At 44.9% G+C, this 71,043-nt stretch overlaps 2 protein-coding genes and 13 non-coding genes across 15 annotated transcripts; all 15 read right to left on the reverse strand.

Annotated features, from left to right (window-relative positions):
• Nucleotides 1–16,684: 16,684 nt before the first annotated feature.
• LOC120973089 (small nucleolar RNA snoR8a) lies at nucleotides 16,685–16,770 on the reverse strand. Its single transcript, XR_005767210.1, has one exon. It is a non-coding gene; the product is annotated as a small nucleolar RNA snoR8a (small nucleolar RNA).
• A 233-nt stretch (nucleotides 16,771–17,003) lies between these two features.
• LOC120972917 (small nucleolar RNA SNORD14) lies at nucleotides 17,004–17,124 on the reverse strand. Its single transcript, XR_005767054.1, has one exon. It is a non-coding gene; the product is annotated as a small nucleolar RNA SNORD14 (small nucleolar RNA).
• Nucleotides 17,125–17,225: 101 nt separating this feature from the next.
• Nucleotides 17,226–17,406, reverse strand: LOC120973030 (small nucleolar RNA Z112). Its single transcript, XR_005767157.1, has one exon. It is a non-coding gene; the product is annotated as a small nucleolar RNA Z112 (small nucleolar RNA).
• Nucleotides 17,407–17,463: 57 nt separating this feature from the next.
• On the reverse strand, nucleotides 17,464–17,543 carry LOC120973067 (small nucleolar RNA snoR77Y). Its single transcript, XR_005767190.1, has one exon. It is a non-coding gene; the product is annotated as a small nucleolar RNA snoR77Y (small nucleolar RNA).
• Nucleotides 17,544–17,623: 80 nt separating this feature from the next.
• LOC120973045 (small nucleolar RNA snoR31/Z110/Z27) lies at nucleotides 17,624–17,720 on the reverse strand. The gene has a single exon (XR_005767169.1). It is a non-coding gene; the product is annotated as a small nucleolar RNA snoR31/Z110/Z27 (small nucleolar RNA).
• A 43-nt stretch (nucleotides 17,721–17,763) lies between these two features.
• On the reverse strand, nucleotides 17,764–17,857 carry LOC120973103 (small nucleolar RNA snoR31). The gene has a single exon (XR_005767222.1). It is a non-coding gene; the product is annotated as a small nucleolar RNA snoR31 (small nucleolar RNA).
• A 60-nt stretch (nucleotides 17,858–17,917) lies between these two features.
• LOC120972934 (small nucleolar RNA R30/Z108) lies at nucleotides 17,918–18,013 on the reverse strand. The gene has a single exon (XR_005767067.1). It is a non-coding gene; the product is annotated as a small nucleolar RNA R30/Z108 (small nucleolar RNA).
• An 80-nt stretch (nucleotides 18,014–18,093) lies between these two features.
• LOC120973054 (small nucleolar RNA Z107/R87) lies at nucleotides 18,094–18,197 on the reverse strand. Its single transcript, XR_005767177.1, has one exon. It is a non-coding gene; the product is annotated as a small nucleolar RNA Z107/R87 (small nucleolar RNA).
• A 55-nt stretch (nucleotides 18,198–18,252) lies between these two features.
• Nucleotides 18,253–18,339, reverse strand: LOC120973092 (small nucleolar RNA U31b). The gene has a single exon (XR_005767212.1). It is a non-coding gene; the product is annotated as a small nucleolar RNA U31b (small nucleolar RNA).
• A 93-nt stretch (nucleotides 18,340–18,432) lies between these two features.
• LOC120973022 (small nucleolar RNA Z43) lies at nucleotides 18,433–18,528 on the reverse strand. Its single transcript, XR_005767149.1, has one exon. It is a non-coding gene; the product is annotated as a small nucleolar RNA Z43 (small nucleolar RNA).
• Nucleotides 18,529–18,618: 90 nt separating this feature from the next.
• Nucleotides 18,619–18,712, reverse strand: LOC120972983 (small nucleolar RNA snR60/Z15/Z230/Z193/J17). Its single transcript, XR_005767111.1, has one exon. It is a non-coding gene; the product is annotated as a small nucleolar RNA snR60/Z15/Z230/Z193/J17 (small nucleolar RNA).
• A 75-nt stretch (nucleotides 18,713–18,787) lies between these two features.
• Nucleotides 18,788–18,865, reverse strand: LOC120973070 (small nucleolar RNA U83). The gene has a single exon (XR_005767192.1). It is a non-coding gene; the product is annotated as a small nucleolar RNA U83 (small nucleolar RNA).
• A 210-nt stretch (nucleotides 18,866–19,075) lies between these two features.
• On the reverse strand, nucleotides 19,076–19,171 carry LOC120973023 (small nucleolar RNA Z43). Its single transcript, XR_005767150.1, has one exon. It is a non-coding gene; the product is annotated as a small nucleolar RNA Z43 (small nucleolar RNA).
• A 9,222-nt stretch (nucleotides 19,172–28,393) lies between these two features.
• LOC109746114 (protein LIKE COV 1) lies at nucleotides 28,394–32,325 on the reverse strand. Its single transcript, XM_020305228.4, has 7 exons — nucleotides 31,914–32,325; nucleotides 31,025–31,077; nucleotides 30,178–30,287; nucleotides 29,598–29,765; nucleotides 29,429–29,526; nucleotides 28,973–29,099; nucleotides 28,394–28,878 (listed from the first exon to the last, which is right to left on the reverse strand). The coding sequence occupies exons 1-7, from the start codon at nucleotides 32,106–32,108 to the stop codon at nucleotides 28,769–28,771; spliced, it is 861 nt and encodes a 286-aa protein (XP_020160817.1). The 5' UTR covers nucleotides 32,109–32,325; the 3' UTR covers nucleotides 28,394–28,768.
• A 13,857-nt stretch (nucleotides 32,326–46,182) lies between these two features.
• Nucleotides 46,183–48,684, reverse strand: LOC109746119 (cytochrome P450 CYP72A616). The gene is made up of 4 exons (XM_020305234.4): nucleotides 47,830–48,684; nucleotides 47,488–47,732; nucleotides 46,888–47,272; nucleotides 46,183–46,812 (listed from the first exon to the last, which is right to left on the reverse strand). The coding sequence occupies exons 1-4, from the start codon at nucleotides 48,367–48,369 to the stop codon at nucleotides 46,381–46,383; spliced, it is 1,602 nt and encodes a 533-aa protein (XP_020160823.1). The 5' UTR covers nucleotides 48,370–48,684; the 3' UTR covers nucleotides 46,183–46,380.
• Between the last annotated feature and the right edge of the window lie 22,359 nt (nucleotides 48,685–71,043).

Raw genomic sequence — 71,043 nt, forward strand, 5'->3', positions numbered from 1 at the left:
TTCCTAGGCCTCGCCGTCGTCCACCGCCTTGGTGCTCTCGGCGCGGCATGGTCAATGTGGTCAACGACCGACTTCCATCGGAAGAGTACTGTACGTGGAGAGGCTGACAGCTGGGTCCACGGCCACAGCCCAGTTTTTTGTGATTTGCCAAGTAAGTCGCTTTGTCAGGCATGTTGGGCTGCAAATCTTTCAAGACGAGGAGAGCTTCATTCGGCTGGCCGAGAAAATGGCCTATCAGTAATGAGAAATGCGATGTACATTTTTAAAACACATCAAACCAGCAATTAGTTTCAAATATCTTTTTTTTCATTTCGAGATTTTAAATTACATTAATTTTTATGCGTGGAGAATTTGTTGGATTTTATATTGATATACATTTATTTTTAAAATCAGTTTGAATGTGAGTCGAAATTTCGGGATTAAAAACAGTTCGGACCGCACCGAAATATGCAAAATTTCGTATAATTTTTTAACCGTGGCCACAATATGGGATGTAATGCTAACAAAAAGAATATGGGCTCCAAAAAAACTTTAAGAATTAGCAAATGGGCTGTAAATTATTAGAAATAATGGCAGATGGGTTGTATGTTGTTTTCCACAGATTTGAGGCTTTCCTAAAAAAAGGTTGACGCACAAGCAGTGACTGTTGGATGTCCATCGAACGGCCGTCGTGCTTCTTCAATCTCTGCTCTTCCTGCTCCAGCCGCTCAAACAAGCGCCGGCGGGACTGCCTGCTCCCTCCTCCCTGCGGCCGGCTGTGCTGCCGCGCAGGCCTCACCGCCCCACCGTACTCCCATCGCTGGCCTAGCCATCCCTCTACTCACCCACACCTGCTGTTATTCTCCGGCGACGGCAGACGAACCAGTAAACCCTCGTACAGTCGTACTCCCCTCCGCATGGGAAACAACTGCCGAGTCTTCCCTGCCTCCGTGTCGATCCCTTCCTAGGCCTCGCCGTCGTCCACCGCCCTGGTGCTCTCGGCGCGGTCTGGTCAACGTGGTCAACGACCGACATGCATCTGAAGTGGACTGTACGTGGAGAGGCCGACAGCTGGGTCCACGGCCGCACGCAAGGAAATGCCTCCTTATTACGCGCAAAATAATAATTCCTCCACCTGACATCAGGGACCCACCGAAAGGGCCTCTGTATTTCGCGAAAAAAACGTTACCGCCGCCGACAGCTCGGACCCACCAGCTATATCTTCGCACGCAAGGAAGTGCCTCCTTATTACGCACAAAAAAAATGAATACTCCCCCTGTTAGCTGGGACCCAGTATAGTGGCAGGCTGACTTGTGGGCCTACTAAGTTGACGGGGACGGAGGGCTTTGTCAACTTAGTCAATATGCACGATTCTAGCTCCAGTGACCGTACGATGTCCATCCAACGGCCATAGTCCACTGCCCTGGTGCTCTCGGCGCGGCGTGGTCAACGTGGTCAAGGAACGGCTTCCATCGGACGTGGACTGTACATGGAGAGGCTGACAGCTGGGTCCATGGCCGCAGCAAGGAAGTGCCTCCTTATTACGTGCAAAATAATTATTCCTCCACCTGACAGCTGGGACCCACCGAACGGGCCACCGTATTTCACGAAAAAAACGTTTGCCCCTGACTGCTGGGACCCACCAGCTACATCTTCGCACGCAAGGAAGTGTGTCCGGGCAAAAAAAACGATTCGCCCCCTGACTGCTGGGACCCACCAGCTACATCTTCGCAGGCAAGGAAGTGCCTGACAGTCGGGACCCACCTGGTCGAAGGGTACGTAGCGTTGTCATTCTGGTCGCGAACGTGTACGTACATATATACTGGTGGATGTAGAGGCGCGCACGTGTCGTAGTAGAGGCGCGTACGTGTCGTAGTAGAGGCGCGCATGTAGCATGTACACGTACGTACAGCGGCCAGGGTGCAAGAAAGAAAATACGGCCACGTATGTGTACATACGGGCGGGGTCTCGAACGCCTACTCGCACATACGTACGGCCAAGGCTCGTGTACATGGCTGGGTCGGAACGGAGAAACAGCGTCGTCGTCGTGTTCATGGGGAGGCAACGGAATGCGTCGTGTTCATGGGGAGGCAACGGAATGCGTCGTGTTCATCGGGAGGCAACGGAACGCGTGGGAGCCAACCGGCTGGGTCGGAACAGAATGCGTCTTCGTGTTCATCGGGAGGGCTTGGACGGAACAGCCGATGGAAACGAGGCCTGGCGTACCGCAGAACGGAGGAAACGGCCTTGTGTTCGACCGGCCACGTTTGAAACGGGATCCTGTTCATCGGGAGGGGTCTGGCGTACCGCACAACGGAGGAAACAGACCTCGTACGGTCGAAACAGGGGCCCTGTTGATCGGGAGGGGTGTGTCGTACCGCAAAACGGAGGAAACGGACTTGTGTTGGAGCGCTACGGTCGAAACGGGGGTCCTGTTCATAGGGAGGGGTGTGGACTACCGCAAAACGAGACTCCACGGGACACTGTTCATCTCCACCATCGACCCCCTCCAGCCTCCACGGGCTACTGTTCATCCACCGTCGACCTCCTCCAGCCTCAACCTGCGACTGTTCATCCACGGGCTCCTGTTCATCCAGCCTCCACCACGTGCTACTCCACCAGCTACTGTTCAACCAGCCCTCTCCACGGGCTCCTGTTCAACCACCCCTCCACGGGCTACTGTTCATCCAGCCCTCCACCGTCTACTGTTCATTCTGCCCTCCACGGGGTGGTCCTGTTCATCCTACCCTCCACGGGGTCCTGTTCATCCAGCCCCAACCGGCTCGATCGATCGGGGTCCTGTTCATCCAGAGGCAACACCACGGGGTCCTGTTCATCCACCCCCACCGGGAACTGTTCATCCAAACCCCACAGCAACGCTCATTGTTCATCCAGAGGCAGCATCGATCGGCTTCAGTTAGCAGCAGTAGCGAAGGAATCGCTCGATCGGGTTCAGTTAACAGCCATCGATCGATCGCTCGGGTTCAGTAACGCGTAGCCTGCAGTGCAATCGCTCGGGTTCAGTTAGAGCCCAACGCCTCGCTCGGGTTCAGTTAGAGCCAACGCCTCGCACACATGTGCGTACGTGTACGAGAGAAACGCGCATCGCTCGGCCCCCGACCTCCCACCGTAACCGGGAACTCCCCGAAATTTTCCTCGCCCTCGCTTCTACCACGGTTTTTTCCGTCATGGACGGCCCAAAAAATGTCATGCAGCTGCGTCTCCGGCCCGCCCAGGACGAAAAGCCCATTTTCTGTCATGATTTTTTGTCATAGAAGTAGGAGCCCACCACATCTATGATGATACCGGGTTTTGTCACAATTATCGTCATAGAAGTGTCATATGTATGACAGAAAAAAAATTCGTTCAACCCAAAATGTCACGGATGTGTCTTTTTTTGTAGTGTTGATCACCAAAACATACATCAAGTAGATCACGTGATATCCCATTGTCACCACAGATAAGCACATGCAAGACATACATCAAGTGTCCTCAAATCCTTAAACACTCAATCCGATAATATAACTTCAAAAGGGAAAACTCAATCTATTACAAGAGAGTAGAGGGGGAGAAACATCATAAGATCCAACTATAATAGCAAAGCTCGCGATACATCAAGATCGTGCCGAATCAAGAACACGAGAGAGAGAGAGAGAGAGAGACCAAACACATAGCTACTGGTACATACCCTCAGCCCCGAGGGTGAACTACTCCCTCCTCATCATGGAGAGCGCCGGGATGATGAAGATGGCCACCGGTGAGGGATCCCCCCTCCGGCAGGGTGCCGGAACAGGGTCCCGATTGGTTTTTGGTGGCTACAAAGGCTTGCGGCGGCGGAACTCCCGATCTATTCTGCTCCTCAATGTTTTTAGGGTATATGGATATATATATAGGCAAAAGAAGTCGGTCAGGGGAGCCACGAGGGACCCATGAGGGTGGGGGCGCGCCCAGGAGGGTAGGGTGCGCCTCCCTGCCTCGTGGCTTCCTCGTTGCTTCCCTGACGTATACTCCAAGTCTCCTGGATTGCTTCTGTTCCAAAAATAACTCTCCCAAAGGTTTAATTCCGTTTGGACTCCGTTTGGTCTTCCTTTTCTTCGAAACACTGAAATAGGCAAGAAAACAGTAATTTGGGCCTGGCCTCCGGTTAATAGGTTAGTCCCAAAAATAATATAAAAGTGCATAATAAAGCCCATAAACATCCAAAACAAATAATATAATAGCATGAATACTTCATAAATTATAGATACGTTGGAGACGTATCAGCATCCCCAAGCTTAATTCCTGCTCGTCCTCGAGTAGGTAAATGATAAAAGAAATAATTTATGAAGTGTGAATGCTAGCAGGAGCACAAGTTTGATCAATGATAATTTCAATCACCTTTTCTAGCATCATTATATATCATAACAGTAGCTCATCTCATAAAGCTTCTCATGATCAAGTAACAAGCTATTCACATGTTAAAGTATAGATCATAAACTTTCTTGAAAACTAACAAACCGTGTTATTAATCATCAAACAATTACAATTCATCTTATTTTCAGGAAGAGTCTATGTCAGAGCTTTGATTTAGCAAACTCCACATACTCAACTATCATTTAGTCTTTCACAATTTCTAACATTCACGCGATATTTATGGGTTCAAAGTTTTAATCAGACACAGAGAAAGATAGGGGCTTATAGATTCGCCTCCCAACCTTTTACCTCAAGGGTAATGTCAACAATAATAGCTCATGATGCCTTACATCCAATTGGATATATATATATATTAGAATCTTTCCAACACAATGTGCTTGCCAAAGGATAAAATGTAAAAAGGAAAGGTGAAGATCGCCATGACTCTTGCATAAGGTAAAACACAAGAATAAAAGATAGGCCCTTCGCAGAGGGAAGCAGAGGTTGCCATGCGCTTTTATAGTTGGATGCACAAAATCTTAATGCGAGGGAACGTCACTTTATATTTCCACTTGTGATAGGGACCTTTATTATGCAGTCTGTCGCTTTTATTGCTTCCATATCACAAGATCGTATAAAGCTTATTTTCTCCACACTAAAAGATCATACATATTTAGAGAGCAATTTTTATTGCATGCACCGATGACAACTTACTTGAAGGATCTTACTCAATCCATAGGTAGGTATGGTGGACTCTCATGGCAATACTGGTTTAAGGGATGTTTGGAAGCACAAGTAGTATCTCTACTTGGTGCAAAGAATTTGGCTAGCATGAGGGGGAAAGGCAAGCTCAACGTGTTGGGCGATCCATGACAATATACTTTATTTCGGATATAAGAAAACATAACCCATTACGTTGTCTTCCTTGTCCAACATCAACCTTTTAGCATGTCATATTTTAAGTGCTCACAATTACAAAAGATGTCCAAGATAGTATATTTATATGTGAAATCTCTCTTCCCTCAATATTCTTTCATGAATTGTTCAAGTGACCAATACAATGTTTGCTAACCTTCAATAAATTTACCACCTCTACTTCTTATATGTGAAGTCATTACTCCCCATGGGATAAGCATATGAAACATATATAATTTCAGATTTATTATATTCAATTCTTTCAACCATTTACTCATAGTATATAAGTGAAGCACACGAGTAAATGACAAACTACTCCAAAAAGATATAAGTGAAGATCAATGAGTAGTTAAATAATTATGTAGCTATGTGAAGACTCTCCCATTTAATAATTTCAGATCTTGATATTTTATTCAAATAGCAAGAAAAACAAAATAAAATGACATTCTAAGAATAGCAAACATCACGTGAAGAAGCAAAAACTTAGGATCAACCGAAACTAACCGATAGTTGTTGAAGAAGAAAGGTGGGATGCCAACCGGGGCATCCCCAAGCTTAGACGCTTGAGACTTCTTGAAATATTATCTTGGGATGCCTTAGGCATCCCCAAGCTTAAGCTTTTGTGTCTCCTTAATTCTTCTCATATCACGGTCTCCCTAAATCTCAAAAGCTTCATCCACACAAAACTCAACAATGACTCGTGAGATAAGTTAGTATAAACCAATGCAAAAACTTATCATACTCTACTGTAGCAAATCACTAAAATTATTATTCAACATTGCATAATAAATGCCTCTGCATATTTAATAGTCATATCCTTAAATAGAATCATTAAACAAGCAAACATATGCAAACAATGCAAACATAATAGCAATCTACCTAAACAGGACAGTCTGTAAAGAATGCAGCAAGATCCATACTTCCCTAGCTCCAAAAATTATGAAAGAAAATTCCCACTATAGTAAATTTATCAGAGCTTATTATGCAAAAGTTTTCATCATTTTATCATTTTTGGACTTTTCTAGGGAATTTTTGCAACAGCGGTAAACTTTCTTTTTTGAAACAGCAACATGTATACTTGCAAAATAAGCATGGTAAAGGCTATCCTTGACGTTTTTATTGAAAATATAGATGCAAAACATTATCCTAAATAACAGAAAGCAAAACTAAATAAAATAAAATGACGCTCCAAGCAAAACACTTATCATGTGGTGAATAAAAATATAGCTCCAAGTAAAGTTACCGATGGACGAAGACGAAAGAGGGGATGCCATCCGGGGCATCCCCAAGCTTAGGCTTTTGGTTGTCCTTGAATACTACCTTGGGGTGCCTTGGGCATCCCCAAGCTTAGGCTCTTGCCACTCCTTATTCCATAGTCCATCGAATCTTTACCCAAAACTTGAAAACTTCACAACACAAAACTTAACAGAAAACTCGTAAGCTCCGTTAGTATAAGAAAATAAATCACCACTTAGGTACTGTTGTGAACTCATTATAAATTCATATTGGTGTAATATCTACTGTATTAGAACTTATCTATGGTTCATACCCTCCGATACTACTCATAGATTCATTAAAATAAGCAAACAACACATAGAAAACAGAATCTGTCAAAAACAGAACAGTCTGTAGTAATCTGCATCAAACGCAAACTTCTGGAACTCAGAAAAATCCGCCAAAATAGGACGGCCTAGATAATTTGATTATTGATCTACTTCAATTGGAATCAGTATTTTATCACTTTCTGGTGATTTTTAAAAATTGTTTTTGTGAGCAGAAAGTTTCTGTCTTTTTCAGCAAGATCAAATAATTATCATCCAAGAAGATCCTATAGGTCTTATTTGGCACAAACACTAATTAAAACATAAAAACACATCTAACCAGAGGCTATATGATTTATTTATTACTAAACAGAACAAAAAGCAAGGAACAAAAATAAAATTGGGTTGCCTCCCAACAAGCGCTAACGTTTAACGCCCCTAGCTAGGCATGATGATTTCAATGATGCTCACATAAAAGATAAGAATTGAAACATAAAGAGAGCATCATGAAGAATATGACTAGCACATTTATGTCTAACCCACTTCCTATGCATAGGGATTTTGTGAGGAAACAACTTGTGGGAACAATAATCAACTAGCATAGGAAGGCAAAACAAGCATAACTTCAAAACTTTAAGCACATAGAGAGGAAACTTGATATTATTGCAATTATTACAAGCATATATTCCTCCCTCATAATAATTTTCAGTAGCATCATGAATTAATTAAACAATATAACCATCACATAAATCACTATTTTCATGATGCACAAGCATAGAATTTTTATTACTCTCCACATAAGCAAAATTCTTCTCATTCGGAATAGTGGGAGTATCATAAGAGACTCGAATACTATAAATTGTTTCCACATTAAAAGAGTAATGTTCAGAAAAAGGGTAATCATAATCATGACAAGTTTTATAAATATAATCATCACTACTCTTTATAGCATAAGTATCATCACAATAATCATCATAGGTAGCAACTTTGTTGTCATCATAATCCGTTGAAACCTCTTCCAAGATAGTGGAATCATTACTAAATAAAGTCATGACCTCTCCAAATCCACTTTCATAATTGTCACAATAAGATTCAACACCCTCCAAAATAGTGGGATCATTACTTCCTAAAGTTGACACTCTTTCAAACCCACGTTCATCAATATAACCATCATAAATAGGAGGCATGCTATCATCATAATAAATTTGCTCATCAAAACTTGGGAGGCTAAAAATATCATCTTCATTAAACATAGCATCCCCAAGCTTGGGACAAACATTAATTGCAGCAAATAAATTCTCAGACATGTCATTCTCATCAAACATAGCATCCCCAAGCTTGGGTCTTTTCATATCATAAGTATAATCACTCTCGTCATTAATAGTATGGATAGCACCAATAGTATAGCAATTATCATCATCACAATGAGTAATAGGAGCAACATCATTTGGGAGGGATACCTTTTTACCTTTGCTTCTCCGTCTTTTCTTTTTCTTCTTCACATCATATGTGGGTTTAATCCTCTTTTTGGAGCTCCTTATTAATGAGATTGGTTGAATAGAAAGCTCCTCCTCGTTACCTAATTCATCATAAGAAAGAATAGGAGGATATTGGGAAATATCTTCCCTTTCATTAGTATTCTCTTCTATTTGTTTTCTTGTCTTTATGTAATTGGCAATATAAGGATTTTCAATGCAATTCACCGCAGAATACATATAAATTTCTTCTAGATCAAAATCAAGAAATCTATCAAGATTAAATTTTGGAATACCCTCAGTTATACGTTTCATTTCTTCATACCCCAAAAGAAGACTAAGCTCTTTATGATGCTCAAGGGTAATCAAGTTATCACAATTTTTGGACACGATTTGATCATGAAACAAATAGCATTGGAGCTTTAAATGACCATGTTCATTGCAAAGTTTACAAGGATGGCGATAAATATTGAATCTTTCAGCACAATCATCTAGCCTTTCTTGCAACCATTTAGTTTCCAAATACTTATGCCTCTTGCAAAATCTATCTTCCCTATTTGGCGTGTACTTGCAAGCTCTATGTATTCCACAAAAGTTGGCATGCTTATAAGAGACATTTTCATCATGACTAGTGCAATCATCATTAGTACTATGGATATTTAACGAATTCATACTAACAACATTGCAATCATGCTCATCATTCAAATATTTAGTGCCAAACATTCTAATGCATTCTTCTTCTAACATTTTGGCACAATTATCGGAATCCTTATTTTCACGAAAGACATTAAAAAGATGAAGCATATGAGGCATCCTCAATTCCATTTTTTTGTAGTTTTCTTTTATAAACTAAACTAGTGATAAAACAAGAAACAAAAAGATTTGATTGCAAGATCTAAAGATATACCTTCAAGCACTCACCTCCCCGGCAACGGCGCCAGAAAAGAGCTTGATGTCTACTACGCAACCTTCTTCTTGTTGACGTTGTTGGGCCTCCAAGTGCAGAGGTTTGTAGGACAGTAGCAAATTTCCCTCAAGTGGATGACCTAAGGTTTATCAATCCGTGGGAGGCGTAGGATGAAGATGGTCTCTCTCAAGCAACCCTGCAACCAAATAACAAATAGTCTCTTGTGTCCCCAACACACCCAATACAATGGTAAATTGTATAGGTGCACTAGTTCAGCGAAGAGATGGTGATACAAGTGCAATATGGATGGTAGATATAGGTTTTTGTAATCTGAAAATATAAAAACAGCAAGGTAACTATTGATAAAAGTGAGCGTAAACGGTATTGCAATGCTAGGAAACAAGGCCTAGGGTTCATACTTTCACTAGTGAAAGCTCTCTCAACAATAACATAATTGGATCATATAACTATCCCTCAACATGCAACAAAGAGTCACTCCAAAGTCACTAATAGCAGAGAACAAACGAAGAGATTATTGTAGGGTACGAAACCACCTCAAAGTCATCCTTTCTGATTGATCTATTCAAGAGTCTGTAGTAAAATAACACGAAGCTATTCTTTCCGTTTGATCTATCATAGAGTTCGTACTAGAATAACACCTTAAGATACAAATCAACCAAAACCCTAATGTCACCTAGATACTCCAATGTCACCTCGAGTATCCGTGGGTATGATTATACGATATGCATCACACAATCTCAGATTCATCTATTTAACTAACACAAAGAACTTCAAAGAGTGCCCCAAAGTTTCTACCGGAGAGTCAAGACGAAAACGTGTGCCAACCCCGATGCATAAGTTCACAAGGTCACTGAACCCGCAAGTTGATCACCAAAACATACATCAAGTAGATCACGTGATATCCCATTGTCACCATAGATAAGCACATGCAAGACATACATCAAGTGTCCTCAAATCCTTAAAGAATCAATCCGATAAGATAACTTCAAAAGGGAAAACTCAATCCATTACAAGAGAGTAGAGGGGGAGAAACATCATAAGATCCAACTATAATAGCAAAGCTCGCGATACATCAAGATCGTGTCGAATCAAGAACACGAGAGAGAGAGAGATCAAACACATAGCTACTGGTACATACCCTCAGCCCCGAGGGTGAACTACTCCCTCCTCGTCATGGAGAGCGCCGGGATGATGAAGATGGCCACCGGTGAGGGATCCCCCCTCCGGCAGGGTGCCGGAACAGGGTCCTGATTGGTTTTTGGTGGCTACAGAGGCTTGCGACGGCGGAACTCTCGATCTATTCTGCTCCTCGATGTTTTTAGGGTATATGGATATATATAGGCGAAAGAAGTCGGTCAGGGGAGCCACGAGGGTGGGGGCGCGCCCAGGGGGTAGGGCGCGCCTCCCTGCCTCGTGGCTTCCTCGTTGCTTCCCTGACGTATACTCCAAGTCTCCTCGATTGCTTCCGTTCCAAAAATAACTATCCCGAAGGTTTCATTCCGTTTGGACTCCGTTTGGTATTCCTTTTCTTCGAAACACTGAAATAGGCAAGAAAATAGCAATTTGGGCTGGGCCTCTGGTTAATAGGTTAGTCCCAAAAATAATATAAAAGTGCATAATAAAGCCCATAAACATCCAAAACAAATAATATAATAGCATGAATACTTCATAAATTATAGATACGTTGGAGACGTACCAAGCTGCTCCTCCGCCTGCCAGTGCTCCTCGAGGATCTGGAGGTTGTAGGCCTAGTCGCCCTTGGGCCTCCCAGAACTGCTTCCTCCCGCACCATGTCCATATAGTGGGCACGGGCCACGCCAATGGTCTTGCTCACATGCACCAGCGAATAGGATGGCACCGGCTCGTCCTTAGCCTCATCCTCCATTGGGACGGCGGCGGCCTCCGACTGCCTACCGGTAGCAATGGCGGCCATCTCCTTCTTCTGCTCCAATGGTAGTCCGTCCTAGAGGTATTTGGAGCAGGAGGAGGCCATGCTGGGAGTGGTGTGGAGAGGAGAAAGGGACTGGAGGAGGATGACTGCGGCTATGGCCAGCGCTGGAATTTTTATAGCGGGATATGGTAATGGTAGGCGGCAGAAGGATGGGCGGGTGGCGCCGGAGTAGGTTCCTCAGCAACCGCATGTCATTAATGTAGGGCAGCAGACGGTCATGGTGTTGTTTGATCGCGGAGCGGTCGTGTGCACTGGGACGGCGCGGGCGACGCTCTCTTGGCCGGCACGCCGCTTCAATGCCGACAGCAGTGAGTGGTCGCGTCCGCTCTGGCTGGGCATGAATGTAGCACTGACGCTCTAGAGCGACGCTGACCATTTCGGGTAGGAAGCCCATGAGGGGCGAGGGAGGGGGTTTTCGTGGGCCACGACAGTCAGGAGCGGACATGGCAGCGGTCCAGGCGCCCGCAAAGACCTCCCCCATTTTGTCTCCGGTTTGCTCGAGAAAGTGCGTCCGGACTGCCGAGCGGACTGATACAGGACCGCGTTGGATGGCACAACATGTCCATACCACGCGGTCCGGACGTATGCAGGTGGTTTAAGGGTCCATGTTGGAGATGCTCTTATGCGGAATGTCTTTTGCTCTCTCAAGATTTTTTTTTTAAAGAACCAAATCATGTAGTTTGATTTCTACTGAAAGGGGGAGGAGAACAAATCAAGATTGGCTGACTTACTTGGAACGAAGCGAAACTTGACTGCTTGGATAGAGTGGGATATATCTATTGCCAAAGGTAGAAACAAATAGGTAGCTAGACTTCCAAGTTGAGGCGCGAAGTAGCGAAGACACTTTGTTTAAATTTTGCGGATGCTAGAGTGGGTTTTTGAGAAAGAACAAAAATATAGACTTTAAAGGAAGAAGGTCAACAGCCCTTCCTATGCCTTTTAGAAAGTAGTTTTAGGGCCTTAAAAAAGGTAGACCGCCGGGGTAAGGAAAGGGTCGATGTACATAGATTTTACCTATAGAGCCATGTATAGCTAGCTTCCTTCTTCATACGATGACATCTTTTAAGAGTGAATGAGATAGTTTGTATGAGGTCTTACGCGGATACTCCTTATATAGGGTCTCATTATGATCGACTGTAACATAAGGGGAGGATGGACAAGTTCGTTAGAATAAGTTAGCCGAGTACATACTTTAACTAGGGACCAGGAAATAAAGAATAGGAAACCTCGAGCAACCGGGAAGGTATGGAGATCGTTCACTCTTTAAAAGAATGTGTTACAACACGTATGAACTTATGTTGCGTGATGTTGGCTTACCAATTAGGTCCATACTAATCTAGGGCGGAGAGCTCTTTGCATGATCTAGTCTATGCTATTTTTTGTCCCTTCTTGGTTGTTGTCCTTACTGTGAATAAATTGGAACACCTTGGTTATGTTCGTTCATGCCCTTCTCTTCAGGCCATAGTGCTTCTGAATTGTTTCTCTGCCCCTTTGGTGATGCGGCCCCTGACTCTCATGGGCAAACTCCTACTTGATTATTTAGAACTTCTCTGTCTCAACTCATGGACCTATATATCTTCTCTTCTGGCTATTCTCATGGATTTCTCATTTTTGTTTATCCCATTGAATAGTATTGCCTTGTTTCAGCCAGTCCATATCCTAATCTCTCTTTATGGGGAAGACCCTTCATCTGACCGTGAGCTACCATGTCAATTGTAAAGTAGTCGAGTCGTGTCTTGCAGGAGCAAAAATAGTGAAATGAGAATGTAAGCCGGCTAGGTCTTCCTCTTCCTTCTAAACTAATTGCTTTTGCTTGACAATTCCAGCAAAATTGTATGTTGGACGGTTAAAGGAAAACAAAGAAGGAATGGCTTTTTCAAGTACCAGACCCTGTGAGGCAGACATCAAGCAAAATGGACAAGCAATCAAAGAGTAAGGAGTGGATTACAATGATTGGTGGATTGATCAGAGGTACAAGGAGCGACTCGGTTATGGTGCGATAAAGTGCTTGCTTCAATCCTCGGATTCATGTAGAAAGTACGGCAATGGCATATTCAGGTAGAAAGTAAGAGTAGTAGCATATATCTACTACCCCTATAAAAGAACCGAAGGGGCAGATCAAAACCATCTCAGCCATTTAACCACGTGATCTAATGGTCCATAGTCTCCCAATGTCGAGCGCTCGCAAGCCACCAACCCCACCAATCAACCCCTAATCTTGCGTACAGTTAAGCCACTGATCTTGGTCCTGCCTTTCCCCACCTATCACTCTCACCTCACCCGTTCAAACAACATGCATGACGCAGGACGCCCACATCACCAATGCCAGAACCACAGAAGTCGGGCCGCAAATGACGATTGTCATCGCCGACCAAATTCAAAGCACTCCATCTCCTCGATGGACTCAAACGACGCAATAGTGAAGATGGATTCCGCAACGTGGAACATGACTCTCCTGCTACTGCAAGGCTGCTTCAACCCAATCCATGTCGCTTCCCCGACGTTCTGGTGAGCACAGGCGCCAAGCCGGATTCTCCCTGCCACCGGCCGCCCCGTTTCAATGGCCCTGTTTGGATCCATTGGTTAGAGTTAGTTTGGGTTAGTTTGGACTCAACTAACCCAAAAATATCCAAACAGGAGGGTTAGTTTGGGTTAGATGCATCTAACCCATCCAAAAAATCTAACCCACCCAAGAGGTGCTTATTTGGGCTAGTTCTTCTCGGGAACACTAAAGAAACACATTTTTCTCTCGCTATCCCCGCAGCAGATCACTCCCCACTTCCTCGAAGCTTCTCGTCCTCTCCCTTCCTCCCTCTCGCACCGCCCGTGAAGGCGCCTCGCCGTATTCGTGCTCCATCTAACCCTGCCATCCAAACATCACTTTGGCTAGAGTTAGTTCAGGGTTAGTTCAGGGTTAGAATCTAACTCTAACCTCTAACTGAGTTAGAGTATCCAAACAGGGCCAATGTGGTCGCTGCTTCGGCCGTCGTGTCTCCGCCGTCAGGCGATGGCACGACCGCTGGACGCGATTCTGCGTGATTCCGACGGGTCCAAGGCCAAGACCCACTACTATGGCGAGCCCACCATCGAGAGCGTAAGCAGGTGCATCCAAGTATTATTTGGTTATGGTTTGTGTTGTATGGTGGCATTGGATAATGTTGCATAGGTTCTGTCCAACTCATCAGGATTCATATCACCGAACAGAACTACGAGTATTACTTGTTTTTAGGTGTCTTGTAATCAAAGAATCACTAAGCAACATCATTCAGATGGATATATTTAGGTGTCTTGTATACATCGCTGATTAGGGCTGTGTTTGCATAAAAGAGGCATACTGTGTATATTATTGGACGAGCTGCGCCAAAGGTGTCCATATAGAGCAGATGGTCCTCAAAGTCATGAACGCCATATAGCACCAATGCGATATTCAGCTATCGCAGATGCATTGATCAAACATGATGTACGTTGAATAATTACTCCACTCGTACTTTGCTTTCGCTTAATGCCCACATTAGCTATCAATGAACTTTCGAGAGTAGTTTTTGTTGACCTAAATTATGAGACAGCCGTAAAATCAGTCCACTAGAAATGACAATTTATAGAGATCTATTGAATTTGTAGTCGATTTTGTTTTGTTACCTTCTATGCTTTTTCCAAAGAGTACAAAAGCTTTTCAATTTATTTCCCTTCTCAACTTTCTGCTGAGATGGTTGCCGCTTGTACAATTTTACATATTTATTTGAAAAGTTTGGTTGTATTTGGTAGCCTATTTTTGAATTTCCAGTTTCTTTTAGGGAAGCAGCCTATTGTTTAGTATGTCTAATATCCCACGCAATTTGTACGAGGACCAAATGATCATCCAAGATCCCCATAAAGAGGGAATAGCATAGAGAGAAAGAGCCACACATAGATAGATCAAATTTCATTGTCATGGGTCTCAAATGATACTGTTTTATTTAGTTTTTTTTTTTGCGAGGATTGTTTTATTCGTCTTCGGCCAGTCGCCCGCTCACACGCGCTCCTGTTTTGCAGGGTCCCACACGAGATGAGCCAGCCCGACCTTATCCTTCTCACTGTCCACTCATTTTATTTCCCAGCGACACATGCATCTCCTCCGATCCCGCCGCTGCAATCCCATCACGCCTGCAAGGCCGCCGTCTACCCCTGCTTCAGCCCCTACCCCGTCGCAGCCCAACCACTGGTGAGGTCGTCTTCCACCCCACAGCCGGCGACTTGTGGCGCTGGAGACAACATGCACAAGGGTCGGAGGGGAGGGGGGCGTGCTGCATATGGTACCCACTGGTGCCGAAGACAAAGAGCCCCAGACAGGAGTGTGCTGCAATCAAAACTACGCCCACTGCCACATGCTACAACCAGCGACCGACCGTGCTACAACCGGCGATCGAATATGCTGCAAACCACAACAGTGAAATTGTGGCGACGACGACAGTACGCGATTTTTGCTACAACCAACAACAACAAAAGCTACCTCCGATGACGTGATTTGCTGCAATGGCAACACCGAAGTTTTGTGGTGGCGACCAAGGTGATGCGATTTTTTGCTGCAACCAAAAGCATGAAAAGCTACCACCGACGGTCATTTTTGCTACAACCGGCAATGAAAAAGCTACAATCAGAAATATGATTTGCTGCAACGGCACAGCGGCAATGTGATTTTTGCCGCAACCAACAACGGAAAAGCTACAACCAGTGTCACGTGACGAAGGTTGAAGCAAATCGTGGTCACCGTGACTGTCAACATGAATGGTTGACGCGTGGCCATGGCGAAAGGGCTGCGGCAGAGGCCGCAAGGCAAACGAAGTGCCACATCTTAATAATTTACTGATCGTATCGTTGTATGGTAATTTTTAGCAAGTGTAAGGGGAGGAGCCTAAATCGACCACCTTCTTTCTAAACATTTTTTGCTTTTGACATTCGCCAGGAATGATCCTACCGTTGTATGGTAATCGAAGGTCCACACCTATGCACTAGAAGAGGAGCCTAAATCGAACCCATTGTTTCTTTTTAATTCTTTCTATTTAATTCCAGATTTACAGACACCAATGCCCAACATGGAGATAGCAGAAATCTCATTACATTGAAATTTATCAGCATAAATTACTAAACCAGAGAGCAGAAATCTCATTACATCATCTCTATTTCAACATGGAAATACAGACACCAATGCCCAACAACAAAGCAATGGACCTCCCGGAAAATGAGCAGTATAGTGGTGTTTGGAATGATCCTCCAGTTGTGCTGCCTGGTCGTGACACAAAACTGAGCGGTGCTCCACAGTTTCTAACTGAACTGGTGGCAGACTTGCAAATTCAAAAGCATCTCCTGGGTGCTCAGATTCTAGTGTAGTCATTCGCAAAGATGTCACTGCTGCACAATCACTTCTACCTAGATTGTTCCATAAGAATCATAAAGCAAACTCTCAGTGAAAACAAAAGAGGAAATAACATAAAAATACGCATTGAAACCAGAAGAAAGTGTCCACTGATGCTCAGATTCTATGGGTGTATAGATGTCGTTCACAGGGATTTCCCGTCAGTACGAGGAATGTTCTATAATCACTGCACCATAACAGGATCAATTGACTGATCAACAACAAAAAAAGAACAGAGATTAATCTGGAATTTGGGGGCGAGCGTAACCCAAGATCCATCTGGACGGATCTGTGCTTTAAAAGCCACCTGCATACATCTCAGGAGCTTTGTAAACTCGGCTGCCAGAACAGCAGCCAAACATTCAAACAGTGCTCCCCACATAAAGATTAAACATCAAACAAAAGACAACAAAATATGAGGATATTCATAAGGCTCGGACATCCAAGGAAGGAATTAGCAGCATTAGCTCTCAAGCCTGGCTGGGCGAAAGCTCTTAGGCGGCATCTGCGAATGTTTCGAGAAACAAGCCTTAAATTTATCATCATCGCCATAACATATCCCCAAAAGGGAGTAACTTGTGAACCAATACAAAAATATTTTAACCACAATGCCCAACCACAGTAAAACACAGGTTCCTATCAACACAAAAGAATCCCTCAGAGACCCATTTAAAATCATGCACACAGCTGAAACAAACCAGGTGCAAATGGAGATTCCAGCCCTGACCGAACCACAAAGGTAATAGCCAAAGAAGGACACGTGCAGTGGTGAGAAACAGCTGTTGTTTACAGTGTCATACGGCACTTCCTGGTCTAAGAATCTTCACCGGGATAATTCAAGTTGAACAAAATTTACAATATTATTAAATAAAGAAAATCATTCACTATTGGTTGTGCCTCAGAAAGCCGCAAAAATATCATCATTCAGAATCAGACGGTAATTCCAACTTAAGCTAATCATCATAGGCTTCTTTTACTTTGCAGGTCTAGTGTAAACGTAAACACTGCCCAGCAGACAAAAAAACTAAAACAATGCCTAAGAAAACATGGCGTATCATCAGAATATAAAAGCCTTCTCATCCACAGGAAAATAGGCACTGTGTCAGAAGGTGTCCTAAGATTGAATAAGGTTTCATCACATGATACTGACGAAATCAAGAAGAAAATAAATAAATAGAAACTGATTTTTATTGGATTCAGTTGCAAAGATGACATCACACAGGCAGCTCATGCCACCCCTCGGATCAAGTGTTGGATTATGCATCAATACCTCCTCACAATCCAAAGAGATGATCTAAATCAATAGGCAAGAATAACAGCCAAAAAGATCAAAGAAAGATATAGTTGCTCAGTGGTGGCAATGTTTAATTGGTTCGATTCTGCCTGCAATGTCGTCAATGCTTTCAGAAGAGGGAGCTTGTTATCCTCATAGCAACTACACTCTTCAAAGGAAACAAACAGATCAGACAAAAAATAGGAATGAAAAACAACAAACGGCAGATTAAAAATGAAGGGTATCAGATGGCTCGGTTCAGCGGGATAATCGGCATACAAATCAACTCCTGAGAGAAGACCTGTGATTTGGTCTGTTGAGCTTGAATATTTGCAAATCGTCACTGCCATCAACAAAGGAAATTAAGTATAAGAAAATAAAACCAACTATTCAATTTTCATTTGCTGAGTCAGATTTAATAGTATGTCAATCAGCACAGATCCACCTACGCGGACCCTAAGACTGGGGCGACAAATTTGTAATCATCATTCTCATAACTAAAAAAGATCTGCTAACTATGTTCCTTCTGTACTGTTCCAAGATTATTTCAGTCAAAAAAAATTCAAATGATAATATCTAAAAAAGAAGACTCAGAATATGGGTGGTGATATAGCAGGATGGTCGGCAAGGCAAATAAATGCCAGTTACGACGAACGAGACCAAATATCAATCTTCACCGTCCTCTACAACAAATTCAGATATAAGATTGCAAAAAAATTAAAAACCAAACGAACATACATATTGCTTGATACTCCAGAGAAGGATAAGGTTGCAAGGTCATCAGATAGGAGCGAAAGACTATTTTTGTTCAAGTAATCACGATTTGATCATATGAACTATGCACTTGTGATCATCATTCGACCTCCTTGGCAAACCAATAATTCAAGAGAAAAACAAAACAAAACGACTAAAAAAAGAAAAAAGGATTCAAGGGATCGTGATGCCTCAGAAGGAAGGCAGTAGGTTATGTAATCACTAGAGATTTCATTGAGAAAGGTTCACACTAATCATCATCGGCACCACGAAACCACAAAATAAAAGAAAATTAAAAAATGAGCAATATCATTGGCCTCATAGAGAAGATTAGATCGTTCCACATGAAGAAAATTCGGACATATGCTTGTCTATAATTTATTTTAATCCTCGGCCAGCCATAATAAACAAAGAAAAAACAAGAACAAATCAGCAGAAGATTGTAGCTCGGGGAGAGGTAATTCTAATCGAGAAGAGGACTCGGAATATGGGTGGTGATATAGCAGGATGGTCGGCAAGGCAAGGAGATGCCAGTTACGACGAACGAGACCAAATATCAATCGTCACCGTCCTCGAGCACGATGAAACAATCCCCACGGGAAGAACAAGAACCGAAAACGGGTTGCAAATCAAAAAGACGGATCGAGATCTGATGGGAGGGTATTCTTAGGTTGCTGGGGATGGATGGGAGGTGGCGGCGTGGGGAAGAAGGCCATCTTCGCCGCTGCTTATATAGCAGGGTTCTGGGGCGTTAGGGTTTGGCAGGGGCGCCGGGCCGACTTGTGCCGTTCGATGGGCGGTCGTGGCTGCGTTTGGTGTGATCTGCTCGGCCCGTAGGCCCAAAACTAACGGGCCAGACAAACCCATCCATCCGACTGACTGTTTCTCTCTTTTTCCAATATAAAGAGGAAGAGGCCCTAAAAAAAAGAGGAAGAAACTTGCTTTCCAAAATTTGCCTGGGCGCAGTTCACTAGGAGATGAAAATATTATTAGGCAGAGAAAAAAAGGTAGTTAAAGTATCAGGTAGAAAGGTAAAGTTGTACTTCTATATGCCTTCAGATTTTTCACTCATCATTTGTAGTCGGTGTCACAATGGACTTGCGACGATGATCATTAGGTGTGCAGAAAACCGTCCACGTCATCACAAGCACCGATGATACAATAGCAAGAGGGCAAGATAATGCTGGAATTTTTTTCAAGCAAATCGTTGTTAGAAGGTAAAAATTAGTCCAAGAATCTGTGGAAAGACACCTCGGACAGTAAGGCACCCCAATGAGACTTTTTGCTCTCGCAAAAAAAGTGACACATTTTGTTGACGCTGAAGGCTAAGTGATACTCCAAACTACCATAAGTAAACAATTAAACAGCTGTAAAACACAAATGCAAGGACAACTGTGTAGAATATAGGGTGGTACAAGAAAGTACAAGCCAATTGTACAGATATACATCGGATAAGAACCGTGTGTGAGTCACGTACTTCTACTTAATTACATGTCATTTTGATCCTCGAGAACGATAAATCAAAGGGTGGCAGACCTCATTGATACATCAAACTGGTCATGGAAGCATGAGGTGGTCAGGGAGACTTTCATTGCCCCGGATGCTGAGGACGAAGGGACGGCTACCGGTACCTCAAATGATGAACAACAGATGTGGAAAGCCTTGTGGAAATTGAATGTTATCCCAAAAGTGAGAGTTTTTTGGTGGAGAGTTCTTCGTGGGATTCTTCCAGATGAAGCTACTCTCAACTATAGACACATTGCAGAAATTCGCAGATGCAAAGTATGTCTTGCTATGGATGAGGATCTGAAACATGCATTGATACATTGCTCGCATGCTAAGCGCTTTTGGGAGGAGGCGTGTGCATGGTTCGGGCTCCGGCTTCCCCGTCTACACCCGGACTCGTGGGCTCGCGACATTTTATGTGACCTGCGTTTTACAGATGATGACAGTGCAAAGATCACCACTATTATGTGGTCTATCTGGCATTCCAGGAATCGTATCAAGCACGGTGAAGAAGGACGAGACCCTATAGCAACGATCCGAGCTACAAAGGAGGCCATTGCACTCCTTCACTTGCCGCGCAAAGACACGCTGGTCTTGCCGGGCTATGGGTGGCGGCCTCCTGATGATGGGTTTGTAAAAATCACAACCGATGGAGCTCTCAACATGGCGGATGGTAGGGGAGGCGAGGGAGGCATTGCTCGTTCTCCTACGGCTCTACTAGGTGCCTGGTGCAAGCCATATGTGGGGATATCGGATCCCTTGATCATGGAGGGACTTTCTTTGCGAGATGGAGTTCGGTTCACATCTCTTCGTGGATTCTCGCATGTGATAATGGAAGTCGATTGCTTGGAGTTGGTGACACTCTGGACCACTCGCCACAATTCTCGTTCGATTGTGGCTCCTTTACTTTTAGAGATTGGAGAGCTTAGTACTCATTTTTCCCCTTTTGTTATCCAACATGTAAACAGGTTAGCTAATCTACCGGCTCACTTGTGTGCAAAGTGTGCCTGCACACTTAATGTGACCGATAGTTGGCTTGACGAGACTCCTAGCTTCTTGGTGTCCAGCCTTTTGGCTGACTGTTCCAAGAATGCGTTTACTCAATAAAGCTCTCTGAATTTCCCCGCGAAAAAAGAACGATAAATCGGTCAATACATTGGGTCCATGATTTTGTTCGACGCAATCGTCTGGTATGTGAACTCTGTTACGTATCTGATCATCAAATAAAACGAAAATGAATCAGGTGGGGGGGCTTTGCCCCCCCCCCCCGTGACCTTCAAAAAAAAGTTTTATTTGCTATTGATGAATAAGTATGCAAGTAGTTTTCCACGGACTCCGCTCGCTCCCGTCAGGGGGCATTGACATGCCACCATATAGAATGATATTTCCGAAACAACTTGAAAATATGTCAACATCTTTTTCGCATGTTTCTAAAGCAAACTATCAAATAAGATACTGAAGGGAGAGATTAAGATGGGTGGTCGAGACCTTTGTGGCGTGTGCCTCTTGGGTGTGTAGCAATGCAAGCCAATAAACCATACATAATGAGGCTACGGTGATTTATGATATTGTGTGGTGTTAGCTGGACTTATCGAGGAGGTGGAGTTGTTACCCAAGGGAATTGAATGGAGCGGCATACAAGATTCTGAGGCCTTGCTTGATGAACCACCTAGTTTTTCTAAAGTTTCAATGTAAATAGTATTTGATATCATTGACCTTCCCCTGAGAAAGAGACTATAGACGTCCTCGGTGGATGATAGACAGTGGAAGTCGGTGTGCTTTTTAACATTTAAGAGGAGCTTACCTTTTCTTTAGAAACTTCATGTGCGGTAACTTGTTACAACATTGTAAGAATTCATTTTTTTGGTAAGCCACGCACACCACTCTGTGAAGAAACCAAGTTAAGGGTTACGCGAATAATTCTGGAACAACGAGTAAAGTCACACCTACTAGTACACATTTGTACCTGTTTCCTCTTTATAAGTACTAAGATGTGAGTGGTGACATGATCATATAGCCGGGCATAAAAATATAGATTGGTTCATCTGCTTGTCCAACTACATATCTTTAAGTGGGAAAACTCTGATCCCTAAAAAAAGGGAAAACCCCGTTGTAATTGCTAATCTGGAGTGATTATGCTTTAGGAATGAGCGGTGTTGGGAAATATAATTCAACTAGCAATACTCAATGCACAAATTGAAATAATGGCTACCCGCAACGGTGAACATGAGAGGTCGGGATCATGTACAACACAACTATGGTTCTCGAAGCCATGTTGGAACGAACTAATGAATGTTGTGTGCGTGTGCCTACACTTGCATATTTTTATGTCCCGCAATGTTGTGTGTGCAGCAGGAGAAAGTCATGTGTATACGGGGCGGTCGACCACACCTGAATTGGTGAACCACGCATGCAAAAATGATAAGAATGCCTTGAAATTGTCCATTGAAAACACCTAGGTGGTCGCCACTTGCGTCAAATTGTGCAAAGTTTATCAGCTAATCATTCGAGTGAGTCTTTCAAAGTCAGGGATTCCACCATTGTTGGTCTATGATCTACAATCGGTTGACCAATAGGTGGTCAATTAGTCCAAGAATTCAATGTAAGACACCTCAGGCAAGCTTTGTTTTCTATTACAGCAAGGCAGCTCAGTAGACATTGATGATGCCGCAAGCTAATTTCGACCCCAAAACAGCAGAAAACAATTAAACAATAGTGTGAAAATACAAGTACAACTAAGAAGCATCCGGGACGGTGGTACAAAGACAAAGTCCAAGACAATAGTACGAAATCCATCGGATCAGCGACGCGTGTGAGTCACCTACTTCTTCATTATAGATCATTTGATCCTCAGGTGACATATTGCTAGTGCATCATGGTCAGGATCTAGTTTGCCAAACTGGCGTGATCTGTGTTGAAATTTTTACTTGGCATCGACGAACGGGTATGCAAGAAGTTTATCTCAGCTTTTGCTCGCTCCATCGCAGTCTGTGTGGATTTCCTGCAAATGTGGATGTGGATCCAAGGGTCGACAAAATCTGGAGCATTAACATACCACCAGACACAGTGGTCGCAGCAAAACAGTTTGGAAATATGTCAACATCTTTTCGTATACTTCTGAAGCAGATCATCAAACAAGATTTTGAGAGGAGAGTGTAGGAACTACCAATGCCTTCACGCACAGAAAGATTGGGCATTATGACATCCTTTGAGTTCACCATAATAACGGGATATTGCACATTCAGATGAGGCAAAGCTATGCCTTGGTGAGAACGAACAATAGAAAGGTTCATTTTGAGTATTTTGTGGGTATTCCTTGCCATCCTTTACAAGGCGAACTAGTCAAATTTATTGATGTCGAGAGCTAAGTGGTACTCCGAACATTCAGAAGAAAACAATTAAACAATAGTAAAAAAAGGATACATGTATGACTGTGAAGTATCTATGGTGGTGCAAAGTATAAGCCAACTATACAAATTGCATCAGAAGCAATGCGTGTGAGTCACCTACTTCTACTTAATTGCACATCCTTCTAATCCACGGGCGCGACAAATCGCTACTACATTGTGTTCATGATCTTGTTTGGCGAAATCGTGTGGTATGAATTCAAAGTTCGATTTGTTATCGATGAACAAATATGCAAGTAGTTTTCCCCGACTTTTGCTCGCTCTCCTGTGATCTGCTTGGATTGTATGTGGATGTGGATCTAGGGTTGACAAAATCTAGGGCATCGACATACCACCATATACGACGATCTTTGCAGAACATTGTGGAAAACATGTCAACACCTTTTTCACATGTTTCTGAAGCAATTATCAAATAAGGTACCGGGAGGAGAATTTATAAAGGAGTGTCCAAGACCTTTGTGGTGTGTGCCTCTCGGGTGTGCAGCAATGCTAGTAGAAACAGATTCAACTAATGTGGTTGAGGCATACACAGACCAAGAAACCATAAAGAACGAGGCTACGGTGATTTATAATATTGTGTGACGTTAGCTGGACTTATCGAGGAGCCGGGGAGGTAGGGTTCGTCGTTACCAAGGGAATTAAATGGAGAGACACCCACGAACCACGATTGTGAAGTCTTGCTTTTCTAATCAACTTTCATGTAATAGAGTTGATGAATCACCTAGTATTTGAATCAATAAAGCTAGCAATGATAACCTTCCCTAAAAGAAAGGTTCGGTGCGTCCTTGGTGGATGAGAAACAATGAGAACCGGTGTTTTTTTAAACAGTTATTAAGAGGAGCTTACCTTATCTTTAGAAACTCCATGTGTGGTAACTTGTTACAAGAAAGTAAGATTTCAATTTTTTGTAAGGCATACAGTACTATACACCAGTCTGTGAAAATCTGAATTAATAGCTATATGAATAATTTTGGTACGACGAGTAAAGCCGCACCTACTAGTTACATTTGTATATGTTTCCTCTTTATAAATACTACGGTGTGAGTGGTGACTTGACCCATGTAGCCTGGTAAACAATTATAGATTGGTTCCTTTTTTGCTCGTCCAACTTCATATCTTTAAGTAAGAAAGCTCTGTCGTAATTGCTATTATAGAGTGATCATGCTTTAGGAATGGGCGGCATTGGGGAAAATAATTCAAGTGACAAGGCAACACTCGGTGCACAAATTGAAATACCGGCTACCTGGAATATATTTGGTACAACGAGTATAGTCGTATCTACTAGTTCATCAGGACAACGTTGTCCTATTTACATATACTAGAGATTTAAGTGCCGACATCAGTGATGGAGTCAGCATCAGCGACCCAGGGCAGCTGCCTCGGCTCGCCGTAGCCGCTAGTTTGAGCGAAGCTCTGATGGCAAGCAAGTCCTGTGGGTTGAACAATAGTGAAGCCAAGATCATGCTCATTACAACCATGGTTCTGAAAGCCATGGAACGAACTGATGAATGCACTGCCAAACCAAGTGCTTGCACATGCTTATTTTACATCCTATCATGATGGTGTGTAGCAGCCTAGCAGGAGCAGGTCAATATGTAGTGTAGATCGGCCAGACATTGAGAAATGTCATCAAATTTGTCCATTGAGAAATGACAATGCTTGGGTTGGTCACCACCAGCGTCAAATTGTGCAAAGTTTATCACGTCGGCTAATTGTTCCAGCAGATTATGCAAAGTTTGTCATATCAGCTAATTGTTCCAGCAAGTCTTTGGTTCCAGTTCCACCATTGTTGGTCTAGTCTCTACTATCGCCTGACCAGAGGTTTGGTTATTCCAAGAATTGAAGGTAACCCACCTCAGGCAGACATTGTTTTCTTTTACAACATGGCACCTCAGTCAGCCATTGTTGATGCCGAAATCTAATTTGGACTCCCAAACAGCCATAAGAAAATGATTAAACGACAGTAAGAAGCATCAGGGGCGGTGGTGCAAAGACAGAGTCCAGGCCAATTGTACAAAATCCATCGGATCAACAACGCGTGTCAGTCGGCTACTTTTACTTAATTATGGATCCTTCAATCCTCAGGCGTGACAGACTGCTAGTGCATCGCGCTCAGGATCTCGTTTGCCACACTGATGTAATCCGTGTTGAATACTCCCTCTGTATCAAAATATACGACGTTTTTTACACAATCACAATGTAAAAAAGGTCTTATATATTTTCATACCGAGGGAGTACCTAATAAGATAAGTCTGTTTACCTCGGATTCTGCTAGCTCCACCGTGGTCTGTGTGGATTGCATGTGGATGCGCATGTAAATCCAGAGTTGACAAAATCTGGGGCATTGACATAGCAACGAGTGAATTGCAGAAAACCACCACATTGACGCGTAGGTTTGCAGAAAACACTGGTTTACAATTTTGAGACAAAAAACATTGATTCTCAACCTAATTTTTTGCAAAAAACACTGATCGGTCACTTCGGGCATTTTAACCACGATTATGACATATGGGTCCCACATTTGATGATGTGGCATAACAGTTCATGATAGACGACGTTAGATGACGGATTTTCTAAATTTACAAAATTGTCCCTGTAATTTTACAGGGATACCCTTCAAACAAAAACAAAAAAGCAATCAGCTCCTCCAGATTTGGGTTGCCCAAGCAGCCGAGCAGAGTAGAAGCACGCCGGACATGGGGCTCGTCGGCGGGGAGCAGAGGGCACGGGCACAGCTGCGCGGCTGCTGCGGCAGTCGGCGGCGGAGCTGGCCGGGCAGGTGGGCCGCGCCTCGTCCCGCGCTTCGCTTCCTGCCGCCGTGGCTTGCCTCTGCTTGCTCCGGTGCCGCGCGTCCTGCCGCCACGGCTCGCCTCTGCTTGCTCCGCTGCTGCGCGCCGCCGCGCCGCTGCTTGCTCCAGTGATACGCGCCGCCGCCGCCGCAGCCGCTCGTTCCGGTGCGCACGCCGCCGCCGCTGCTCGCTCTGGTGTTGCGCGCCACCACCGCTGCTTGCGCCCTTGCTGTGCGCCGCCGCTGCTGCCTGCTCCGGTGCTGACACCCAGCAGAAAGGAGGCGACGAGCACCGGTGCAGTGGGCCGGCCTGCGGGAACGGCGGCGAGGGCTTGCTGGAACGGCCAATTGGATCGGGGTAGGGGGGGGGGGGGGGGGGGGGGGGGGGGGAGGGGGGGGGGATGGATTTCTTTTTGGAAAGGAGGTGTTTTTTGGAAAAAGACCAGTGTACGTCGTCAATCCTGAGCTGTTATGCCACGTCATCAAATATGGGACCCATATGTCATAATCGCGGTTAAAATGCCCGAAGTGACCGATCAGTATTTTTTACAAAAGATTAGGCTGAAAATCAGTGTTTTTTTTGTCTCAAATTCATAAAACAGTGTTTTCTGCAAACCTATGCGTTAATGTGGTGGTTTCCTGCGATTCACTCCATAGCAACAGATACAACGATCTCTGTGTAACAACGTGGAAATATGTCAACCATCTTTCATGTGTTTTGAAGCAGATCATCGAATAAGATACCTATAGGAGAGTCTAGGAATTAACAATGCCTTCACACACAGAAATATTAGGCCTTATCACATCCTTTGAGTTCACCACGAAGGATACACAGTAAATGTCCTCTTGACCAGAATAGCTCTGTTATAACATAATGACGGGATATTATACATTCAGATGAGGCAAAGCTATGCCTTGATGAGAACGTACAATAGAAAATCGCGAAGGTGTGCTTTTTAACATTTATTAAGAGGAGCTTACCTTATCTTCTTTTTCTTTTTCTTTTTTTTGCGGGGAGCTTACCTTATATCTAGAAACTTCATGTGTGGTAACTTGTTACAAGGTAGTAAGATTTCAACTTCTGTAACCCACACGGTACTGTACACCACTCTATGTGAAAATCTGAATTAATAGGTATGCGGATATTTTTGGTACGACGAGTAAAGCCGCACCTACTAGCTACATTTGTATATGTTTCCTCTTTATAAATACTAAGATGTGAGTGGTGACATGACCCTGTAGCCAGGCAAACAAATATAGACTGGTTTCTTATTTGCTCGTCCAACTTCCTATAGCTAAGTAAAAAAAACTCTGTCGCAATTGCTATTCTGAAGTGATTATGCTTTAGGAATGAGGGGCATTGGGAAAAATAATTCGACTGGCGAGGCATCAGTCAGTGCACAAATTGAAACAATAGCTACCAGGAATATTTTTGGTACTACCACTATACTCGCAGATACTAGTTCATCAGGATAGCCTTGTCCTCTTTACATATGCTAAAGATTTGAGCGCTGGTATCAGTGGCGGAGGCAGTTCCCGACGACCTGAGCCAGCTGGTTGGGCTCACCGCTCCCGCTGGTTTGAGCGAAGTCTCTGGTGGCGAGCACATCCTACATGCTGAACAGTCGTCAAGCCATGATCATGCACCCGCCAACCATATGGTTCTGAAAGCCATGGAACGAATTGATGAATGCGATGCCAAGACAAGCGCCTGCACATGCAGATTTTACGTCCTACCATGCTGGTGTGTAGCAGGAGCAGGTCAATGTAGTCTAACTAGTCAGACCAGTCGTCGAATCATGCACGAAAACCAAAGAAATGTAGTCAAATTTATCCATGGAGAAATGAGAATGCTTCACGAAAACCATAGAAATGTAGTCAAATTTATCCATGGAGAAATGAGAATGCTTGGGTTGGTCGCCACCAGCGTATTGTGCAGAGTTGATCACATCAGCTATTTGTTCCAGCAGATTGTGCAAAATTTATCATATCACTATTGTTCCAGCAGGTCTTTCAAAGTCAAGGTTCCAGTTCCACCATTGTTGGTCCAGTGTCTACTATCACCTGACCTAGGAGGTTAATTAGTCCAAGAATTCAAGGCAAGACAACTCAGGCAGGCATTGTTTTCTTTTACAGCAAGGCACCTCAGTCAGACATTGTTGATGCCGAAAGCTAATTTGGACTCTGAAACAGCCGGAAGAAAACAATTGAACCGTAAGAAAATATAAGTATGGCTAGGAAGCATCTGGGGCGGCATTACAAAGACAAAGTCCAAGCCAATTGTACAAATCCATCGGATCGACAACGCGTGTGAGTTACCTACTTCTACTTAATTACAAGATCCTTTGATCCTCGGGCGTGACAGATTGCTAGTGCATCGCGCTCAGGATCTTGTTCGCCGCACTGGTGTGATCTGTGTTGAGAGTTCTACACTTGATATCGACGAACAGGTATGCAGGTAGTTTGCCTCAGCTTCTGCTCGCTCCACCCCGGTCTGTGTGGATTGCATGCAGATGTGGATGTGGATCCAGGGTCGACAAAACCTGGGGCATTGACATACCACCAGACACAACGATCTCTGCCAAACGGCGCAGAAATATGTCAGCGCCTTTTCACATGTTTTGGAGCAGATTAACAGATAAGATAACGAGAGGATAGAGTTTAGGAGTTACCAATGCCTTCACGCACAGAAAGATTAGGCCTTATCACATCCTTTGAGTTCACCATGAAGATATCACCAATGTAGAGATGGTTGGTCGGCACATAGACACAGTAAAGGTCCTCTTGACCACAATAGCTCTGTTATGACGTAATGAAGGGATATTACACATTCAGATGAGTCAAAAACTATAGCTTAAACCAGAGCAAAAAACATAATGGTTTGCAAGAAAAGCATTCATCATCATTTTGAGTATTCTAAAGGTATTACTTTCCATCCTTTACAAGGTGAGTTGGTCAAATTTTGTGGTAAAACTGAATTTCAACATTCAACCATGCAAGAGTTCATGCCAGTGACTAAGATTACAAGGCAACATAACTGCATACTGAGCATAGAGAAAAATCATGAAAAATATATGTAAACTAGTCATCATTGGGAACTTGGCATAACATTGACGAGTATAGTAAACCTGGAGCGAGACTGATGAGGTAATGAATCCAAATGCATATTCCCCAATACGAGGATGTCGTATGATGACTGCCTCCTTGAATGCCTGTTTGTTTTGATCTGTAAAAAGAAACAAAAGTTAGGGCATAAGTTACTCTGCAGATTGAATATCATGATAACTGTGAATTTACCTGGCGATATAGCAGCACTAATTTGCTTGGATGCATTGTAGATATGGCGCACAAGTGGCATGCGCTTGATGATCCATTCACCAATGCCAAGAACAGATGCTCCAACCCAAGATGACATGAAGACTCCAACGAAAAATATGAAAGTAACAGAAGTGATGAAGCCAAGACCTGGGGATTCAAATGAGTACAGTGGGAAATAAGCTGGATAGGCAATAAGCATCCTTCTTAGCAATGAATAAGTTACAAAATAATAACTGATTTCAACTACCCAATTTCATGTCAAGTTTCTCAGATTTTGCACAGACGTTTAAGAATCTAATGACACGATAAACTAGAACTTCAAATAATTATCAAACTATGCACCTAAGTTTTTAGGTTCCGCATGTAAATTATGCAGACTGTATAATACACAACACCACAAAGTAACATATAATAAGTATAATAATAACACTACAGGATCAAACCCCAAAGTGGAAACAGGATGAAGCCAGTCATTTATTGAAGAAACTACAACATGACAGACAAACCATCCAAGAAATTTGATATTTCAATATCAAAAGAAGCGGAATAATTTACATACCAAAAATGTTGATTCCCAATTGTGCATAGATTGGAGAGAAGAATCCATCAACAAAATGAATGAACCACCAGGTGAAGTAGAATGTTATTGCTATGGGGAAGAGAATCACACTGGCATTATCCCAGAAAAGAACATCAAAACAGTATCAGTGTGTGCGTGAAAACAAAATGTTTATATAACATCATGGTAACATAATTTCAGACAGGTATTGAGTGTGTAGAATCTCCAGAAGCAGGACAGCTAGTAACGGTTGGTGTGCATATTCACTGGTTGTCGCAGAATAAGGATGTAACTTCGAGTGTGATTTATTAGGTTCAGCCAGTATTTCTAATGCCTGAATTGGTGTCTTCAAACCAATGCCAGACTTCACAAAAAGGAACAACAAATGTCTTGCTGGACAACCGAACTAGATAACAGCAGAGGAGCATAATTGTCCAAATGCTTAAGTTAACTGAAAATACTTGGATTTCCAAAATTCCCTGTTAATTGTGGCTTAAGGGTTGGCAACTGGGGAAAATATGGTAACATATCTCCTCTTGGTTCATGCCTCCCATTCTAGATGTTAAATAATACATAATGATGCACCAAGCATGACCTATTTGATATTCCCTTGATCTCTTATGCTGATTCTTTTCAAAGAAAGAGATAAGACCCAGAACCAGAGTAGATATCACACTGAGACACACTCCATACTATTTAGCTATGCTCCTGGCAACCTTATGACAAAATCTGCCTAAATTATTTCCTAATCAATAATCACTGAAATTGAATGCTGGCAAGATCATACAGCTCTACCATCCGTTTAACATGACCTTTTCGTGGGATTTATCTTAGTAGAATGACTTACCATCCAGTCATGAATTTCTTTGAGGCCCAGCTGCGAACCACCTTATGGAAAGCCTGTATTGCCGAAAAGAGAAAGAGAAAAAGTTCAACATTAAGTTGTTCTAACCTCAGAAATACAAGCAAAGATACCAAACATCAAGGGCATACATTGGGTGCAAGGCAAGTATCAAAAGGGAAAAGCATGAATGAACAAGAATAAAGAACATCAGCAATCTACTTTCATCTTTGCCAGATAATGATTGGTCCGAATTTTCTGTCAGCATGGCAAGCACCCTAGGCAGATTAACAATCACTCAAGGTTCTAACACAAGAAAGCATTTATGCACTGCATTTTTGCCTTCTGTATGGGGATCATAACATTATAACATCATAATATGTTCCTCCAAGGGAGTTAAATAAAGCAATTTCTCCTCAAATTCATCGCTAAGAAGATATAAATATTACCCTCAAATTGCACCAAACGAGTGTGTTGCCTTATGTTTGGAGATTATAGATCATAATAGGTTCCTCCCAGAACACTAAATGAAGCAGTTTCTTCTCAAATTTCATTGCTAGGCAGATACAAATATTACCCTCAAATTGCACCAAAAGAGTGATGGAGCTCATCACCAATTCGACCACTCAATCCAGTAGTTAGCCTCAGCACAACAGACACTCACCAAGGGTCGACATCCCCAGTCCTACGAACTCGCAGCGTTTAACATAAACAGTCATTTCGAACCCACTTTTCGCACAATCAACAAATCCGACAATAAGCTGTGAGCTGCCACAGGAATACCGACACAGACCGTGGACTAATTCCAACAGCCAGGCTACAGACCCGAAGCCGCAGCCGGACGACAGGGTAAACCCTAGGGGAACGAACGAGGCGTGAAGGGAGGGGGGCGAACCTCGCGGCCGGTGGAGGAGAGCGCGGCGGAGGCGGAGGGGGAGGCGGCGGTCCTGTCCAGGTCGTCGTCGTCTTCCCCGGCGCGGGGGACCGAGCCGCCGCCGCCGCCGCCGGAGACGGGGATGAGGAGCTCGCGGTCGCGGTCGCGGCCGCCCATCGGGCTGAGGCTCCGCGGGGCCTTGTCGTCGCCCATCATCGGGGGCTCGGGCTCCGCGCGCGGTGGCCGGCGCGGGTCGTCGCGACCGATCGCCGTGGAATGGGGTGCGTGCCGGGTGCGGCAGGGAGGGGAGAGGAGACGCTCCTTTTTTTTCTTCTTCTTCTTTTTCGCGTCTGCTTCTCGTTCGTTTTCGCGTGTCCTTTTCGTCGCGTTTAATTCCGTTAGCGGCCGTGAGCTGGCGAGCCGATCGCCGGCCCACCGTGGATTGGGCCACAGGGGCCCTCCGGCTGTACGCGGGAGATGAGGTGGCAGTTTGGATTCTCCCTAGGGGCATAGTTTGGAACCTTCTTATCTGCAAAAGGATTTGTTCTTATCTCCGGGGGACATCTGATCCCGGTTAAGAAAAAAAGTACATTTGTCCTTGCTACAGTTCCTTTTTTTTTTGCTCAAAGTGTTCTTACTACAATTCATACAATTAGAAATGTTGGCATATTTGGAGAGGACGAGTGCAAGCAAGGCATTCTCGATGATGTTCACTAATTTATTCGAAAGACAATAAGAGCCATAATCGGAAGAATACTTGTGTGGGAGGGGGGATAGACAATTTTCTAGCTGTGCAATTCACGGGCCTTTCATCCTCTTTATCATGTCCGAACGAGAAAAAAGATCTAAGATTTAATGAGCATGAGTGGCCACTCCCAAGCCATGAGGAGATCTCGAACTCGGCGAGGAGTATTTTCATGTGTTGGCCTATAAGTATGAAGAAGTTCGTGCTATGATCATCATGCTTATTTGGAGGATCTAAGATTTTCACATTGACTTGGTTCACGATAAAACCTTGTCCACCGGCTAAGGTTACAAGGAGATATTTATATGGTTACTTTGTTACATTGTTCCAAATTTGACAATGGGAGTTGAGAAGGTGATAAAACAAAAGCAATTGACCATCTGGTGTCGTCCCAGTTTGGCTACACAAAAAGAATATTCTAAGAGCAACTCTAGCAGACCCCGCATCCCGCCGGCCCACAAAACGCGTTTGCAGTTCGTGAAAAACGGCTTTTGCGGGCCGGCAAGGACGGCCGCAGATGCAAACCCCCCAAATGGACTCGTATAAAAGTATATTCGCCGAATATGCTTTTATACGGGTCGGCTTTGCGGTGTCTGCTCTTGCACCGCTACTTCCCGTATCTCATCGGCCCACAAATATCAAACCCAACATAATACAACAAACGGAAGCAAACTAAATAATTATTCAAATTCAACATAATACAACAATCATCCACATTACAAATAATTATTCAAATGACCGAATCAAACTTAAATAATGCAATACAAAACTTGTGATGAATACAAATAGAAAAGAATACAAAAATGAGTCACTGTCCGGCCCTTTGCCAATGGTGCTCAATGAGATCCTCCTGAAGTTGAAAGTGTGTGTTTGCATTTTCAATCTCCTTGTATGTCTGAAGAAAAGCTCTAATGCGGTTAGGGTCTCTAGCTGGTTTGGCACGACTACCCACATTGTCGTAGAAGAATTCCAAGTTCATTTCTCTCTCATCTTTAAAAATCATATTGTGAAGGTGAAAGCACAAGTGCTCCCTGGGTGATTTTGGTAATTAATGTCAACATATCTCTTGTTGGACTAATGCTTCTACCTAGTATGTTTCAGATAAGTTCAACAATGGAGTGGCATGGACAAGAGGATGTGGAACCCCTTCAAGATGCTAAGGACAAAGGAATGGCTCAAGCTCAAAGCTCAGGACTCTACATTTTCTATTTTAGTGATCCAAGATCACATTGAGTCCATAGGAAAGCCAATACTATTAAGAAGGGATGAGGTGTTGCTTAATGGCTTGCTTGCTCAAAGTGCTTACTGATATGCTCCAAAGCCCTCAACCACTTTCTCACTTCCACATATGTCCTAATCCAAAAAGTCCAACTCGGCCCCACCGATTCTTTCTATCCGGAGCTACCGAGTTCAGTTGACATAGCCACTACCAGAAACCCTAATCAGTTCGGTCTCACCGATGGGATCTCGGTCTCACCGAGATGGGCTTGCAAACTCTCTGTTGTCTATTGCAATAGTTTTTGGTCCCACCGAGATTTGCAACCGGCCCCACCGAGTTTGCTTGGCCAACATTCTGTTTCATTTATTACCCAAATCGGTCCCACCGAGTTTGAGTAATCGGTCAAACCGAGTTTTGGATTTACCCTAACCCTAGCACATCGGTCCCACCGAGTTGATCAAGTCGGTCCCACCGAAATGCCTAACGGTCACATTATGAACCAAATCGGTCCGACCGAGTTCTCTGAATCGGTCCCACCGAGTTTGGTGATTTGTGTGTAACGGTTAGATTCTGTGTGGAGGCTATATATACCCCTCCACCCACTCTTCATTCGTGGAGAGAGCCATCAGAACATGCCTACACTTCCAACACATATTTTCTGAGAGAGAACCACCTACACTTGTGTTGAGGTCAAGATATTCCATTCCAACCACATAAATCTTGATCTCTAGCCTTCCCCAAGTTGCTTTCCACTCAAATCTTCTTTCTACCAAATCCAATCCTATGAGAGAGAGTTGAGTGTTGGGTGATAACCCACAAGTATAGGGGATCAATTGTAGCCTCTTTCGATAAGTAAGAGTGTCAAACCCAACGAGGAGCTAAAGGTAGAACAAATATTCCCTCAAGTTCTATCGACCACCGATACAACTCTACGCACGCTTAACGTTCGCTTTACCTAAAACAAGTATGAAACTAGAAGTACTTTGTAGGTGTTTTTGGATAGGTTTGCAAGAAAATAAAGAGCGTGTAAATAAAAACTAGGGGCTGTTTAGATAAAGACACAACTAAATTAGTTTTAGTAAAGAGCTTTTTGTTACGAAAAAATTATTTGTCCCTAGGCAATCGATAACTAGACCGGTAATAATTATTGCAATTTTATTTGAGGGAGAGGCATAAGCTAACATACTTTCTCTACTTGGATCATATGCACTTATGATTGGAACTCTAGCAAGCATCCGCAACTACTAAAGATCATTAAGGTAAAACCCAACCATAGCATTAAAGTATCAAGTCCCCTTTATCCCATACGCAAACAACCTACTTACTCGGGTCTATGCTTCTGTCACTCACGCCACCCACCATAAGCAAATCATGAACATATTGCAAACCCTACAGCGGGGATCCCTCACGCTTGCGCGACACGAAGAGCACCATAGGACAACACCAATAATAAAACATACAACTCAAATCATGATCATCAAATAGCCATAGGACAAAAAGGATCTACTCAAACATCATAGGATAGCCATACATCATTGGGAAATAATATATAGCGTTGAGCACCATGTTTAAGTAGAGATTACAGCGGGTAAGAGAGAGGTTACACCGCTGCATAGAGGGGGGAAGAGTTGGTGATGATGGCGGTGAAGTTGTTGGTGAAGATTGCGGTGATGATGATGGCCCCCGGTGGCACTCCGGCGCCACCGGAAGCGAGGGAGAGAGAGCCCCCCTCCTTCTTCTTCTTCCTTGACCTCCTCCCTAGATGGGAGAAGGGTTTCCCCTCTGGTCCTTGGTCTCCATGGCATGGGAGGGGCGAGAGCCCCTCCGAGATTGGATCTGTCTCTCTGTCTCTCTCTGTTTCTGCGTTCTCTTCTGCTGCGCTTTCACCGTTTCGTATATATATGGAGATCCGTAACTCCGATTGAACTGAAACCTTCGTCGTGATTTTTTACCAAAAATTAGCTTTCTTGCGGCCGAAGAAGGGCATCAACCGCCTTACGGGTGGCCCACGAGGGTCAGGGGCGCGCCCCCTGCCTCGTGGCCACCTCGGGCACCGTCTCACATGGATTTTTCTTCCGGAATTTTCCAATATTCCAAAAATAAGCTCCGTCCGTTTTTATCCCGTTTGGATTCTGTTTGATATGGATATTCTGCGAAACATAAAACATGCAACAGACAGGAACTGGCACTGGGCACTGGATCAATATGTTAGTTCCAAAAATAATATAAAAAGTTGCCAAAAGTATATGAAAGTTGTAGAATATTGGCATGGAACAATAAAAAATTATAGATACGACGGAGACGTATCATCATCCCCAAGCTTAATTCCTGCTCGTCCTCGAGTAGGTAAATGATAAAAAAAAATTGATGTGCAATGCTACCTAGCATAATCTTGATCATATGTCTAATCATGGCATGAATATTAAGACACGAGTGGTTCAAAGCAATAGTCTATCATTTGACATAAAATAAATAATACTTCAAGCCTACTAATAAAGCAATCATGTCTTTTCAAAATAACAAGGCCAAAGAAAGTTATCCCTACAAAATCATATAGTCTGGCTATGCTCCATCTTCTTCACACAAAATATTCACATCATGAAACTAAGTGGGTGTGCATCCAACTTGCTTGCTCATGAAGACCTAGGGCATTTGAGGAAGCCCATCGTTGGAATATACAAGCCAAGTTCTATAATGAAAATTCCCACTAGTATATGAAAGTGATAACTCAAGAGACTCTCTATATGAAGAACATGGTGCTACTTTGAAGCACAAGTGTGGTAAAAGGATAGTAACATTGCCCCTTCTCTCTTTTTCTCTCATTTTTTTTCTTTTTTTTGGGCCTTCTCTTTTTTTGCCTTTCTTTTTTTTTCGTCCGGAGTCTCATCCCGACTTGTGGGGGAATCATAGTCTCCATCATCCTTTCCTAACTGGGGCAATGCTCTAATAATGATGATCATCACACTTTTATTTACCTACAACTCAATATTACAACTCGATACTAGAACAAAGATATGACTCTATATGAATGCCTCCGGCGGTGTACCGGGATGTGCAACGATCTAGCGTAGCAATGACATCAAAAAACGGACAAGCCATGAAAACATCATGCTAGCTATCTTACGATCATGCAAAGCAATATGACAATAAATGCTCAAGTCATGTATATGATGATGATGGAAGTTGCATGGCAATATATCTCGGAATGGCTATGGAAATGCCATGATAGGTAGGTATGGTGGCTGTTTTGAGGAAGATATAATGAGGCTTATGTGTGATAGAGCGTATCGTATCACGGGGTTTGGATGCACTGGCGAAGTTTGCACCAACTCTCGAGGTGAGAAAGGGCAATGCACAGTACCGAAGAGGCTAGCAATGATGGAAAGGTGAGAGTGCGTATAATCCATGGACTCAACATTAGTCATAAAGAACTCATATACTTATTGCAAAAATCTATTAGTCATCGAAACAAAGTACTACGCGCATGCTCCTAGGGGGATAGATTGGTCGGAAAAGACCATCGCTCGTCCCCGACCGCCACTCATAAGGAAGACAATCAATAAATACCTCATGCTCCAACTTCGTTATATAACGGTTCACCATACGTGCATGCTACGGGAATCACAAACATCAACACAAGTATTTCTACAATCCACAACTACCCACTAGCATGACTCTAATATCACCATATTTATATCGCAAAACTATTGCAAGGAATCAAACATATCATATTCAGTGATCTACAAGTTTTATGTAGGATTTTATGACTAACAATGTGAATGACCAGTTCCTGTCATCTCTCTAAATAGATATAAGTGAAGCAAGAGAGTTCAATTCTTTCTACAAAAGATATGCCCACGCTCTAACATATATAAGTGAAGCAAAAGAGCATTCTACAAATGGCGGTTGTCTAAGTAAAGAGAAACAGGCAATCCAAACTTCAAATGATATAAGTGAAGCACATGAAGCATTCTATAAAGCCATACTCAAAAGATATAAGTGAAGTGCAAAGAGCATTCTATAAATCAACCAAGGAATATCTCATACCAGCATGGTGCATAAAAGAAAAATGAAAACTAAAGCAAAAGACGCTCCAAGATTTGCACATATCGCACGAATGAAACGAATCCGAAAACATACCGATACTTGTTGAAGAAAGAGGGGATGCCTTCCGGGGCATCCCCAAGCTTTGACGCTTGAGTCTCCTTGAATATTTACTTGGGGTGCCTCGGGCATCCCCAAGCTTGAGCTCTTTCCTCTCTTCCTTCTTCTCACATCGAGACCTTCTCGATCATCGAACACTTCATCCACACAAAACTTCAACAGAAAACTCGGTAAGATCCGTTAGTATAATAAAGCAAATCACTACTCTAAGTACTGTTGCAAACCAATTCATATTTTGTTTATGCATTATGTCTACTGTAATATAACTTTTTCATGGCTTAATCCACTGATTTAAATTGACATTTTCATCAAAACAAGCAAACTATGCATCAAAAACAGAATCTGTCTAAAACCGAACAGTCTGTAATAATCTGAACATTCACCATACTTATTATACTTTAAAAATTCTTCCAAAATTATGAAAAATAAATAATTTGTACAGAAAGACATTGCAAAAAGAATCAGAACCATTTGACGTTCCAGTAAAAAATTAAAAATCGCGCACTACAACCAAAGTTTCTGTCCTCCACCGCACAAACCAACAAGCATTGTAAACATCCTAAAGGCAAACCTGGGCACATTATTTTTATAATACAATGGAATTGTACAAGAGGATAATTATTTTTGTTGAAAAGTTTCTGTAATCAAGATTCACAAAGTTTCCGTGAGCATGAACAAAGTTCAAGGAGCTCTCCCACTTCAACAATGCTTGTCTTTCTCACTTTCACTTTCCTTTTTGAAAAAGTTTTGGGTTCCCCTCTTTATTTTTGTTGTTTTTAAACTATATAAAATCACTCAACAGAAATAAATGACTCTCTAAAAATTCCGGGTTGTCTCCCTGGCAGCGCTTTCTTTAAAGCCATTAAGCTAGGCATATAGTGCTCAAGTAATGGATCCACCCGGATCCCAAGGTATATCAAAGCCAATTTTAATTAGCAATGATTTGGCATTTAGTAGTGAGCACAAAGAAACATATATCATGTAATGACGAAGTCTAACTCTCTTCCTATGCATCGGCATGTCATAAAAGAACAATAACATAGTAAAGGCCAATGCATAGTATAAACAGTTTCTTGCGATTTTATCGTGTTGGAAATATAGAGAGGTGGAGATATAGTTCCTCTCTCATAATAATTGCAAGTAGGAGCAGCAATCACATGCATATTATATTCATCAAAATCATCATGTGCAATGGTAAAAGGCAACCCATCAATATAATCCTTAATCAAACCAAACTTCTCCGATATAGTGTAGTTTGGAGAATTCAAAAAGATAATAGGACTATCATGTGTGGGTGCAATAGCAACAATTTCATGTTTAACATAAGAAACTATAGCAAGTTCATCTCCATAAGCATAATTCATATTGGCATCTTGGCCACAAGCATAGCAAGCATCATCAAAAAGGGATATTTCAAGAGAATCAATGGGATCATAACAATCATCATAGCAATCATCCTTCGGTAAGCACGAAGGGGGATTAAACAATGTATGAGTTGAAGAGTTACTCTCATTAGAAGGTGGGCACGGGTAGCTAATCCGCTCTTCCTCCTTTTGTTCTTCGCTCTCCTCCTCATCTTTTTCATCCAATGAGCTCACAGTTTCATCAATTTCTTCTTTCATAGATTCCTGCAAAATATTAGTCTCTTCTTGGACAGCGGAGACTTTCTCAATAAGTGCATTAATATCAGAATTGTATTCATAATTCTCGTAGCAAGATTTGAGGATAGCTAAATTTTCAGGTCTATAAACAACATCATCAAAATCTTCAAACTCTTTAAACATAGATTCAATTTCATAAGCACCCATAAAAGCAACAAATTCTTCTATTTGTTCCACATCATAGTAATCATATATACCATTAGCATAAGAAGCTAAGGTTTTATTATCATTAAATTTGCATGAAAAGGGTAGGTGTGGAGCCTTCATCCTAGAGCAACAAGTATAATCATAACTCAAGCATACTTGCCGAGCATACCACTTCAATGTATGAATTTGATCCCATAATAGTTCCCCTTTTTGTGTCAAGCAGTAATCCCTAAAGTATTCACGTTGATCCAACGTTACTATTACATAATTGAATGGGGTTTTCTCAGGATTATTAAAGTAGTACATAATATCTTTCACATAACCAGCATCGAGGGTTTTAGGAGGTTCCCCATCTCCACGAGCAGAAAGTACACCTAATTTTTTTGGTATTTCGGGTTCCCTATCCATAACTAAAGATAGAGAACAACTAAGAACAGCAAATAAAAATTACTTAATGATAAAGCAAACAAGCACACACGAGAATATTCACCCCACGCTATTGCTCTCCGGCAACGGCGCCAGAAAAAGGTCTTGATAACCCACAAGTATAGGGGATCAATTGTAACCTCTTTCGATAAGTAAGAGTGTTGAACCTAACGAGGAGCTAAAGGTAGAACAAATATTCCCTCAAGTTCTATCGACCACCGATACAACTCTACGCACGCTTAACGTTCGCTTTACCTAAAACAAGTATGAAACTAGAAGTACTTTGTAGGTGTTTTTGGATAGGTTTGCAAGAAAATAAAGAGCGTGTAAATAAAAACTAGGGGCTGTTTGGATAAAGACACAACTAAATTAGTTTTAGTAAAGAGCTTTTTGTTACGAGAAAGTTATTTGTCCCTAGGCAATCGATAACTAGACCGGTAATCATTATTGCAATTTTATTTGAGGGAGAGGCATAAGCTAACATACTTTCTCTACTTGGATCATATGCACTTATGATTGGAACTCTAGCAAGCATCCACAACTACTAAAGATCATTAAGGTAAACCCAACCATAGCATTAAAGTATCAAGTCCCCTTTATCCCATATGCAAACAACCTACTTACTCGGGTCTGTGCTTCTGTCACTCCCGCCACCCACCATAAGCAAATCATGAACATATTGCAAACCCTACAGCGGGGATCCCTCACGCTTGCGTGACACGGAGAGCACCATAGGACAGCACCAATAATAAAACATACAACTCAAATCATGATCATCGAATAGCCATAGGACAAAACGGATCTACTCAAACATCATAGGATAGCCATACATCATTGGGAAATAATATATAGCGTTGAGCACCATGTTTAAGTAGAGATTACAGCGGGTAAGAGAGAGGTTACACCGCTGCATAGAGGGGGGAAGAGTTGGTGATGATGGTGGTGAAGTTGTTGGTGAAGATTGCGGTGATGATGATGGCCCCCGGTGGCACTCCGGCGCCACCGGAAGCGAGGGAGAGAGAGCCCCCCTCCTTCTTCTTCTTCCTTGACCTCCTCCCTAGATGGGAGAAGGGTTTCCCCTCTGGTCCTTGGTCTCCATGGCATGGGAGGGGCGAGAGCCCCTCCGAGATTGGATCTGTCTCTCTGTCTCTCTCTATTTCTGCGTTCTCTTCTGCTGCCCTTTCACCGTTTCGTATATATATGGAGATCCGTAACTCCGATTGAACTGAAACCTTCGTCGTGATTTTTTACCAAAAATTAGCTTTCTTGCGACCGAAGAAGGGCATCAACTGCCTTACGGGTGGCCCACGAGGGTCAGGGGCGCGCCTAGGGGGGGCAGGCGCGCCCCCTGCCTCGTGGCCACCTCGGGCACCGTCTCGCGTGGATTTTTCTTCCGGAATTTTCCAAATATTCCAAAAATAAGCTCCGTCCGTTTTTATCCCGTTTGGATTCCGTTTGATATGGATATTCTGCGAAACATAAAACATGCAACAGACAAGAACTGGCACTGGGCACTGGATCAATATGTTAGTTCCAAAAATAATATAAAAAGTTGCCAAAAGTATATGAAAGTTGTAGAATATTGGCATGGAACAATCAAAAATTATAGATACGACGGGGACGTATCATTGGGGAGACTATCATTTGAAGCACAAGAGCAAGGAGTTCATCATCAACACACCATTTGTTACTTCTTAGAGAGTGGTGTCTCCTAGATTGGCTAGGTGTCACTTGGGAGCCTCCGACAAGATTGTGGAGTTGAACCAAGGAGTTTGTAAGGGCAAGGAGATCGCCTACTTCGTGAAGATCTACCCTAGTGAGGCAAGTCCTTCATGGGCGACGGCCATGGTGGGATGGACAAGGTTGCTTCTTCATGGACCCTTCGTGGGTGGAGCCTTCCGTGGACTCGCGCAACCATTACCCTTCGTGGGTTGAAGTCTCCATCAACGTGGATGTACGATAGCACCACCTATCGGAACCACGTATAAAAAATCTCCGTGTCTCCAAATTGCGTTTGCGCACTCCAATCCCATCTCTTTACATTCTTGCAACTTGCTTGCTTTACTTTCCGCTGCTCATATACTCTTTGTATGCTTGCATGTTTGCTAGATATGTATTGTGAATGTTTAAACTTGTGCTCAAACTCCACATCAACTAAAGGAAATTAAAACTGCAACTTTTCTTGATAAGAGTCTATTCACCCCCCTCTAGACACCTCTTCTCAATCCTTTCAGAAGGATAACACAACATGTCATGATATTTTTCAAGGTTTTCTTATCCCAAAAACGAGTAGGACCATGGACAATGGCAAACCTAGATTGCAAAACACCGAATGCTCTTTCAATGTCTTTTCGGGCTGCCTCTTGCACCCTTGCAAATTCACACTGTTTTTTAGTTTTGGGTTATTTCATGCTCTTGACAAATGTGCACCAAGGAGGGTATATACCATCTGCAAGATAGTACCCTTTTGTGTATTCATGCCCATTGATAGTGTAGTTGCAAGCAGGAGCATCACCACTAGCAAGCCTAGCAAACAAATGAGACCGTTGCAACACATTGATATCATTGAGAGTGCCCGGCATACCAAAGAAGCAATGGCAAATCCATAAATCCTCGGATGCTACGGCCTCTAGCACAATTGTTGCATCACGAGACTTGCCATAATACATTCCTTGCCATGCCTTCGGGCAATTTTTCATGTCCAATACATACAATCAATGCTACCTAGCATGCCAGGCCAACCCCTCCCCTCATTAGATGCCATGAATTTCTTTGTGTCATCCTTGTTGGGTGCCCGAAGATACTCAGGACCAAAGACACGGATGATCACTTTTGCAAATCTACGCACTGACTCTATTGTAGTATCTTCACCAATGCAAAGGTACTCATCGGCATAGTCAGCCGGAACGCCATATGCAATCACCTGCATAGCTGCGGAGATTTTTTGATATGCACTAAATCCCTTTAAGCCCGCAGCATTTCTTCTTTGAGTAAAATACCGACAATTTGCCTCGCAAGCTTGAACAATTTTCACAAAGAAGGATCGGCGCATTCGGTACCTTCTCCGGAAGAGGTGCAGTGGATATGTAGGATTCTCTGCGAAGTAGTCTTGCATCAGCATCTCGTTCCCAAGATGACGATTCCGAGGAATGCAAAGACGCCCGACGGTCGATCCTCGCCTCCTCTTCCGGTTCTCGTCTTCGTGCTCCTTCACGACAAGTGCCATGACTAATGTCTGCTGCCGAAAGTTCGCAAGCATGGTCTCAACATCCGAGTCGTCCGAATCGGACGAATCGGAGAGCAAGAACTTCTCGCACGGGCTCAACTCCATCTACATGCATACCGGTGCGTCAATCACAAAAATCACAAAAATACGCTCGCTCGCAAAAATCACAAAAATACGCACTAACCGGTGGCGGATGCGGCGGGTGATCCCGGGCGGCGACGAGGGGCAGGCTCGACGGTGGTCGATCCCTGGCGGCGGCAGCGACGAGGGCGCCGCTCTTTCTCGCCGGATCCGGGGGTCGGTGCAGCGTGACGGCGCGGGAGGGTGGGGGACGGCCCCGCGGCGCGATTCTGCCCGCAGATTTGGCTGGAATCGCCGGCGGCGGACGGGCGGAAGCAAGGGCGGTCGGCGGCGGAAGGGGTGGGGAAAAGGCGCGCGGGCTGAAATGTCCCTCCCGCCGAATGCTTCTGTGTGATGCAGGGCACCGCAGCTGCGAGGGGAAAACCCGCGTATTCGCGGGTTGGGGCAGAGATTTTGTCGCGCCCCTTAAAGTTTTTTGCGGGCCGGGGCGATATGCAGGGTCTGATCGGGTAGGTTTTTCCGCCCCTACCCGCATTTTAGCGGTTATTTTCTGGGTCGGGGACGGATGCGGGGTCTGCTAGAGTTGCTCTAAGACCATGGTCACACACTTGGTGGGTTGGGTGATCCTTTTCAGTCCACCGTTTGTCAAGGCGGATGGAGCTGTAGGTACTTGGATGCTCCATCGAGATCCCAATGAAATGGTCATTTTTGCGCCATACAAATATTTGTCTCATCACAACAATGTCTTATAGTCCGAGATCAGTGCATTGCCTTTGCAATCGTCTAAGTTGTCCATCGTGATATAATTCAATCTGACAACTGCTCTGAATATCATGTCATGCATTTCACTTGATCGATCTATTTATTGTCACCCGGTGGTTGAGATTAGGCGTACGTCACATGTGTGCTTCTGAGTTTTTCCTCCTTAAAGATTGAGCTTGATCACAATATGGTTGCTCAATGTCTAGCCAATTACCGAAAAAGGCTTTCGCCCCGCTTTATATATAAAGCATCGACCAAAAGTACAAATCCGAGTACAACACGCACCCCACACACACCACACACACCCAAGGCAAGATACAAGGGTGCCGATGCACCGCAACACTACCCAATCGACCACCAAGCACACTCCAAAACACTTGGGGCCGACGAGGACCTTCCGAGACCTAGCCACCGAGAAGAAGTGAAGCGGGACAATGGCGAAGCATGGACTCCAAGGCGGTGCCTTTAAGAAGGGCACGACACCGAAAGCCGCCACCGCCCGATCACGGAGATCAAGTTTTCACCCGGAGCAACATGGAGAGAAGAGAACACCACGACGGAGCCTTCATGAAGGAAACGACGCCCGCGGCGCCGCCACCGTCGGCCGGAGAAGACCGGGCAAGTGATGTACTCCGGTATTAACCCTCTACCAGGCCACCATGCTTCGCCAAACATCACCAACCATGCCACCCACGTGGCCATGGCTGCCCGACCGCACCCAAGACGCGCGCTCCGCCCATGAACACCGCGCCTCCCGCCGCTAGGGCCGCCGCCCAGCATCCAAGCAACTCCGGGAACACCCAAAGGCCTTGGCTTTGGCCTGACTGGCAGCCCCCACCAATGAAGATGCCAGCAACCGCCCTGCCTCGAACATCGCCAGAGCCCCAACAAAGAGCACACAACCGAGGAAAGGGGGAGGAGGAGCGGACCATCCGGACCGGTGCACCCCCGCACCGGCGACGGGTGGCCATCGGGGCCTCCCATCCCTCCTGAGAACTCCCCACCGGACACACCCCCGTGTCGCCTCACCATGGCGCCCGCCGCAGCTCGACGCGAGGCCACCAACGGCAGCCCGCCCAACCATCGACCAAAAGCGCGAAGCCAGCCCACACCCGCAGCCAAGAGCACTCACCGGAAGAGCCATCCCGCGCCGCTCGCCACCGTCCAGGGGCCGGAACAGGGGAGCCCCGACTGGAGGACGGCCAGCGCGCACCACCAGCACGCGTGCCCGCCGCGAGCCCGACCACCGCGCTGCACGCAGCAGCGGAAGCACGCGCGCACGCCGGCGAGGCGCCGCGCGCCGCCCGCGCCCGCCGAACCGCCAGACCTGGCCGAGCCCAGACCTGGCCGCCACCGCAGCCACGAGCGTGAGCCGCCCCGTGCAGCCCACCGCGCCGCCACCAAGCCCTCGCTACCCCCGCCGCCAGGGCCCGCCGCCGCGCCTCCGCGCCCCGCACCAGCGCGAAGCACCGCCGTCCGCCGCCGCCCCGCGCCAACAGCCTCCGAGCGGGATGAAGAAGAGCCCCGCCGCCACCGGCGCCGGAGGGCTTTTCCCGGCAGCGTGGTCCGGCGGCGGCGAGGGAGGGAAGGGGCGGGAGGAGGCCCGAAGCCGGCGGCTAGGGTTCCCCCCCCCCCCCCCCCCCCCCCCCCCCCCCCGGTCGCCACACGGGAGCCGACGCGGGGAGGAATAGCCAGGCCCGAAGCCGTGTTTTGTATTACCTGGGTTCATGTCTAGCCAATTATGGCAGATCAGATGGTAGTTGCGCCATATAGCAGACTGCATCTCATATATAGTATCAGTTGACTGTAATCCTATAGTTGATGAATAAAACTTGCTACTTTCCTAAAAACACAAGAGAAACACAATACAAAATAGTTGTCGTAAGTAAATTGAGTTCTCATGAGTCCAAAACTGTTGGACTTTTATCAGTAGGAAAAGAAAACAGATGGTGACTAAAACCTGCCGCCGATAAGACTACATACATATCACATAGGAGGCGAATGACATGCGTATGATACTACAAAGAGATAGTGTGAAGCCTAGTCTGAGCATGATATTACGAAGAGATAGTGTGAAGCCTAATCGGAGCACCATGCATTGGACGCAACATCATCACGCTATGCGGCGTATGGGTGTATGACGGTGCGAGCTCAAACTCAAAACGCTGAAGGATCATGCACAATGCCATCTTGGCCTCAAGCAATGCGAAGTTCTGGCCGATACAGATCCGTGGCCCCCAACCGAATGGGAAAAATGCGCCCGGGTCCTTGGACGCCTTGGAGATCCCCTCGGCAAACCTATCCGGCTTGAATTGGTGCACATCTTCTCCCCAGATGTCTGTGTCATGGTGGATGTACAACACTGGCATCTCAAACATCACACCAGCTGGGTACGTGATGCCTCCGATCTCAATCTTCTTGTATGTTTTCCGGGTGAATACAGTAGCCGGCGGGTACAACCGGAGAACTTCATATAGAATCATTGTCACCTGCACATCATGTTAATAAGACATTGTACCTCTAGTTCTTTCTAGCAAATTAAGTAACTTCAAATTGGTACTCACAATTTTGAGCCGATTAACACCCTCATACTCGAGTTTGTGTTTTCCAGATAGGCCAAGAACCTCCTCCCTTGCACGGTCCTGCCACTCCGGGTGCATGCTAAGCACAATCATTGTCCATGTAAGCAATATTGATGTTGTCTCCATTCCAGCAAAATAGAACAGCTTGCACTCCTCCATGACTTCATCTGCTGACATTCCTAGGGTGGATTGGCCATTTTCATCCGTGTCTGACATGTTTGACTCCAGCAATAAGCCTAGTAAGTCATCTTTTGTGCTTTCTCCTTCCTGAATAGCTTGCATCCTTTTTGCAATTATGCCCCGCAAGATGGACTCAATCTCTTTGTTAATTTGATGCATCCTTCGGTTATTTTTGGTAGGAAAGGACCTGAAAAATAAGGTTGTAAGGGAAAAGAATATCACTCTGCTTAGGCAACTAGATTATATTAGTTGTGTAAATTTACTGTCGAATGATTGCGGTATTACATTTCATTTCACATATTTTGGTACACAGTCTAATGAAGTGCTAATGACCTTCAATTAGTACGTAGTACAGTACCAGTCTACCACCAAAGTTAGAAAAGAAAATAAGTAGCAACTCACATGTAACCGGGGATCATAATCTTGTTGACCGCTGCCATGAATCGCCCAATTTGCTCAGTCTGCAGCTGAAAAATCCTTCTCCCTTCCAGGTAACTGCTTCCGAACGCCGTCTGCGAGATGACATCTCCGGTGAGGCTCTGGAGCTCCGGGCAGACATCCACCTCCCAGGAGCCGTCAGGCCCAAGGGACTGCTCCCATCGGCCAACGAGCTCCTCGCAGCACGCAGTAAACGCCGGCAACATGAGCTGCAAATTAACCAAGCTCAGCAGACCAGCCATTGGATATCAAGAAGCACATAGATAGTGTGGAACAACTGTGTGAAGGTGAGTGAGACATACACACCTTGAGCTTCTCGGCATGGAAGGCGGGGTTGAGGATCCTCCGGTGCTTGGCCCACCTGTCGCCCTCGTAGTTCCCCACCCCGTCGGCGAGCAGCCTGGTGAGCGCCGGGAACTTGAACTTCTCGACGTCGCGGGCGAGCTTGCTGGACATCACCTCCCGGACCAGGGCTGGGTCGGTGATGCTCACCTTGGGGACCGGCCCGAACCAGGAGATGCACGGCGCGCCGTGCTCCTGGATGGTGCTGTAGAGGAACGGCATGGCGCGGGGGCCGACGTCGTGGCAGCGCGGCGGCATCGGCGGCCCCGACGACGCCTCCTTGGTCTGCCGGGCGTAGTCGTTGACGTCGCCGAGGAGGAAGCGGTACCGCGTGCCGCGGAGGCCCTGGGAGCGGAGCGCCCGCTCCAGCCGCCTCGGCCGCCACCACAGCTGGTCGAGCAGCCGGGCGGCTTGCCAGAGCAGCACGGTGGCCACGAGGCCGCCGCAGATCCATGGCAGTGCTGAGAGTGCAGGTCGACCACTCCACAACAGTTCAAGATCCATTACTCTGCTCCTCACTCCCCAGAGAAGCTAGTGGTGGGTGAGAAGAAAGACGATGCAGGACTGGATTGGTGATGTTTTTGGTCAGAATTCTGGATAGATAGAGGTCTCACTGGGACAGTAGGGTCTCAAGTGTGCATTTGTTTAAGGTTTCTTGCAGCACGGTTGATGGGGCGCCATGGCGATATGTCGGTCAAAGAACGCCACAAATGTCAATGGCTTGGTTCCAAAGGAGTAAGGATCTTGGCAAATTCCATTTGGGATCTTGGTGGTTAAATTAAAGGGGGCGAAGGAGGATGCCCCCCCCCCCCCCTCCCCGCGCACCATGCGGTTGCAGTTTCATGGCTGCTTCCTGCTGCTTGTGTGAGGTCAGAGCATACGACATACCTGGGGATTGCACCGAGCAGAAATTATCAGTACGGTGTAAGGGCATATACAATGGTTGATAAGCTAGTCTTATCTTAAGTTTTACATGTAATTTAAAGATGACAAAAAATGTTTACAATAAGTTATTTTTTAGTTTTATCTTCAATAACTAGCTATTCCTAAAAACATGATGAGACATATTGTGCTAAGAGATCATCTCTTGTCTTTTCTTAAATAAGAGAATACAAGCATTTTCTTACGAGTTCTCTCTCCTCCACCTCATCATTTATCCTATGTATCACTTCTAAGATAGCACCATTGTACATGACTAAAAAAAATCGTCGAACAGTAAGATGGACACTTGCCGATAACTATGCACTAAGCAGCACAATGGGTGTACATTTCTAACCCAAAAAATGCACAAGGGGAGGAGCTGGTGGTTAAAATGCGAGTCTTTGGGCAATGTGTAAGCCACCGTGTTGCATGTTTCTATACATGAAACTTACACAGAAGCATTTTTATGCAGTTTCAGGCTTCCAAATGTGCAAACTACCCATTTGCACATTTTAACCACCAAAAAGTTGTAAAAATCTAGGTTTCAAAGAATAAATTGCACAAATCAAATACTTTATGTGTGTATTCATATCCATAGACACGAGAAACTAATAGAAAATACTAGAATATCTCGACTACCTAACTCTGTCGTTTCTTGAGTAACAGAAGCATAGTGTAAGGGCGTCTCCAAAGTGGACCTGCAAATTTTCTCCAAAGTCGACCTGCAAATTTTCTCCAAAGTCAACACGGATGTGGGAGGCGGCCATCCAACGATGTCCGCATATACTTCAACAACTTTTTGAACCAAACAGACGAAATTCATGCAAACCACGCGGATTTTTATATAAACTGGAAGAGATTTATGCAAACAAGGTGGATTTCATATAAACATGACAAAATTCATTACATTACGGACATACTTCAACTAATAGCGGAGCTCGTACGACTCTGGACTTATAATTTCGGACATACTTCTATTCTAGACCTAAACTAAATGATCGCCGACGCCCGTTCCCCATGTCTGGCCATGAGCCCCGAGAATTGAAGCTTCACCTTCTCCAGTTCTACCTCGACGCTCTCCAGCTCCCCTCCGCGGAGACCCGGGAAGTGAAACTGTCCGCCTCCACGTCGCCGCCAAGCGACTAACCAGCCGACGATGCTCAGCACGCCAAGCTTGGCTTAAACAGAAGGGGAGCAGCAATGGCCTTCTTGGATCCCGAGCAGCGGCGACCTACCGTGCGCTACTCTTCCTCGCTGCTAGTGGTGCTGGTGGACGTGCTGTTTTCGTGGTCGTGGTGGCGGGGCGCGGCCTCGGTGGAGTCGGCGATGTCCTCCGCGTCGCCAGTCTTGCCACACACCTCGTCCGCCGCCTCGTCGAACTCCTTGTAGGTGGCCTCTAGTTCCGCCTGACGCTGGTGGTATTGCCAGCCGGCGAGGCGGATGTCGCGAGCGGTAGGACTCGAGCAGCGCCGCTTGCTCTGCCACGTCCGCATCCGACGCGATCTCCCTTACGCCGTTGAGCTACTCCATCGCCTGTTGGTGCTCCTGAAGGAGCTGGTGGTTGTAGGCAGCGTCGGCCTGTGCCTCCCGGAACTGCTCCTCCTGCACCATGTCCATATAATGGGCACGAACCTCACCGATGATCATGGTGCAATGCACCGGCAAGGGTGGCGCAGGCTCGTCCTCGGCCACGTCCACCATTGGGATGTCGTTGGCCTCCGGCCAGCTGCCTACCGGCCTGCCAGCCAGCAGCAATGGCGGCCATCTCCTGTTGGGGAACGTAGCAGAAATTCAAAATTTTCTATGCATCACCAAGATCAATCTATGGAGTTTACTAGCAACGAGAGGGAAGGAGTGCATCTACATACCCTTGTAGATTGCGAGCGGAAGCGTTCAAGAGAACGGGGTTGATGGAGTCGTACTCGTCGTGATCCAAATCACCGATGATCCTAGCGCCGAACGGACGGCACCTCCGCGTTCAACACACGTACGGAGCAGCGACGTCTCCTCCTTCTTGATCCAGCAAGGGGGGAGGAGAGGTTGATGGAGATCCAGCAGCACGACGGCGTGGTGGTGGAAGTAGCGGGAATCCCGGCAGGGCTTCGCCAAGCACTAACGGGAGGGAGAGGTGTCACGGGAGGGAGAGGGAGGCGCCAGGGGCTAGGGTGCTGCTGCCCTCCCTCCCCCCCACTATATATAGGCCCCCTTGGGGGGGGGGCGCCGGCCCTGCAGATCCCATCTACAAGGGGGGGGGGGGCGGCGGCCAAGGGGGGAAACTTGCCCCCCAAGCCAGGTGGGGCGCCCCACACCCCCAGGGTTTCCAACCCTAGGCGCAGGGGGAGGCCCATGGGGGGCGCACCAGCCCACTAGGGGCTGGTTCCCCTCCCACTTCAGCCCATGGGGCCCTCCGGGATAGGTGGCCCCACCCGGTGGACCCCCGGGACCCTTCCGGTGGTCCCGGTACAATACCGATAACCCCCGAAACTTTCCCGGTGGCCGAAACTGGACTTCCTATATATGATTCTTCACCTCCGGACCATTCCGGAACTACTCGTGACGTCCGGGATCTCATCCGGGACTCCGAAAAACTTTCGGGTTACCGCATACTAATATCTCTACAACCCTAGCGTCACCGAACCTTAAGTGTGTAGACCCTACGGGTTCGGGAGACACGCAGACATGACCGAGACGACTCTCCGGTCAATAACCAACAGCGGGATCTGGATACCCATGTTGGCTCCCACATGCTCCTCGATGATCTCATCGGATGAACCACGATGTCGAGGATTCAATCAATCCCGTATACAATTCCCTTTGTCAATCGGTATGTTACTTGCCCGAGATTCGATCGTTGGTATACCGATACCTTGTTCAATCTCGTTACCGGCAAGTCTCTTTACTCGTTCCGTAACACATCATCCCGTGATCAACTCCTTGGTCACATTGTGCACATTATGATGATGTCCTACCGAGTGGGCCCAGAGATACCTCTCCGTTTACACGGAGTGACAAATCCCAGTCTCGATTCGTGCCAACCCAACAGACACTTTCGGAGATACCTGTAGTGCACCTTTATAGCCACCCAGTTACGTTGTGACGTTTGGTACACCCAAAGCATTCCTACGGTATCCGGGAGTTGCACAATCTCATGGTCTAAGGAAATGATACTTGACATTAGAAAAGCTCTTAGCAAACGAACTACACGATCTTGTGCTAGGCTTAGGATTGGGTCTTGTCCATCACATCATTCTCCTAATGATGTGATCCTGTTATCAACGACATCCAATGTCCATGGTCAGGAAACCGTAACCATCTATTGATCAACGAGCCAGTCAACTAGAGGCTTACTAGGGACATGGTGTTGTCTATGTATCCACACATGTATCTGAGTTTCCTATCAATACATTTCTAGCATGGATAATAAACGATTATCATGAACAAGGAAATATAATAATAACCAATTTATTATTGCCTCTAGGGCATATTTCCAACAGTCTCCCACTTGCACTAGAGTCAATAATCTAGTTCACATCACCATGTGATTAACACTGACAGGTCACATCACCATGTGACCAACATCCAAAGAGTTTACTAGAGTCAACAATCTAGTTCACATCACTATGTGATTAACACTCAATGAGTTCTGGTTTGATCATGTTATGCTTGTGAGAGAGGTTATTAGTCAACGGGTCTGAACCTTTCAGATCCGTGTGTGCTTTACGAATATCCATGTCATCTTGTGGATGCTACCACGCGCTACTTGGAGCCATTTCAAATAACTGCTCTACTATACGAATCCGGTTTACTACTCAGAGTTATCCGGATTAGTGTCAAAGTTCGCATCGACGTAACCCTTTACGACGAACTCCTTTTCACCTCCATAATCGAGAAAATTCCTTAGTCCACTAGATACTAAGGATAAGTTCGACCGCTGTCATGTGATCCATTCCCGGATCACTATTGTACCCCTTGACCAACTCATGGCAAGGCACACTTCATGTGCGGTACACAGCATAGCATACTGTAGAGCCTACGTCTAAAGCATAGGGGATGACCTTCGTCCTTTCTCTCTCTTCTGCTGTGGTCAGGTCTTGAGTCTTACTCAATACTCACACCTTGTAACACAGCCAAGAACTCCTTCTTTGCTGATCTATTTTGAACTCTTTCAAAATCATGTCAAGGTGTGCGTTCTTTGAAAGTATCATCAGGCGTCTTGGTCTATCTCTATAGATCTTGATGCCCAATATGTAAGCAGCTTTATCCAGGTCTTCCTTTGAAAAACTCCTTTCAAACAACCCTTTATGCTGTCCAGAAATTTTACATCATTTCGGATCAACATTATGTCATTCACATATACTTATCAGAAATGTTGTAGCGCTCCCACTCACTTTATTGTAAATACAAGTTTCTAATAAACTTTGTATAAACACAAAAACTTTGATCACTCCATCAAAGCGTATATTCTGACTCCGAGATGCTTGCTCTAGTCCATGGAAGGATCGCTGGAGCTAGCATACCTTTTAGCATCCTTAGGATCGACAAAACCTTTCTGATTGTATCACATACAACCTTTCCTTATGAAAACTGGTAAGGAAACTTGTTTTGACATCCATCTGCCAAATTTCATAAATGCAGCTAATGCTAACATGATTCCGATGGACTTAAGCATCGCTACGGATGAGAAAATCTCATCGTAGTCAACTCCTTGAACTTGTGAAAATACTCTTTGCCACAAGTCGAGCTTCATAGACGGTAACATTACCGTCCATGTCCGTCTTCTTCTTAAAGATCCATTTATCTCAATGGCTTGCCGATCATCGGGCAAGTTCACCAAAGTCCATGCTTTGTTCTGATACATGGATCCTATCTCGGATTTCATGGCTTCTAACCATTTATCGAAATATGGGCCCACCATCGCTTCTCCATAGCTCGTAGGTTCATTGTTGTCTAGCAACATGACTTCCAAGACAGGATTACGCACCACTCTGGAGTAGTTTGCATCCTTGTCGTCCTACGAGGTTTGGTAGTGACTTGATCCGAAGTTTCATGATCACTATCATAAGCTTCCACTTCAATTGGTGTAGGTGCCACAGGAACAACTTCTTGTGCCCTGCTACACACTAGTTGAAGTTATGGTTCAATAACCTCATCAAGTCTCCACCATCCTCCCACTCAATTCTTTCGAGAGAAACTTTTCCTCGAGAAATGACCCGTTTCTGGAAGCAATTACTTTTGCTTCCAGATCTGAAATAGGAGGTATACCCAACTGTTTTGGGTATTCTTATGAAGATGCATTTATCCGCTTTGGGTTCGAGCTTATCAGCCTGAAACTTTTTCACATAAGCATCGCAGCCCCAAACTTTTAAGAAACGACAACTTAGGTTTCTCTAAACGGTGTCGTCTCAACTGAATTGTGTGGTGCCCTATTTAAAGTGAATGCGGTTGTCTCTAATGCCTAACCCATAAACGATAGTTGTAATTCGATAAGAGACATCATGGTATGCACCATATCCAATAGGGTGCAGTTATGATGTTCGGACACACCATCACAATATGGTGTTCCAGGCGGTATTAGTCGTGAAACAATTTCCACAATTTCTTAATTGTGTGCCAAACTCGTAACTCAGATATTTATCTCTATGATCATATCACATACATTTTATCCTCTTGTCACGACGATCTTCAACTTCACTCTGAAATTACTTGAACCTTTCAATAATTCAGACTTGTGTTTCATCAAGTAAATATTCTCAGCATCTACTCAAATCATCTGTGAAGTAAGAACATAATGATATCCACTGCGTGCTTCAGCACTCATTGGACTGCACACATCAAATGTATTACTTCCAACAAGTTGCTCTCTTGTTCCATCTTACTGAAAACGAGGCCTTTCAGTCACCTTGCCCATGTGGTATGATTTGCATGTCTCAAGTGATTCAAAATCAAGTGAGTCCAAACGATCCATCTGCATGGAGTTTCTTCATGCATATATACCAATAGACATGGTTCGCATGTCTCAATCTTTTCAAAAACGAGTGAGTCCAAAGATCCATCTACATGGAGCTTCTTCATGCGTTTTATACCAATATGACTCAAGTGGCAGTGCCACAAGTATGTGGTACTATCATTACTATCTTATATCTTTTTGGCATGAATATGTGTATCACTACGATCGAGATTCATTTTAGGTGCAAGACCATTGAAGGTATTATTCAAATAAACAGAGTAACCATTATTCTCCTTAAATGAATAACCGTTTTGCGGTAAACATAATCCAATCATGCTCAACGCAAACACCAAATCTCGATGGTAGAGGGAGCATGCGATGCTTGATCACATCAACCTTGGAAACACTTCCAACATATCGTCATCTCACCTTTAGCTAGTCTCCATTTATTCCGCAGCTTTTATTTCGAGTTACTAACACTTAGCAACCGAACCGGTATCTAATACCCTGGTGCTGCTAGGAGTACTAGTAAAGTACACATTCATATAATGTATATCCAATATACTTCTGTCGACCTTGCCTGCCTTCTCATCTACCAAGTATCTAGGGTAGTTCTGCTTCAGTGACCGTTCCCCTCATTACAGAAGCACTTAGTCTCGGGTTTGGGTTCAACCTTGGGATTCTTCACTAGAGCAGCAAATGATTTGCTGTTTTATGAAGTATCCCTTTTGCCCTTGCCCTTCTAGAAATACTAACCATCAACAATTGATGCTCCTTCTTGATTTCTACTTTCGCGGTGTCAAACATCGCGAGTTGCTCAAGGATCATCATGTCTATCCCTGATATGTTATAGTTCATCACGAAGCTCTAATAGCTTGGTGGCAGTGACTATGGAGAACCATCACTATCTCATCTGGAAGATTAACTCCCACTCGATTCAAGTGATTGTAGTACTCAGACAATCTGAGCACATGCTCAACAATTGAGCTTTTCTCCCTTAGTTTGCAGGCTTAAGAAACTTGTCAGAGGTCTCATACCTCTTGACGTGGGCACTAGTCTGAAATCCCAATTTCAGTCTTCGGAACATCTCATATGTTCTGCGACGTTTCAAAACGTCTTTGTCGCCACAATTTTAAACCCTTAGCATTACGCACTGAACTATCACGTAGTCATCAAAATGTGTATGTCAGATGTTTCGCAACATCTACAGACGACGCTGAGGTTCAGCACACCAAGCGGTGCATTAAGGACATAAGCCTTCTGTGCAGCAATGAGGACAATCCTCAGTTTACGGACCCAGTCCGCATAATTGCTACTATCAACTTTCAACTAAATTTTCTCTAGGAACATATCTTAAACAGTAGAACTAAAGCGCAAGCTATGAGATAATTTGCAAAGACCTTTTGACTATGTTCATGATAATTGATTTCATCTGATTATTTAATGAACTCCCACTCAGATAGACATCCCTCTAGTCATCTAAGTGATACATGATCCGAGTCAAACTAGGCCGTGTCCGTGTTGGGGAACGTAGCAGAAATTCAAAATTTTCTACGCATCACCAAGATCAATCTAAGGAGTAATCTAGCAACGAGAGGAAGGGGAGTGTATGTACATACCATTGTAGATTGCGGTGCGGAAGCGTTGCAAGAACGCGGATGAGGGAGTCGTACTCGTAGCGATTCAGATCGCGGTTGATTCCGATCTAAGCACCGAAGAACGGTGCCTCCGCGTTCAACACACGTGCAGCCCGGTGACGTCTCCCACGCCTTGATCCAGCAAGGAGAGAGGGAGAGGTTGGGGAAGACTCCATCCAGCAGCAGCACGACGGCGTGGTGGTGGTGGAGGAGCGTGGCAATCCCGCAGGGCTTCGCCAAGCACCGCGGGAGAGGAGGAGGAGGGAGAGGGGCAGGGCTGCGCTGAAAGAGAGACGTTCTCATGTGTCTTGGGCAGCCCAAACCTCAACTATATATAGGGGGGGAGGGGGCTGCGCCCCCCTTAGGGTTTCCACCCCCAAGAGGAGGCGGCCAGCCCTAGATCCCATCAAGGGGGGGCGGCCAAGGGGAGGAGAAGGGGGGTGCCCCACTAGATGGGCCCTAAGGCCCATCTGGACCTAGGGTTTGCCCCCTCCCACTCTCCCATGCGCCTTGGGCCTTGGTGGGGGGGCGCACCAGCCCACCTGGGGCTGGTCCCCTCCCACACTTGGCCCACACAGCCTTCTGGGGCTGGTGGCCCCACTTGGTGGACCCCCGGGACCCTCCCGGTGGTCCCGGTACATTACCGATTTCACCCGAAACTTTTCCGGTGACCAAAACAGGACTTCCCATATATAAATCCTTACCTCCGGACCATTCCGGAACTCCTCGTGACGTCCGGGATCTCATCCGGGACTCCGAAAAACATTCGGTAACCACGTACATACTTTCCCTATAACCCTAGCGTCATCGAACCTTAAGCGTGTAGACCCTACGGGTTTGGGAACCATGCAGACATGACCGAGACGTTCTCCGGTCAATAACCAACAGCGGGATCTGGATACCCATGTTGGCTCCCACATGTTCCACGATGATCTCATCGGATGAACCACGATGTCGGGGATTCAATCAATCCCGTATGCAATTCCCTTTGTCTAACGGTATGTTACTTGCCCAAGATTCGATCGTCGGTATCCCTATACCTTGTTCAATCTCGTTACCGGCAAGTCTCTTTACTCGTTCCGTAACTCACATCATCCCGTGATCAACTCCTTGGTCACATTGTGCACATTATGATGATGTCCTACCGAGTGGGCCCAGAGATACCTCTCCGTTTACACGGAGTGACAAATCCCAGTCTCGATTCGTGCCAACCCAACAGACACTTTCGGAGATACCCGTAGTGCACCTTTATAGCCACCCAGTTACGTTGTGACGTTTGGCACACCCAAAGCATTCCTACGGTATCCGGGAGTTGCACAATCTCATGGTCTAAGGAAATGATACTTGACATTAGAAAAGCTCTTAGCAAACGAACTACACGATCTTGTGCTAGGCTTAGGATTGGGTCTTGTCCATCACATCATTCTCCTAATGATGTGATCCCGTTATCAACGACATCCAATGTCCATGGTCAGGAAACCGTAACCATCTATTGATCAACGAGCTAGTCAACTAGAGGCTTACTAGGGACATGGTGTTGTCTATGTATCCACACATGTATCTGAGTTTCCTATCAATACAATTCTAGCATGGATAATAAACGATTATCATGAACAAGGAAATATAATAATAACCAATTTATTATTGCCTCTAGGGCATATTTCTAACAGTCCGATCATCACGTGAGACGGACTAGTCATCATCGGTGAACATCTCCATGTTGATCGCATCTACTATACGACTCTTGTTCGACCTTTCGATCTCTTGTGTTCCGAGGCCATGTCTGTACATGCTAGGCTCGTCAAGTCAACCTAAGTGTTTCGCATGTGTTCCGAGGCCATGTCTGTACATGCTAGGCTCGTCAACACCCGTTGTATTCGAACGTTAGAATCTATCACACCCGATCATCACGTGGTGCTTCGAAACAACGAACCTTCGCAACGGTGCACAGTTAGGGGGAACACGTCTCTTGAAATTTTAGTGAGGGATCATCTTATTTATGCTACCGTCGTTCTAAGCAAATAAGATGTAAACATGACAAACATCACATGCAAATCATAAAGTGACGTGATATGGCCAATATCATCTTGCGCCTTTTGATCTCCATCTTTGAGGCGCGGCATGATCACCTTCGTCACCGGCATGACACCATGATCTCCATCATCATGATCTCCATCATTGTGTCTTCACGAAGTTGTCTTGCCAACTATTACTTCTACTACTATGGCTAACGGTTAGCAATAAAGTAAAGTAATTACATGGCATTTTCATTGACACGCAGGTCATACAATAAATTAAGACAACTCCTATGGCTCCTGCCGGTTGTCATACTCATCGACATGCAAGTCGTGATTCCTATTACAAGAACATGATCAATCTCATACATCACATATATCATTCATCACATCCTTTTGGCCATATCACATCACATAGCATACCCTGCAAAAATAAGTTAGACGTCCTCTAATTGATGTTGCATGTTTTACGTGGCTGCTATGGGATTCTAGCAAGAACGTTTCTTACCTACGCAAAAGCCACAACGTGATATGCCAATTTCTATTTACCCTTCATAAGGACCCTTTTCATCGAATCCGATCCGACTAAAGTGGGAGAGACAGACACCCGCTAGCCACCTTATGCAACTAGTGCATGTCAGTCGGTGGAACCTGTCTCACGTAAGTGTACGTGTAAGGTCGGTCCGGGCCGCTTCATCCCACGATGCCACCGAATCAAGATAAGACTAGTAACGGCAAGTAAATTGACAAAATCGACGCCCACAACTACTTTGTGTTCTACTCGTGCATAGAAACTACGCATAGACCTAGCTCATGATGCCACTGTTGGGGAACGTAGCAGAAATTCAAAATTTTCTACGCATCACCAAGATCAATCTATGGAGTTTACTAGCAACGAGAGGGAAGGAGTGCATCTACATACCCTTGTAGATTGCGAGCGGAAGCGTTCAAGAGAACGGGGTTGATGGAGTCGTACTCGTCGTGATCCAAATCACCGATGATCCTAGCGCCGAACGGACGGCACCTCCGCGTTCAACACACGTACGGAGCAGCGACGTCTCCTCCTTCTTGATCCAGCAAGGGGGGAGGAGAGGTTGATGGAGATCCAGCAGCACGACGGCGTGGTGGTGGAAGTAGCGGGAATCCCGGCAGGGCTTCGCCAAGCACTAACGGGAGGGAGAGGTGTCACGGGAGGGAGAGGGAGGCGCCAGGGGCTAGGGTGCTGCTGCCCTCCCTCCCCCCCACTATATATAGGCCCCCTGGGGGGGGCGCCGGCCCTGCAGATCCCATCTACAAGGGGGGGGGGGGGGGCGGCGGCCAAGGGGGGAAACTTGCCCCCCAAGCCAGGTGGGGCGCCCCACACCCCCAGGGTTTCCAACCCTAGGCGCAGGGGGAGGCCCATGGGGGGCGCACCAGCCCACTAGGGGCTGGTTCCCCTCCCACTTCAGCCCATGGGGCCCTCCGGGATAGGTGGCCCCACCCGGTGGACCCCCGGGACCCTTCCGGTGGTCCCGGTACAATACCGATAACCCCCAAAACTTTCCCGGTGGCCGAAACTGGACTTCCTATATATGATTCTTCACCTCCGGACCATTCCGGAACTACTCGTGACGTCCGGGATCTCATCCGGGACTCCGAAAAACTTTCGGGTTACCGCATACTAATATCTCTACAACCCTAGCGTCACCGAACCTTAAGTGTGTAGACCCTATGGGTTCGGGAGACACGCAGACATGACCGAGACGACTCTCCGGTCAATAACCAACAGCGGGATCTGGATACCCATGTTGGCTCCCACATGCTCCTCGATGATCTCATCGGATGAACCACGATGTCGAGGATTCAATCAATCCCGTATACAATTCCCTTTGTCAATCGGTATGTTACTTGCCCGAGATTCGATCGTTGGTATACCGATACCTTGTTCAATCTCGTTACCGGCAAGTCTCTTTACTCGTTCCGTAACACATCATCCCGTGATCAACTCCTTGGTCACATTGTGCACATTATGATGATGTCCTACCGAGTGGGCCCAGAGATACCTCTCCGTTTACACGGAGTGACAAATCCCAGTCTCGATTCGTGCCAACCCAACAGACACTTTCGGAGATACCTGTAGTGCACCTTTATAGCCACCCAGTTACGTTGTGACGTTTGGTACACCCAAAGCATTCCTACGGTATCCGGGAGTTGCACAATCTCATGGTCTAAGGAAATGATACTTGACATTAGAAAAGCTCTTAGCAAACGAACAACACGATCTTGTGCTAGGCTTAGGATTGGGTCTTGTCCATCACATCATTCTCCTAATGATGTGATCCCGTTATCAGCGACATCCAATGTCCATGGTCAGGAAACCGTAACCATCTATTGATCAACGAGCCAGTCAACTAGAGGCTTACTAGGGACATGGTGTTGTCTATGTATCCACACATGTATCTGAGTTTCCTATCGATACATTTCTAGCATGGATAATAAACGATTATCATGAACAAGGAAATATAATAATAACCAATTTATTATTGCCTCTAGGGCATATTTCCAACATCTCCTTCTTCTGCTCCGGCGACCGTTAGTCCCAGAGAGCTTTGGACCGCGAGGAGGCCATGGTGGGAGTGGTGCGAAAGAGGAGAAAAGGACCAGAGGAGGATGAATGCGACTATGGCCGGGGTTGCAGTTTATATAGCGGGCGAGGCGGCAATGGTGGGCGGCAGAGGGATGGACGGGTGGCACTGGAGTAACCGCCTCGGGAACGCGTGTCATTAATGTGGACAGCAGACGGACGGACGGACGACCGTGGTGTCGTTTTAACACGGAGTAGTCGCGTGCACCGGGAAGCGGCGCGGTTGGTGCTCTCTCGACCGGCGCGCCACTTCAATGCCGGTGCCAGTGAGAAGTCGTGTCCGCTCTGGCTGGCATGACTGCGGCACTGGCGCTATGGAGCGGCGCTGACCATTTCGGGCAAGAAACGCGCGCGGGCGAGGGAGGGGGTTTGGGTGGACCAGGGCGATCAGACGCGGACTTGGCAGTGGCCCGGACGCCTGCAAAGCCCCCCATATTTGTCTTCGGTTTGCGGGATAAAACACATCCGGACCGTCGAGCGGACCAATAAAGGGCCGCATTGGATGGCTTCCGCGGTCCGGACGCATGCGGGCGATTTGGGGGTCAGGCGCTGGAGATGCCCTGACTACCTAACAACACGTTTTATACCTAAAGGTGCAATATTTTAAAATAAATAACTATCTGATAAACCACATCACATTCTTAATTAATCTTGAATGACGAAAATTCTCTATCTGATAAAGCACAACTCTCTCGAACTTTGTTTTTCCTATAGGGAGTGTACTAAAGCAAAGCTATCAAGCTATACTCGCTGATACGATTTTTGTTCCAACATGGTTTGTGTGTGTAGATAAACGATAATAAAGAAACATTGTACAAAAATACATGACAATGGAGTTCCCCTTATTATTACATTTATAATGCTTCATCTGCCACGGGTCAACAATGAAAGAAAAATAAACAGAGTAATGGGTAGGCTGGTGACGTCCTCAATCGAATTCAAGCCGGTCTCAAGTACTACAATTGCAGCTCAAACTAAGTGGACTCCCAACATCCAAATTATAGAAATGTTGGTAGGCTTCAGCACTATAGCACGCCATGCCAAACCCGCAGAAACCAAACTGCAATGTTTTGTCACCAAATTATACTATTACGAGAACACCATTTTTCATTATTCAGTAAGTTCGGAAAACAACTACACAGACACTTCAGAGATCGGGAGTGCAAAGCTGCGAAGCATGGCCTCTCATCTCCTCATCAGAGTCTGCAGGGCGAAGTGCTTGTTCTTCTCCTTGTCTCTCTACTAATACTAAATCCCGATGGACAAGTGCACGACATGGTCCCACTTCCTCGGGGCAAGCTGCTGGACGAGATTGATGGCCTCGACAAGCATCTCGGCCACGTTGGGCAGACGACGTCAGGTTCTATGGTTGGTCCAATTGCGGGTTCCTATGTGAGCTCTTGGGTGGGTGCCACCATTTGAGCAGGATGGGAAGGCCCTTTTCGGTGGTGGATGGATGGTGGTGTGGCACATCCGACCTCTCTGAGGGCACATCAAGGCACACCATTGTCCTCTACCTGAGATAAAGCAGAAAACTATCACATTTGTGGTTAGATTTGCAGAAAATCACTAAATCGGTAATTCGTTACAAAAATCACCGCGCTCACACTAAACTTGTTGCAGAAAGCATTAATCAGGTGATTTGGCCCGTTTAATCACTTTCTGACAGGTAGGGCCAATTTGTAAGGAGCAGACTTGGCAAAATAATTACATACACACCCCTAGATCCAAAAATAGAATGCAATCAACCCGTGCTCTCGATCCGATCAGGAGGAGGCAACAACCGCCTACCATCGCACTCGAGCGCGCCGCCCCCACTGGTTCCCGTTGCCATGGCCAGAAGCCCATAGCTCACATCTCGTAATGTCACTATTCAGCCCCTGACCTCTGGCGAGGCGTTGTCCCTCTGCCAGCGATGAGCCGGACGCCCTGAGCCGCCGTGCCCTTCTCCTACCCGATGAGTGCGCACACCACCCGGATTCGAGGGGCCTCGGCTGCCCCGACCTCTACAACCAGTCCATGGCGTGGATGTCGTCGCTCCTGGACAAGGACGAGAGTCAGCACGCCCCGTGAGCTCGTCATTGACTCCAGCGAGGGGCGCCATGGGAGGCCGCAAGCAGGGTCGCCGGCGCAGGTGGGCATGGTGGTTGGCAAACCGGTTTGTGGTCGTGTGGGACGGTGGCCATCTTGAGGCAAGTGGCGGAGGTGGTCATTCGATGGGGCTGCAAGGGAGGCAGGGGCGGAGGCGCTGGTGGCTGGGACGCTGCAGGTCTGGCGGGTGGTGGCAAACTGCGGCGAGCAACAACAAGAAGGGGTGAAGAGAGGGTGCATCGCATGAAGGAGCTCCTTGGTAGTTGTCCATAGGGGGGTGTTTATTGCATTTTGTTTTGGATTACAGGGGTGTTTGTGTCAATTCTTCACCAAGTCAGATTCTTACAATGATCCTACTTGTTAGAAAGTGATCAAACGGGCTAAATCGTCCAATCAGTGCTTTCTGCAACAAGTTTAGTGCAAACGCGGTGATTTTTTCAACGGATTACCGACTTGGTGGTTTTCAGCAAACCTAGCCGCAAATGTGGTAGTTTTGTGCAATTAACTCCCTCTACCTTGGTCTCATTGCTCCAGTGGTCGAGTGTCTCGTTATTTTTAACTTGTGTGTGTCCTTTTATTTGTCGTTTGCTAGTTCTTTCATGGTTTTTGCAAGCTTATCTATGTACCTTGTATATGGTCAACTCATTTAGGGTTCTATTAATTTCAAGTTGGGCAAAAATGCCTTTTCTCTAAAAAGACAAACAAAGGACATTTGTAGCTGGTCACCGAGATGCGTTGCCACTGTAGATGGGACGTTTTGAGAGTTTCTCAAATAGTCTTTCTAATCGACTTGAAACCTATCCATAATGCTCCTCTTCCATAATGCTCTGTCCTTTGTAGTGCAGTGCATGGAATTGTTGATCCGACTTGTGTTCAGATAGATGGAGTCAAGTGTATGATGTGGTTGCGTAGTGTCCAACCCACTTTATGGTACCTATAAATCTATCTATCCACCAAAGCTACTTCTCTTTATAAACTATACGAATTAATAGGATGAATAAATATCTACTGCAGATTTTTTTTCTTTCTTTCAACGAGTAAATCCATACCAACTTATCTGACGTATAATGCATTTTTCTATCTCTACATATGTTTCCCAAGGATGCCATGCAACGAGTGGCCCAAGTAGTGAAGCTAGCAAAGGATGCAACATATTATTTTCTTGTCTTGTTTTGGATTTTGCACCCCCCCTTCTAAATATTAAATATTATATCTTTGAGAGATAAACAGCTCAGGAATATAACAATACAATAACTTCGGGATGAGCGGCATTAGGAAAACAATTCAGCCTCTCGCCTTCTTTGCATTATGAGAGTTTCTCTTCGGCTTAAAACTATAAGTTTTAAGCATCCTGTAAATCTCCGAAGCAGTGTCGATCTTCATTTTCTAGATTCAGCATCGACGAGGCCCACATGTACCCTCCTTCCATCTAGGAATTTGATAGCATGGAACAGGCTACGGTCAAACCGATCTAATGGAAGAGACTAGGCAACACAGTATACGTCAACAACCTAGACCACGTTGAGTTCCATTGACTCCTTCCTCAATGTGGGCATCACCTGAACCAAGATAATGTGAAGGATGGCAGCGTGTTTGACTTTATCAGTCTATTAAGGCGTCTCCCTGCATGAGCCCAAGAACGTCGATGCTAATGGGCACCACCGGGGGACGATCTCATGTTTACTACATTAGCCGTGTGCTTACTGACATGTTTTGGGATTATGCCATTTCAATGTGGATAGAATATAGGAGTATTTGGATGAGGTAGGCCACTTAAGCTAAACCTGGATTTGAATCCACATCCTCCTACCCAAACATGCTTTATGGTTCCAATAGGCAAATATCAAAGATAAAATGTATCCAGGCACGTTGTATGTATGTCAACTTTGTAAATGAGACTCTTACTACATCAACAGCACAATAATCGGTCGAACAATCAGACACAAGAGTTCTGTTTATTTCCCACTTCCAAAGCAAGAAAAATACAATGTTTGCGGAAGTATATACCGTGTGCTTCACACAAAGCATCAATGGTTTATCAATGTACAGATACAAAATACCAAAAGAAATTTCAACCTCCATAAAAACTCTGTGAGAAAAAGGCACGTCGGTTCAGAAGCTCGACGAAAGATTGTATGCAAGAATTATAAATCACTAGGGAAGGAAGTTTTAATTGTTCACTTTGATGTCACATAGTTGGGCCAACGCACAATGAATGAACATACAATGAAAACTAAAGAGGAGCAACCACACCCTGTGTTCCGACATGATTTCTGAGTGTGGAATAATGATAATAAGAAATTATCTGGCAAAAATTACAAGATAATGGAGTCCCCATCTTATTAAATTTGTACCGCTTCATCTATTTAGTAATGTATAAGCCACACATGTTAATAGTAAAATAAATAAATAGAATAATGGGCCATATTTGATAAGGTCTGTTGGCTGAACACTCCAGTGTCATGAAAAGCATGCTGTCATATGCCCATAGCCACACCATTAGCTATTGTGGTTATCATTGACAGACATGGTCATACACAAATTGGAAAGACCAACGAATCTCAGTAGCGCAATCTTGATTAATTATCTAACAGTCTGCTATCGTAGTTTTCATCATTATTCAGGAATTTGTTTCAGTAAACCCAAAGAAGAAGCAGTGGTCAACTAGACATTGAAAAGGAGCTCTGAACAACACAAATGGAGCTCTGAAAAGCAAAAAACAACTACAAGAGGACAACACAGTGAAACAACCATAGCCTTAAACTTGATAGATAAATCTTCGTTCACACATTTCACAAGGATGTGTAGAGCATTAGTTTAGCACATCTAATAGCTTAGGTAACAACGCGTTGCTCACAGATGGAGTGCTAGTGCCGCCTTCATCATTAACTGGAATTATCAAAAAAATGAATCCTAAGGGCAATTAAAGTGAGTCCTCTAGCTGTATCTTGTGTTCCTTTTTGAAAAAAAGTCGTATCTTGTGTTGACCTGTTATACCAACTTTGTCGTATGTAGTGTTGGTACATATTTTTTCTTTGCGGGAAAACAAATCAGTACTTTATCATATAAATTGTCAATATCAGCTGGTGATGACCTCAGTCAGATTCAACCCAGTCTCAGGTACTACAACTGCAGCTCAAACTAGGTGGAATTAATCTTATCATCCAAACTGTAGGAATGTTGGTACTTATAAATTGGATTCGGCGCAATAGCACAGTCTGCCAACCAACAGGAACCAAACTCCAATGTTTTCTCTGTAATGAGAACAACCCTTATCGTTATTTAGTAAGTTCAATAAACACCTACGCAGACACATAAAAAAATGGGAATGAAAAGCTGCACAGACTGACCTCTCATCTCCTCATCGGTGTCAGCAAGCAAAGTGCTTGCTCTTCTCAATAATTCCGACGGACCTACCTGCATCAGGGGAACATGGATCATTATCGACGAGTACACGTCGCCGTCCCATTTCTTTGCTGCGAGCTGCTCAACGTGATTGATGAACTCCGAAGATCGTACATTGCACCGAGGCAGACAACATCGCATTCTATGGTTCGCGCAATCTCGGATGAGTGTCGCCATTTGAGCGGGGCGGGGGTCCTCTTCAATAGTGGATGGATGATACTTGACGACATTCAACCTCTCCGGTGTAGACGAGGTCTACTTTCTCCAATGGATGTCTTGTTTCCACATCAAGACACAATTTCCCGGAAGCGGCTATTCAATTATTTTACTGTATGTGATCTTGCACCACAAAAAATAGATTTACAATGATTTTTTTAGTATTTATAATGATCTTGCGCCATAGATTTATTTCGTAGGTGTAGATGAGCCTGCGTGTGAATAGTAAAGTCATTATAAATACTAAAAATCTATTATTTTTTTGTGGTGCAAGATGCTCATGTGCGTGATTTCCATGCAAAATTTGGTGAACTTTGGAGATTTGAAGAACTCGTGGCAAAAAAGACAAATTTCAGGTGTGGGAAACTTTTGAAAACAACGCTGTTCACACATGATTTTTGTCTTTTTTTTCCATGATCTCCTTGAATGTCCAAACACCCTGAAATTCTGCACGAATATCACACATTTGAGAATCTTACACCACATATTTTTGGGTATTTTCTCTATTTTCTCTATTTTACTGTTTATCGGGTGTAGATGAGGCAGGCACCGAATTTGATTTTCGCACATTTCCCCCTCTACCTTGTTCATTGATTGCTTCGGTGGTTGAGTGTGTCTCATCATTTTCAACTTGTGTTGTCTTTTTATTTGTCGTTTTCTTGTCGTGGTTCGTGGTTTTTGAAAGCTTACTCTTTATGTTCCTTGTATATGTTCAAATCATTTGGTTTTCTCCGCAAGAAAATCAATTTGAAGTCAGATGTGATGTTATTTATCTAAAACCGAACAATAAACACTCATAGCTGATCGCCGAGATGGTGCATTACTAATGTGTCGATTTTGAGAACTTATCTTTGGTCAAAGAATCTTTGTAATATGAACTTGAAGCTATTTTTTCTTCCAGACTATGTATGGCTCCCTCTTCCAGAATACTCTATCTTTTGTAGTGGAGTACATGACATTGTTGAGAGGACTTGTGTTCAGATAGACGGAGTCGAGTGTAAGATGCGATTGTTTAGTGGGCAATATAGCGCTGGCTGCGAGGTGCTAGTCATCCTTCATTTTTACCATCATTGTATATTGTACTTTTTACCCCTTTAAAGTTTTTTTTTTTTCAAAAAGGGGTGATCCCTGGCCTCTGTATCAGAACGATGCATACGGCCATAATTATTAATAAGCAAAAGGTTTAACACAAATCTTCATGTCTCGAACAAAGAACGATAAAGGCTCACAAAGAGCTAAAAAGTAATAGGAAAGCCACAACTGGCTGGCATAAAAAGATAGGATCACTAATTGCCTATCCTATTACATGACCGCCATCCAAACCGGTTGAAAATAGCCCATGCTACCATCTCCCATCGGATAGATCCAGTAACTATACGCTCCCTGGCCTCCGTCGGAGTGAGTAGCGACCACATACGGATCAACGCAGTGGCTCGGAAAATAACCTGCAAAAAATGAATATTTTTTGTTCTATTAAAGACCAAATCATTTATGCAGTTCCAAACTGCCCATAATAAAGCACATACTCCTACACGGATGTGTCTCGCTGTTTCGGAATCTATCCCGTCTAGCCACGTCCCAAATAACGTGTTGATAGTATTCAGAGGAGTAATATTAAATGCTATGTGAACCGTCCGCCACAATTTTTTTTGCCAAAGGGCAGTCAAGAAAGAGGTGTTTGATGGATTCATCAAGGTCGCAAAAACTACATCTTGTAGATCCTGTCCAGTTGCATTTTGCCAAATTATCCTTAGTTAAAATGACTTGTTTATGCACAAACCACATAAACACTTTAATTTTCAAAGGTACTTTGACTTTCCAAACATGTTTCGAACGAGGAATAGCGCTACAGTTGATAACATCCAAATACATGGATTTAACCGAAAACTCTCCATTCTTAGTTAGTTTCCAGCACAGCTGATCGGACTGTTGAGAAAGCTGAACATCCATCAATCTTCTCACGAGATGGAGCCAGGCTTCCCAACGGTTTACCGCTAGCGTCCTCCTAAATTGAATATTGAGAGGAGTGGACTGTAGTACTGTTGCAACGTAAGCGTCTCTTCGCTGAACAATACTATAGAGAGAAGGATATTGGAGTGCGAGGGGCATCTCCCCTAGCCATGTATCCTCCCAGAATCTCGTAGTGGTACCGTTTCCAACTATAAACTTTGTCCTGTTGAAAAAGATTGATTTAACTCTCATCAGTCCTTTCCAAAAAGGCGAGTCAGTCGGCCTCGCTGTCACCTGGGACAAGGTTTTAGAGTGAAGGTACTTATTACGCAGAATCTGAGCCCATGTGGCCTCCGTCTCTACAGATAGCTTATACAGCCACTTGCTAAGAAGACATTTGTTCTTCACCTCAAGATTTTCAATGCCTAGGCCCCCTTGGTCTTTTGGCCTATAAATGATATCCCATTTAGCGAGTCTGTATTTTTGTTTTAGTTCATCACTCTGCCAGAAGAAACGTGATCGATAGAAGTCAAGCCTTTTCCGAACTCCAACTGGTACCTCGAAAAAGGACAAGAGAAACATGGGCATACTCGTGAGAACCGAATTAATGAGAATTAACCGGCCTCCGTATGACATCAACTTGCCCTTCCAGCAGCTCAGTTTCTTCTCAAATCGATCCTCAATGCACTTTCATTCTCCGTTAGTCAGCTTACGATGGTGGATTGGTATACCCAAATACGTGAAAGGTAAAGCCCCCAATTCGCACCCGAACAATTGTTTGTACGCATCTTGTTCGTCATTAGCTCTTCCAAAACAAAACAATTCGCTTTTATGGAAGTTAATCTTTAACCCGGTCAATTGTTCGAATAAGCATAACACCAGCTTCATGTTTCACACTTTTACCAAGTCATGCTCCATGAAGATGATACTATCATCAGTGTACTGTAGGATAGACACACCTCCGTCAACTAAATGCGGAACGAGGCCACCTACCTGACCAGCATCCTTAGCCCTTCCTATTAGAATTGTCAACATATCGACCACTATGTTGAACAGAATAGGTGACATCGGATCTCCTTGCCTCATACCCTTGTGTGTTTGGAAGTAGTGACCTATGTCATCATTCACTTTAATTCCAACATTCCCTTTTTGCGTGAAAGAGTCTACCTGGTGTCTCCAGGCTTGATCGAAACCTTTCATACGCAAGGCCTGTTGAAGAAATGGCCATTTGACCTTATCATACGCTTTTTCAAAATCCACTTTGAAAATAACTCCGTCTAGTTTTTTCGTGTGGCATGGAGCATTTCATGTAGGACCACAACCCTTTCTAGGATGTTTCTTCCGGCATGAAAGCAGTTTGGGAAGGCTGCACCATAGAGTGCGCGATTTGCGTAAGCCTATTAGTCCCAACTTTGGTGAAAATTTTGAAACTTACATTAAGAAGACAGATCGGCCTGAACTGCTCAATTCACCCGGCCTCTGTTTTCTTAGGAAGTAAAGTTATCGTTCCAAAATTCAATTGAAACAAATGAAGCTGTCCAGAGAATAAATCATGGAACATCGGTAGCAAATCCCCTTTAATAATATGCCAGCACTTTTTATAAAACTCCGCCGGGAAACCATCCGGCCCTGGAGCCTTATTATTCTTCATTTGTGAAATAGCTTCAAACACTTCTTTCTCTGAAAATGGGGCGGTCAAAATATCATTCTCATCCACAGCAAGTTGAGGGACATCCTCAACCCTCGACTCATCCAAGGATACGAAGTTATCCTCTGGAGGCCCAAACAGCTGCTTATAGTAATTGGTTATGTATAATTTTAGGTTTTTCTGCCCTAAAATCGCCCCCTCATCCTGCTCAAGCTGAAATAGTCTCTTCTTTCGGTGCTTGCCATTCGCAGCCATATGAAAGAATTGAGTGTTATCATCCCCTTGGACGATTTTGCAAACTTTAGCTCGCAATGCCCACTTCAATTCCTCCTCTCGAAGCAGTTCTTTCAGTCTGATCTCCGCCTCCACTTTAGTTTCCAGCTCCTTGGTATCTAAAATGGTGGACTCAGCTTTTAAATCTAGGGATTGAATAAGTACAAGGAGCCTTTCCTTTTCAACCTTATATATCCCACTCAGATGCTTAGCCCACCCACGAAGGAATCTTCGTAGATGCCTTATCTTATTCTGCCATCTTTCAACAGGAGACCTCCCTCCTGAATCTTTAGCGCATTCCCTTGCTATCAGATCCAGGAACCCTTCTCTTTCGAACCACGTTAATTCGAAAGAAAAAGTGTTTTTATTCCCTACATGAGTTGCCTCGCCAGAATCAACGAGCAACGGGGTGTGGACCGAGATCGCGCGCGATAACGCTTGGAATGTTACCA

Source organism: Aegilops tauschii, chromosome 1, assembly GCF_002575655.3.
Source record: "Aegilops tauschii subsp. strangulata cultivar AL8/78 chromosome 1, Aet v6.0, whole genome shotgun sequence".
Lineage (NCBI taxonomy): Eukaryota > Viridiplantae > Streptophyta > Magnoliopsida > Poales > Poaceae > Aegilops > Aegilops tauschii.

Coding starts and splice junctions, on each gene's coding strand:
- LOC109746114 (XM_020305228.4), bottom strand. CDS start 32,108: ATGATGGGCGACGACAAGGCCCCGCGGAGCCTCAGCCCGATGGGCGGC. Junction 31,078..31,913: donor TCTCCTCCACCGGCCGCGAG/GTTCGCCCCCCT, acceptor TCGGCAATACAG/GCTTTCCATAAGGTGGTTCG. Junction 29,766..30,177: donor ATTGGGAATCAACATTTTTG/GTATGTAAATTA, acceptor TTGAATCCCCAG/GTCTTGGCTTCATCACTTCT.
- LOC109746119 (XM_020305234.4), bottom strand. CDS start 48,369: ATGGATCTTGAACTGTTGTGGAGTGGTCGACCTGCACTCTCAGCACTG. Junction 47,273..47,487: donor ATTATGATCCCCGGTTACAT/GTGAGTTGCTAC, acceptor CTTATTTTTCAG/GTCCTTTCCTACCAAAAATA. Junction 46,813..46,887: donor GTGTTAATCGGCTCAAAATT/GTGAGTACCAAT, acceptor CATGATGTGCAG/GTGACAATGATTCTATATGA.